This window comes from Protomyctophum parallelum, assembly GCF_964188405.1.
Source record: "Protomyctophum parallelum genome assembly, chromosome: 1".
NCBI lineage: Eukaryota > Metazoa > Chordata > Actinopteri > Myctophiformes > Myctophidae > Protomyctophum > Protomyctophum parallelum.
Window position 1 is genome coordinate 98973142 of NC_139697.1, and position 70911 is coordinate 99044052.

At 44.2% G+C, this 70911-nt stretch overlaps 4 protein-coding genes across 4 annotated transcripts; 1 reads left to right on the plus strand and 3 right to left on the minus strand.

Moving 5' to 3' along the window:
- Positions 1-10173: 10173 nt before the first annotated feature.
- Positions 10174-59572, plus strand: map7d2a (MAP7 domain containing 2a; the record flags this gene model as incomplete). The annotated part of the gene is made up of 15 exons (XM_083761048.1): positions 10174-10303; positions 12996-13073; positions 30531-30694; positions 32750-32840; positions 36200-36295; positions 42516-42622; positions 46240-46355; positions 46449-46846; positions 48028-48190; positions 50146-50323; positions 52027-52101; positions 53563-53613; positions 54057-54117; positions 57948-58494; positions 59284-59572. The coding sequence occupies 15 exons, from the start codon at positions 10174-10176 to the stop codon at positions 59570-59572; spliced, it is 2544 nt and encodes an 847-aa protein (XP_083617174.1).
- On the minus strand, positions 13098-15694 carry LOC310871012 (E3 ubiquitin-protein ligase TRIM35-like; the record flags this gene model as incomplete). The annotated part of the gene is made up of 2 exons (XM_083782443.1): positions 13098-13103; positions 14321-15694. 2 exons carry the CDS (start codon positions 15692-15694, stop codon positions 13098-13100), a joined length of 1380 nt encoding a protein of 459 aa, XP_083638569.1.
- On the minus strand, positions 18639-20039 carry LOC310871021 (E3 ubiquitin-protein ligase TRIM35-like; the record flags this gene model as incomplete). Its single annotated transcript, XM_083782454.1, has 1 exon — positions 18639-20039. The coding sequence occupies one exon, from the start codon at positions 20037-20039 to the stop codon at positions 18639-18641; it is 1401 nt and encodes a 466-aa protein (XP_083638580.1).
- On the minus strand, positions 21546-24534 carry LOC310871032 (E3 ubiquitin-protein ligase TRIM39-like; the record flags this gene model as incomplete). The annotated part of the gene is made up of 2 exons (XM_083782465.1): positions 21546-21551; positions 23161-24534. 2 exons carry the CDS (start codon positions 24532-24534, stop codon positions 21546-21548), a joined length of 1380 nt encoding a protein of 459 aa, XP_083638591.1.
- Positions 59573-70911: the final 11339 nt, after the last annotated feature.

Genomic DNA, 70911 nt, shown 5'->3' on the forward strand with positions numbered 1-70911 from the left:
GAAAAGATATGCCAGGGACCCCCATGTTGAGAATATTTGTTACGGCTCTAGAAGTGATTCTCAACCATTTTAATTTCAAGGACCCCCCAGTTTGACCTGCATTAGGGCTACGGACCTAATGGCATTTCTATCTCTGGGACCCTAATTTATACAGTGAAATCAATGTTAATTTAACTCTGAGAGTGTACTACAAATGTAACCAAATGGACCCACATTTGGTTCCATTCGTACACTCTCAGAGTTAGAGACCCAGATAAGGGTCCATTTGGTTAATAACTATAATTTAGCTGGGGCCCCTTGGAACTGCCCCAAGGACCCCTGGGGGTCCCCGGATCCCACTTTGAGAACCACTGGTTTACAGTATGTAATGAATGGCAGTGGCGTGCACAGACGTTTAGAGGGGCAGGTGCTCAAGTGAAAAAAAGGGCACCTTGTGCAGCGCATTTTGGGGCGGGAACCCATTTTGGTGCTTTAGCTATTGAAAAATAGCAGATCTACAAGCTCATAGCGCGCCACCGAGTGGCGCGCTACGAGCTTGTAGGTCTGCTATTTCTCTTTAATCGAAGAACCACTGACATAGAAACATAGCTTTAGATTGTGGGGGGCCTAAATAATATAGTAGAAGCGTTTTTTCTTTATCAAGATTTGATCAATGTCACCATGGTCCACACACTACAAATTGAGTTAGTAAATTATTATTTTAAAGCAAAATTGCCAAAAGGGCAGGGGGTGCTCTAGCACCCCCTAGTGTCTATCTGTGCACGCCACTGTCTGTCTGTGACCTACATATCCTGGAATGCTATGACATGCACGGTGCACATTCAGGTGTGCTCCCATGAGGACGTAACCCGTTTGTTTTGGTGACCTGAATACCTTTCCTTTGGCGGCACCACCAACAAGCCAAAAATATTCAAATGAGCAAAGTGGGGAGATGTTTAACGATTTGATTATTTTTGGGGGCTCCCCAGATTATTTTGGATTACTTTGTAAACAAAAGAAAAACGTATTTTGTTGTTCTTTTCTTTTTGTGCAACGAATGAATGGCTGGAAAATGGAAATTAAGAGTTTACATATTATTACACATAGTACAGACTGTATTTTCTCTATTATTAAGGTTATTGTAGCGGTCAATTTGGGGGGGGGTGCGGGTTACATATTTTCAGATGGGGGTCGGTGGCCAATTACAGTAAGGGTCGGCGGTGGCTCAGGGGTAGAGTGCCTGTGTGGTAACCGTAAGGTTGCCAGTTCGAACCCGGGCTCCCCCAGAGTTACTGTCGAAGTGTCCTTGAGCAAGACACTGAACCCCTAATTGCTCCCGATGTGCTAGCTGGTGCCTTGCATGGTTTCCGCTGCCATCGGTGTATGAATGGGTGAATGTAATGCACAATCTCTGTAAAGCGCCTTGGATAAAGGCGCTATATAAATGCACCATTTACCATTTACCATTTACAGTACATATATTTCTGGGGTCCTTGACGTGAAATAGTTTGAAAACCACTGACATAGAAACATACAGTATAGGTTTCAGAAAACCGTCAGGATTTAGAAGACATTTGTAGAATCGTCCTCACTGTAATCAAATTCCATAATATTACTATTACAGGTATGTTTTCCGTTTTTTTTCTCTCCTGATGGGTATTTCATTGTGGCTTAAATGCGTCATATATTGCTCTAGGTATTGTAATACTAGGAGCCTGTTTCTTCTGCGTATAGACCTGCATTCCCTGATCTCTCTCTCTCTCTCTCTCTCTCTTTCTGTCTGTCTTTCTTTGCTGTCTCCGCTGTAGCCGAAGGAATGACCTCATCAGCACCTCTGCTTGCTGATAAAAGATCTCCCAGTAATGGCCAGAACTCGCCGGCCCGAGCTCCGTCCACCGGGAAAACCAGTAAGGAGGGATTGTGCACGCACATGCAGGCCTGCGTCTTTCATCTTCCCCCCCTTGCCTCACACTTTATCCCACTTCTTAACGCATTCTGACCTGAGATCAGATTCATATGAGGTTTCCACTGGACACACACTGGTCTGATGAACCCATTCTGACCTGAGATCAGATTCTAAAAATGTCAGTCATTCTTCGATTTTTCAAAAATAGCAGACCTACAAGCTCGTATCGCGCCACTCGGTGGCGCGATATGAGCTTGTAGATCTGCTATTTTTCAATAGCTAAAGCACGACATGATGCCAACACCAAAATGGGTGCCCGGTCAGAATGGGTTAAAAGGACACTTCACCCTTTTTGCAAATAAAATATGTTAATGACGTTTAGAAGCTTTAGAACACTTTCCTGGGGGTCTTTATGTATGTAATATGTGGTTTTAGATATTTTAGATTGTAGCAGTGTCTCTGATGTCATGGACACTGGGCTCACTTCCTTCCTGGACTACATGTTGTCTCAGTAAGACAGCTCTCCCCCTATCCACAAGGAGGAGCGGTGCACCAAATAATTATGGGAATTGTAGTCCAGGAAGGAAGTGAGCCCAGTGTCCATGACATCAGAGACACTGGGCTCACTGCTACAATCTAAAATATCTAAAACCACATATTACACACATAAAGACCCCCAGGAAAGTGTTCTAAAGCTTCTAAACGTCATTAACATATTTATTTTTTGCAAAAAGGGTGAAGTGTCCCTTTAAGCGTTTTATTGTTTCACTTATTGTCTGTGGTAAATTCATTCTTTCACACTGACTTCAGCAGCTCTGCATCATGCACAGACAGCACTTCGTTTCACTTGCGGGAAAACGGCAGATCTACAAGCTCACAGCTTGTAGATCATCTACAAGATCACAGCTTGTAGATCTCGTGTTTTTTTCACGTCCATTTTGATCGGAGTTATTCCATAATCGTCTCTGTGGGCTGGAAACCTCATATGTCCCAAACTGTTACTTTCCAGGATTCAAATTGAAAATAAATAAATAGCTAAAACAGTTATAGCAGATCTACAAGCTCTAAACGCATCAGTATGCACTGCATTTTGAGCTTGCGGATCTTCTACTTTTGGTGGTTTTGTGTGATGCTCTAGTCTAGTATGATCAAGTAGGCCACCGTTCATTTACGAAAATGTTAGAATATGGAGATGGCAATAACATATTCATGTTGTGGCATATTCACATATCACACCTTAACCCATTTTGGGCGGGAACCCCTTTTGGTGTTAGCATTATGTTATGCTTTAGCCATTGAAAAATATCAGATCTACAAGCTCATAGCGCGCCACCGAGTGGCGCGCTACGAGCTTGTAGGTCTGCTATTTTTTTAAAAATCAAAGAACCACTGACACATAGAAACATAGCTTTTTCAGAAAAGTGTCAGGATGTAGAAGACATTTTTAGAATCTGATCTCAGGTCAGTGTAGCTGCAGCCGACACCATAACAAAGCGTGGAACACAGCACAGCACAGCGTGACAATAAAGAGGCCTTCAGCATGCACTGTGCTTTGACCAAGGACAGCATCCCATTCCCCAGCAGCTCCTCTGCATATCCCCCCCCCCATGCCTGCAGTGTGTGTTTGACCAAGGACACCATCCCATTCCCCAGCAGCTCCTCTGCATATCCCCCCCATGCCTGCAGTGTGTGTTTGACCAAGGACACCATCCCATTCCCCAGCAGCTCCTCTGCATATCCCCCCCCATGCCTGCAGTGTGTCCTTGCTTCGGCGTGGGCTTTTTTTTTTCTCCTTCTTTTTGCAACGCAGTGGTTTCAACCTCATTAGAGTGCAGCCTCATGTTGAGCCCAGAGTTCTCTACTGTACACACACTGTACACACACACTGTATGGCAGGCTGCTTTGCTGCTGATTCGATGGCTTTCTGTCAAGTAGTACTGTAGTGTATACTAGGCCTATATGTCTACCTGCGTCAGACAGACAGGGTAGCAGTAGCCTCGATACCCAGGCTTTCATTTCGTCTGCGCGAAAGATGAAAGCCTGGAAAAAGCCGTGGGCTGAACCAGTCTAAAAGTGGGAGTCAACCCTTCCGGGTGGGCGTCGCTCTAAATGATGTGACGTAGCGCTGCACTAGGGGGGAGAGGAGGGGCCGGGGGTGACGGACAGATCGATGAGATCCAATCAGGGTGCGCGCATTTCTGAGGCGCGACCCGCCCCTCTAGACCAGAAATGTCTCTGCTTAGGTCAGGCTAGGGTAGCAGTAATTCTGATATCTGTAGTGTACTGATGGTGATACTGTATAGTGTATAGGCCTATATATCTATCTGCGTCAGACAGACAGGGTAGCAGTAATTCTGATATCTGTAGTGTACTGATGGTGATACTGTATAGTGTATAGGCCTATATGTCTATCTGCGTCAGACAGACAGGGTAGCAGTAATTCTGATATCTGTAGTGTACTGATGGTGATACTGTATAGTGTATAGGCCTATATGTCTATCTGCGTCAGACAGACAGGGTAGCAGTAATTCTGATATCTGTAGTAAAGTTCTCAAACTCTGCCCGAACCCGACCCGACCCGACGTTTTAGGGCCGGGCCGGGCCCAAAGAATATGCTAATTAGCCTCGGGCTCTGAGATTTTCCGCAATTTTGTTCTTTTTTTTTTTTTTTTTTAAGTGTTATTATAATAAAAATAGCAATTCTGTTATTTGTGTAATGTGATTGTGTATACGTGTATGCATTTATTATGAAGAGGGCTGCGCTAGGCGATTCACTTGTGACAGGAGGAGGACTGGAGACGGGGGTCGCATCGCACTGGCATTTCAGACTCGGAGGCGTCGTACACACATGTCAAACCACGTGACTTCCATTAGAAAAGCATTGAGAATGAGGCGGCCATGAAACACAGACAGAACAGATCATGTCAGTCCAGCATGTGTGTACGAGGCCAGAGCAGCATTGCAGCCTGCCCCGCGCGCAGGCAGTAGACTAGAGAACAGTGAACGGTGAGAGACTTGCGTGCCTTGCTACCCATGGTTTCCCTCTGGTTTGCGCACCAAACGAGCTACTAACCACCAGTTAACTTGCCAAGTTGCCATTGATTTTATAAAATATTTAAGCATATTATGCTTAAATATTTTATAAAATCAATCGGATTATCACAGCTGAAGAAGCGTCAGGTTTTCGTCATGTTGCACTGAGAGTCTCGTTAACCCAGCTGGCTGCAATGAATAAAACCTAATTATTAATCAACGTCACCAAACGATCCAGTGATATATAACTTATAGCTACACGTAAAGCAACTTCACTTCAGAGGAAACTAAGGGAGGGAGCTGCAGCAGCTATTCATGTTTACTCACCAGTCACCACCACCACTGTATGGAATCCATTAGAATGATTGGAAATGGAAGTTATGGAACATTAATAGCCTATTCTAACGTGAGTTACATACATCCTTTATTTCGATAAATCCGTTGATCTCCGTTCTCACTTTCACACTGAAACACGGCGCCGCTGCGCTGCCATTTAGTGCTGCTTTTTTTTCTCTCTCTTTTTTTTCTGTCGGGCTTTTGTCGGGCTTCGGGCTTAACATTATGGCAATTTTTAGGGTAGGGCCGAGCCTCGGGCCCACCCAGTTAGGGTAGGGTCGGGCCGGGCCATCATTTTTGGGCCCGTTGAGAACTTTAATCTGTAGTGTACTGATGGTGATACTGTATAGTGTATAGGCCTATATGTCTACCTGCGTCAGACAGACAGGGTAGCAGTAATTCTGATATCTGTAGTGTACTGATGGTGATACTGTATAGTGTATAGGCCTATATATCTATCTGCGTCAGACAGACAGGGTAGCAGTAATTCTGATATCTGTAGTGTACTGATGGTGATACTGTATAGTGTATAGGCCTATATATCTATCTGAGTCAGACAGACAGGGTAGCAGTAATTCTGATATCTGTAGTGTACTGATGGTGATACTGTATAGTGTATAGGCCTATATATCTATCTGCGTCAGACAGACAGGGTAGCAGTAATTCTGATATCTGTAGTAAAGTTCTCAAACTCTGCCCGAACCCGACCAGGCCCGACCCGACCCGACGTTTTAGGGCCGGGCCGGGCCCAAAAAATATGCTAATTAGCCTCGGGCTCTGAGATTTTCCGCAATTTTGTTCTTTTTTTTTTTTTTTTTTAAGTGTTATTATAATAAAAATAGCAATTCTGTTATTTGTGTAATGTGATTGTGTATACGTGTATGCATTTATTATGAAGAGGGCTGCGCTAGGCGATTCACTTGTGACAGGAGGAGGACTGGAGACGGGGGTCGCATCGCACTGGCATTTCAGACTCGGAGGCGTCGTACACACATGTCAAACCACGTGACTTCCATTAGAAAAGCATTGAGAATGAGGCGGCCATGAAACACAGACAGAACAGATCATGTCAGTCCAGCATGTGTGTACGAGGCCAGAGCAGCATTGCAGCCTGCCCCGCGCGCAGGCAGTAGACTAGAGAACAGTGAACGGTGAGAGACTTGCGTGCCTTGCTACCCATGGTTTCCCTCTGGTTTGCGCACCAAACGAGCTACTAACCACCAGTTAACTTGCCAAGTTGCCATTGATTTTATAAAATATTTAAGCATATTATGCTTAAATATTTTATAAAATCAATCGGATTATCACAGCTGAAGAAGCGTCAGGTTTTCGTCATGTTGCACTGAGAGTCTCGTTAACCCAGCTGGCTGCAATGAATAAAACCTAATTATTAATCAACGTCACCAAACGATCCAGTGATATATAACTTATAGCTACACGTAAAGCAACTTCACTTCAGAGGAAACTAAGGGAGGGAGCTGCAGCAGCTATTCGTGTTTACTCACCAGTCACCACCACCACTGTATGGAATCCATTAGAATGATTGGAAATGGAAGTTATGGAACATTAATAGCCTATTCTAACGTGAGTTACATACATCCTTTATTTCGATAAATCTGTTTATCTCCGTTCTCACTTTCACACTGAAACACGGCGCCGCTGCGCTGCCATTTAGTGCTGCTTTTTTTTCTCTCTCTTTTTTTTCTGTCGGGCTTTTGTCGGGCTTCGGGCTTAACATTATGGCAATTTTTAGGGTAGGGCCGAGCCTCGGGCCGACCCAGTTAGGGTAGGGTCGGGCCGGGCCATCATTTTTGGGCCCGTTGAGAACTTTAATCTGTAGTGTACTGATGGTGATACTGTATAGTGTATAGGCCTATATATCTATCTGAGTCAGACAGACAGGGTAGCAGTAATTCTGATATCTGTAGTGTACTGATGGTGATACTGTATAGTGTATAGGCCTATATATCTATCTGCGTCAGACAGACAGGGTAGCAGTAATTCTGATATCTCGACTAGGGATCACTTTTTTTTTGTTGCTCCCGATCATTTGATTTTGAGACATACCGATCTTTCCCGGTCCGATCTTTATATGTCAGCTGAGTGACAGCTGACATGACAAGCCTCTGTTACGGGTCTCAGGCCTGCTGAGTACCTCATTAACAACTGAACCTGAATAAACGGGGATAAAGAAAAGATTTGACGTGTTGCTTTTCTTCCCAGAATGTAACTATTCGGAACCGGAAGCTGCGCTCAGCGCTCCTTATATTAGGACCCCAGAGAACCCATGGGGTAGAACAAATGTTCCGTCCTCACTGCATGTTAACACTTTGCTAGTGCAATTCATTCACAGTATAAAATGTAAACCTTCATAAAACAAAATTATTAAATAATTAAACAGACTCTTAGGTTAGGTTTAGGTGTGCTTCCCCGTGGGAGGTTAGGGTGAGGGTTTGAGATGGTTAACATCGGTAGACTGTAGACAACTTGTCTGCGTGTGCGTGCGTTTGTCTTGATTTGTGAGTTCTCTTGGCACAGTTCCATGGGTGTGTACGCATAACAAAACCATGATGCTTCTATGCAACGATTGGTATGAAAAACATCATTGAAGCTGAGAAGGGCCATGCCAGTGTCGGCTATGTGGATTAACACGCACTGTGGGAGGAGAAGATGAGTTCAGTTATGTACCAGTGCCACTGTCTGCTATTTTGTTTAAAGCTGCATTACAGCTCAAGCAGACTGAAATTATGAAACCTTTTGGGTGTTATTTGTTTCATAAAGTGCATGCTATTCTTGTGAGATCCTCAACACAGGATTTGATATATCCAGACAAAAATTATTAGTATTGCCGCCACCTCCAATAACCATGATAGTACAGCAGCTATCTGCACCCGGGGGCATCACTATGCCAGCTTGTGAATGTGATCGACATTTCCATTAATATTTTATTTTTGCCACGGACATGCAAAACAAGTGATCAATGATATTACCAGAACACAAATGTATAGCCTACAGTACTGATTGACTCTAGTCATAGTGTCTACTCTATTCACTGCGCTACACATTTTAAAATAAGTCATTTATCAAAACTTATTTTCGGGGAAAAGCCGATCTACAAGCTCACAACACATTACGGCATGTTGTGACCTTGTAGATCAGCAATTGTCCTTTCTTCTTAGCCTATAATGACATGCCCAAAACTGGGATGTCAGGGTTAAAGGAGTTAGATATATACAGTAGTTACCCAATTAACTTACCCAGCAAGACTGGGAAGTTATCCACTGTATACTGGCAGGTGGCCGTCCTGAGACAGGCATTATATGTGGCATAATGCATGTCTTATACAGTCTTATACAGTAAGTAGGCTACAGTTGCAGTCCGAGAAAGGGACACTTAGCTGCAAAGCTGAATAGGTGTGCAGTATATTCATATTAGGTTATTGCAGATATGGCCTTTACAATTTACAATTTAGGCATTTAGCAGACGCTCTTAATCCAGAGCGACTTACATTTAAGCAAGAACAAAAGCATGGGAATACATCACATAAAAGCATTTATCATGAAACATGCGTAAGCTAAGAAAGTAACAGTGGAATATCTATATAATGAAACTATACATACACTATACATATAAACTATACATATTTACTACTATGCTATACATATGTACTATGGCGTGCTATGACTATATACGCCATAGTTAACCTTTCAGAGGACAGTGTTACTTGGGGACATGAGGAGACAGGATGTTCTACAAGCTAAACTAGTTTTGTGTTTGTCAACGTAGCTTAAATAGTTGTGGTGTCAATTCATGTGTGGTACTGTACTTGAGAAAACTATACAGGTGACAATGGAAACATACCTGAGATTCAAAACAGGTAATTAAGTAGTACATGATGAGTGAAAGGCATGTCAGGATTTAAAGGAATGCAGTGTCACAATAGTAGTTTGATTAGGGTGCCCAACCTTGATCAGAGCTGAGGAGGAGGTCTGAGGATCAAGGGTTTCCATGAATTATGCTTGTTGAGTGTTGTTATGATTTAGTTGTAAGTGTAATTTGACACTTTGACACACTTTCTAACTATTTACTGGTCCAGTTCTGCCCTCTTTAACAATTATGTCATGCCATGTTCTTTTCCAATGTGGTCATGCAGTTGACTTGACTCACACATACCATGGCAAACACACCGGTACAATACCTCCAATCCAATCCAATACCACAAATCTCCTGCAACATATTAATGAGCATGTCACCCTGACACTATATATTTAAAATTGTGAATATTAAAAAAAATATATATATATATATACGGACATACGAACAACGTTCACTGTGTTGTTGTACAATTTACAATTTAGGCATTTAGCAGACGCTCTTAATCCAGAGCGACTTACAATAATCAAGAACAAAAGCATGGGAATACATCACAAAAGCATTTATCATAAAATATGCCTAAGCTAAGAAAGTAACAGTGGAATATCTATATTATGAGACTATACATATAAACTATATATATATACTACTATGCTATACAGTACATATGTACTATGGCGTGCTATGACTATATACAATGCAATTATAGTGCCGTCTACATAACATGCTATAAGTCTGTATCAGATGCTATCTAAGTCTACAGAAATGCTATCTAAGGGGGTAGGGTAAGTGCTATGGGCCATGATGGAGTCTGAAAAGGTGGGTTTTCAGACTACGGCGGGAAATTGGGAGTGATGCTGCAGTTCTGACTGCAATGGGAAGTGCATTCCACAGTTCCCATTGCAGTCAGAACTGTGGAGCATTTGCTATAATAAAGTAGATAAACTAGACGCCAGTAGTGTCATTGCTGTAACTTGCTGTAGGGTGATCTATGGGTCGCATTATAGTATATATATATATATATATATATATATATATACGACTATATGTTGTCCTGTCTGCTGTCCTCAGCTCCGTCCAGCACAGAGAAGAAGCCTCTGATAAATGGCCTCCCGTCTCCTCTACATGTGGCCAACGGCAGCTCCAACAACCACAACAATCACACAGGTAAACCATGTAAGTCTCATTTACTGTTAGCTTTCACACGCACCCACGCACGCACGCACGCACGCACGCACGCAAGCACGCAAGCAACACATGACACACGACACACAACATCACAAACAACCACACAGGTAAACCATGTACTGTTAGCACACACACACACACACACACCACATCGCCCTCAACTGAAAACGTATCAGTAACATTCTAAAAGATGGGGGTTTTTTTTACACACATTTTGAACCTATTAACCTTACACGAATACTAATTTCCACCCACCTTTTTGTCCTTTTCTGTAAACCTGTGATGTGACAATAAATCTGATTCTGATGCGAGGTCTATGAAGTCAGTTGTTTATGATCTATCTCAAAATTAAAGTCAAATGTTTCAACATGTATAAAACATATAGCTATAACTAATAGAGTTGTTCCGATATACCGATACTGGTATCGGGTATCGGGGCCCATACCACCTTCAGGTACTCGTACTCGGTACTCAGAACCGGCCCCCGATACTCTGACCCGAGTACCAGAACATCCAATTGACTCTTTAGGCTGAACGAATGCAACGGGAGCAGGTCTGACGCAACACTGCAGCGAATGGCCCAAAACAGCCGATCTACAAGCATGAATCACATACTGATTGATTGATTGATTGAAATATTTATTAACAGTTTGCAGAATTTACAGTACATTTCAAGCACAAACTCAATACAAAGACTGTCAACTGTGAGTGGACGACCCAATTAAGCATTACACTTGTTTACAACAGGGTCCACATTGTTCAATTCATCAAAACATTTAGAGACATACAAATAGACATTTCTATGTAGCTAAAGAACAGAACAGGAATTCATCATATGGGAAGCAAAAAGGGAAAAGATACATATACAGTGAGGGGAAAGGGGGGGGGGGGGGTGGGGTGGGGGTGATTCAGATCTTACAGAGGCCAGTTTCGAATTGCAGCCATCCGTAGGTGCCCTTTGAGAGCGGTTTTGAAGGAGTCAAGGGATTCACATGTCTTAATGACTGTTGGTAGGGCGTTCCACATTTTGGTGACATAGGAGCGAAAATAATTTAGTCCCTTGTTTGTGCCGAATCTGGGTTGTACATGGTTTGTTGCACTCCCTCTGGTGTTGTGGGTGTGGACTTCGTTTACATTAAGGAAGTATTTAGACAGGTACATGGGTATCTTGGTGGTGTAACGAATCTTGTGGACCAGACCCATTGCAAGATGCTGTACTCTGTCGTTGACCCTAAGCCATCCCAGCCTGTCAAAGTGGGCAGGGGTGAGGTGGGTTCGGGGGGTGAGGCCAAGTAGGAGCCTGACCAGTTTGTTTTGGGAGGTCTGGAGCCTTGTTTTAAGGGCCTTTGAGGTGCTGTGGTACCAAGAGGTGGATGCATAGTCAAAGAAACCTTGTACGAGGGCTCCTGTTAAGGTCTTCAAGGTGTTTTTGCTGACCAGTGAGGAGATCCTGTAAAGGAATCTTGTTCTTTGATTGACTTTTTTGATTACGTTGGTGGCCATTTTATCACCGGAAAGATTGGCCTCCAGGATGGAACCTAGGTAGGTAATTTGATCTTTTCGTGTGATAACATTGTCACCCACTCTAACCAAGAAGCCATCTGCCTTGCTGAGATTACTATTTGATCCGAAGAGAATGGATTCAGTTTTTCCCAGGTGTAAGGATAGTTTGTTATCAGCGAGCCAGGTGCAGATTCTACTGACAAGTGTAGATCTGCAGATGCATCTGGATCTATAGATCGGAGATCCATCTGTATCTGTGAGGAAAAAGGGGGTGTCAAATAAGTGGTTACTCGACAAAAATAGAAAGTACTCGTATCGGTACTCTGTATCGGCGAGTACTAAAAATGAGGTACTTAATTGCACTCGTACTCGGTATGTATATTGTGTATTGTATACTTTTTTTTTAATCGTATACGTTTTATGAATCTGTGCTCCATACCTATGTGATCATGGTCGTGAGTTAACCCATTCTGAACGGGAACCCCTTTTGGTGGCATCATGTCATGCTTTAGCTATTGAAAAATAGCAGATCTACAAGCTCGTAGCGCGCCACTCGGTGGCGCGCTACGAGCTTGTAGATCTGCTATTTTTGAAAAATCGAAGAACGGCTGACATAAAAACATAGCTTTTTCAGAAAACTCTCAGGATGTAGAAGACATTTTTAGAATCTGATCTCGGGTCAGAATGGGTTAAATAAAATGAATGAATTAATTAATTAATTCATGAAAAAAATGTTTTCAGGACAACTCTAATGAATAAGACTAAGTATAAGGAGTCTTCTAAACGTCTAGACTCCTGCAGAGCCATAAACCATATCTCTCTCTATGTTCTGCATTGTAAAGTACAGTTACTTTACAGTGACTGTATTGTCGGGTGTACACATTTGATGGCACAGCCATGATGGCAGCATACATTTCTGCATTTCACAGGAGACCTTTACAAAGAGAAAGGGGCATTTCTTTCCCCCACCACTATATACTGTATTATATATCATTCTTTTCACATCAGGCAAATGGTATTTAGGTTTAAAATCGGCAAAGACGTTAAGTTAAGCAAGTTGAGTTACAATTTTGGTTATACTGCCACAGTATTGGTTTAGGTATGAGGAAATAATATACAAAATAAATGTCTGTAAAGAATGATAGGTTTGTGTTTGTGGTTTTCATGTATCTTACAGACGTGGAAGGCTACATGAAGACGGATGACAGGATGCGTTTAGCCAAAGAACGGCGTGAGGAGAGAGAGAGGAGTCTGGGTAAGAGAGACCATCTTTAATGAATCAATCCTGAACACAAACAGCAGGAAAACAAAGTCAGAGAATATCCTTTACAAACTTGGGACTAGTTTCTTTAACAATTTAATTTCAGGCGTTTAGCCAACGTTCTGATTGATTGATTTTGAAAAGTGTATAAACAGTTTGTAGAACAGTTCAAGGAAGTACAGGTCAAAACAAAATCTACTAAGAGGATAAAACCAGAAAAAAGCACTAAGACTTGTTTACATACGGGTCCTCCATTTTCAATTCATCAGAACAAGACATACAAATAAACACTTCTATGCAAAATAAACAAAACAAACAAAAGAAAAACCCATCATATACACCAGTGTTTCAACTATATGCATTATTGTATGGCGGACCACCGCACAATCATGACAGCCACCACAGTAAGAGTTTAGTAGCCTAGTATAGGAGGTCGTGAAGATGACAAAAAAAGGTAAATAACGGCCCGGGCGGTTAGCTCAACCGTCTGGGCACCTAGGCTGCCACGCCAGCCTGACGGTTAGCTCAACCGTCTGGGCACCTAGGCTGCCACGCCAGCCGGACGGTTAGCTCAACCGTCTGGGCACCTAGGCTGCCAAGCCAGCCTGACGGTTAGCTCAACCGTCTGGGCACCTAGGCTGCCACGCCAGCCTGACGGTTAGCTCAACCGTCTGGGCACCTAGGCTGCCAAGCCAGCCGGACGGCGTGCCGCAGGTTCGACTCCGACGTGCCTTTGCCGCGTGTCTCTCTCTGTCTCTCTCCCCCTTTCCTGTCTGTCTACTGTTCCCCCCAAACTATCAGCCTCCTGGCTGTACACGGTTAGAAAATAAGGGAAAATGTGTACATTATAGGAAAGAAATTAGGGAGGAAGGACTTGAACGTTTTTTCAGGGGCCAGTTTCGTATTGCAGCCGCCCGTAAGTGCTTTTTGAGAGCGGTTTTGAAGGAGTCTAGGGATTCACATTCACATTTCTTATCCAAAACAACGTTTTACTATTGGTTTAAATCAAAAATAGCAGATCTACAAGCTCACAGCACGTGACTTCACTTCGTGCCACACTGCGAGCTTTGTACATGTTTATGAATACCGGTATTACAAAATAACTCTTTAAAGTGTGAGAACTACTGATTTAGTAGGCATTTGCCTCAGGCCGTTAATGGGTTAATAAACCACCAATATTATACCAACAACTACTGCCACTTTCATCATCAATATCAGGTTCTTAATGTTAACATTATTACCACTCTAGATAAGATCTTCAGAGGACCACCAGGACCAGTGAGAATGCATGGAAAGAGTGTGTCAGTGAACCTGTGTGTGAAGGTGTGTATGTGTGTGTTAGTATCAGGATCACAGAATGACAGCTTCCTTTCATTCCAGTCCAGTTGGACTCTGATCCTCTGAGGCTTCTGCTTCAATGAGAGAACAGTGTATGACCCTGAGGAGAGTGCTCCGTATTTACCTTTATGTAAGCATATTATCCACCGTTGACCCCGTGTGTCTCCCTTCCTCTGGTAGGACTCTGCTAACACACCTACATACCAGTGTGTATTGTCTCCAACCTCAACATCCCAGCTGTGACTCCCTGAGTTAAAGCCCTCAGAACCAAGGACAAGGCCTCTCTGGTCAAATCTCTCTGGATTATCAGGGAGCTTCTGTATCTCTCCCCATGTCACGCTGGTCAGATCATCAGACAGGGTGTATACTGGACAGGCAGTGTTGGGGTCCAGAATGATAGGAGTGTAGGAGATAATGTCCTTCATCTTTTCCCAGACTCTGAAGGCCAGGTCGCCCAGGTGTTTGGCCACGTCTATCAGTGCTCCTGAGACCGGCTGTGGGTCCTGCAGTGTGAGCTGGACTCTCTCCATCGTGGTCTTGTAGTTCTGCAGGAATGAGATGTGTTCAGCTCTCAGCTCCTCCTCGATGGCTCTGATCGTGTCTGAAATGGTTGATATGTCTCTGTTCAGACCCTCCATCTTCTCCTTCATCATCTGACTCTTCTGCTGCTCTTCCTCCCTCAGTGCAGTGATCCTGGCCTCCTCTTCATCAAGTAGAAACTGATGAAGCTTCTTAAACTGTTCCTTCATCTGCGTCTCTGTATGCCGAGTCTGGAACGTAATGTGTTCTGCCGTTTGATCGTAGTTTGTTTTAGTTTTGTTAAAGACCTCCAGTTTGTCCTGTAAAGGCTTCAGTGATTTCTGAACCTCCTCCTTGTGATCCAGAGCAGCTTCATCGACGGGCCTGATTCTGTGGCCGGTGTGTTTTTTAGAATCTCGACACACAAGACACACTGGCTGTTGACATTCCAGACAGAACAGTTTGAGTTTCTCAGCATGCAGACTGCAGAGATCCTCAGAGCCTGCTGACGTTCTCTGATGTCTCTCCTGTGTGAAGGCCTCACACAGGTTCCTCAGAGCCAGGTTACGAGGTGGACGATCCGTCAAAGATATTGCCTTACAAACTGGACACTCCTTTATTGTCTTCTCTCGCCACCAGTCCTGCAGACAGGCTTTACAGAAGCTGTGGCTACAGGACAGCACAACGGGATCTTTGAAGATGTCACAGCACACAGGACAGGAATAGTTCTCTTGAGAGAGAGACGACTTGGAAGCCATTTTAACGAACACTCGCTCACGCAGTCAACAAGGAACTCTGCCAGTCAGTCGTGGTAACACTCCCTCTTCCAGAATGTTCCCTGAAGTTTACTTTCACTTTGAGTCCCGTTTCTTGTTAAAGTCCATTCAGTTGACAGACAGAGTCAGCAGCAGGTTCCAGTGCTCTGGGTCAGTATTAACTCCTGTAGCTTTTGGAAAGACAGTCTGTCCTTCCTCACTGGACGTCGTTGTGTGTTTGATCTGAATGTGATTCTGATCGTCTGTCTCACTATGAGTCAGGCAAGAGGTGGAGCTGCCTTTGACAGACCTGTGGTAAAGTGCGCACGCCCACACATGTAGGTGTGTGCGCGCGCACACACACACACACACACACACACACACACACACACACGCACACACCGTATACTCTACACATTGAATTGTTTGAATGAGAAAGGACGGTCTTTTTATATTTATTATATTTAGTACAGACAATAAAGGTAGCAGAATGAAAAGGTTGTGTTCTTATGGTGTCAGAGTGAACTTTGACTGTTCAAAGTGCTTTACAACAAACCGTACGCCTCACATTAACCCTTTAACAGCACCACGACAGAGGCAGCCATGCACTGCCTGCTCTTTAGCAGCAGATAGGTGTTAAAGGACCACTTCACCACTTTTACACCCATCTTCATATAATAGGTCCTCACTAATAATTATGATAAAATGGCAATTTTTTTTCCTACTCAGTCTGTGTCTCATAGGAGGGCTGTGGGCAGTTCAGAAACCTGTCCACCAGTGACATCATTGATGAGGAATCCAAGCTATTAGAATTTGCAGGCTTTCGTGCTCTGAAAAGTTGCAATGCGAACATGAAAGCCATCGTTCTCACGATAATACAAATCTAAACATTTTTGTCAAAAGATCTTGTCTAAAGGAATTCTGCCGCCTAACGATGATGTCACTGGTGGACGGGTTTCTGAAGTGCCCACAGCCCTCCTATGAGACACAGACTGAGTAGGGAAAAAAATGCCATTTTATCATGATTATTATTATTATTAGTGAGGACCTGTTATATGAATATAGGTTGAAAAGTGGTGAAGTGGTCCTTTAAGTGTCTCTGCCATGCAGGCAGGAACTAGCCTGGTTATGAAAATGTATTAACAGTTTGTAGAATAGGTGCAGTTCAAGGAAGGTACAGGTCAATACAAAAGCACTAAGACTTGTTTACATAAGGGTCCTCCATTTTCAATTCATCAGAACAAGACATACAAACACTTCTATGCCAAAACAATAAACCATGATGTAGTGTTTCCCCTATGTGCATTACTGTGTGGCCACCACCACACAATCATGACCAGCCACCACAGTGTGATTTTTAGTAGGCGCCCACGAATAGGCAAAAAAAAGGATAACCACAAAAGACTGCAAAACAAAATCATAAAACTTTCACGCACGTGTGTGTGTGTGCACAGGTTCTTTAATGAATCAATCCTTCCTAAACACAAACAGCAGGAAAACTAAGGCAGAGAATATCCTTTACAAAAATGTTCTTGGGACTAGTTTCTTTAACCCATTTTGGGCGGGAACCCCTTTTGGTGTTAGCATCATGTTATGCTTTAGCTATTGAAAAATAGCAGATCTACAAGCTCAAGCTTGTAGGTCTGCTATTTTTGAAAAATCGAAGAACGACTGACATAGAAACATAGCTTTTTCAGAAAAGTGTCAGGATGTAGACGACATTTTTAGAATCTGATCTCAGGTCAAAATGGGTTAACAATTTAATTTTAGGCATTTAGCCAACGTTCTGATTGATTGATTTTGAAAAGTGTATAAACAGTTTGTAGAACAGTTCAAGGAAGTACAGGTCAATACAAAATCTACTAAGAGGATAAAACCAGAAAAAAGCACTAAGACTTCATTTTCCATTTTACATTCATCAGAACAAGACATACAAATAAACACTTCTATGCAAAATAAACAAAACAAACAAAAAAAAAACCCATCATATACACCAGTGTTTCAACTATATGCATTATTGTATGGCGGACCACCGCACAATCATGACAGCCACCACAGTAAGAGTTTAGTAGCCTAGTATAGGAGGTCGTGAAGAGGACAAAAAAAGGTAAATAACGGCCCGGGCGGTTAGCTCAACCGTCTGGGCACCTAGGCTGCCACGCCAGCCTGACGGTTAGCTCAACCGTCTGGGCACCTAGGCTGCCACGCCAGCCTGACGGTTAGCTCAACCGTCTGGGCACCTAGGCTGCCAAGCCAGCCTGACGGTTAGCTCAACCGTCTGGGCACCTAGGCTGCCAAGCCAGCCGGACAGCGTGACGCGGTTTCGACTCCCGAGCCCGACGTGCCTTTGCCGCGTGTCTCTCTCCGTCTCTCTCCCCCTTTCCTGTCTGTCTACTGTTCCCCCCAAACTATCAGCCTCCTGGCTGTACACGGTTAGAAAATAAGGGAAAATGTGTACATTATAGGAAAGAAATTAGGGAGGAGGGACTTGAACATTTTTACAGGGGCCAGTTTCGTATTGCAGCCGCCCGTAAGTGCTTTTTGAGAGTTGTTTTGAAGGAGTCTAGGGATTCACATTCACACACATTCACATTTCTTATCCAAAACAATGTATTACTATTGGTTTAAATCAAAAATAGCAGATCTACAAGCTCACAGCACGTGACTTCACTTCGTGCCACACTGCGAGCTTTGTACATAAAAAAATAACTCTTTAAAGTGTGAGAACTACTGATTTAGTAGGCATTTGCCTCAGGCCGTTAATGGGTTAATAAACCACCAATATTATACCAACAACTACTGCCACTTTCATCATCAATATCAGGTTCTTAATGTTAACATTATTACCACTACTGTTGTTTAATGTGTAGAAAATAAAAAGCGTTTTTGATCAAGACGTTCGTTCGTTCTATCTATCATTTATCATCATCGTCGTCGTCATCGTCGTCTATTCATTGTCCAGAGTTGTCCAGACAGATCTAGGCAAGATCTTCAGAGTACCACCAGGAACAGTGTGAATGACTGGAAAGAGTGTGTCAGTGAACCTGTGTGTGAAGGTGTGTATGTGTGTGTTAGTATCAGGATCACAGAATGACAGCTTTCCTTCATTCCAGTCCAGTTGGACTCTGATCCTCTGAGGCTTCTTCTTCAATGAGAGAACACTGGAGGACCCTGAGGAGAGTGCTCCGTATTTATCTTCACGTAAGTATATTGTCCAGTGTTGACCCTGTGTGTTCCCCTTCCTCTGGTAGGACTCTGCTAACACACCTACTACCCAGAATGTATTGTCTCCAACCTCAACATCCCAGCTGTGACTCCCTGAGTTAAAGCCCTCAGAACCAAGGACAGAGCCGACCTGGGCAAATCTCTCTGGATTGTCAGGGAGCTTCTGTATCTCTCCCCGTCTCACGCTGGTCAGATCATCAGACAGGGTGTATACTGGATGGGCAGTGTTGGGGTCCAGAATGACAGGAGTGTAGGAGACAATGTCCTTCATCTTGTCCCAGACTCTGAAGGCCAGGTTGCCCAGGTGTTTGGCCACGTCTATCAGTGCTCCTGAGACCGGCTGTGGGTCCTGCAGTGTGAGCTGGACTCTCTCCATCGTGGTCTTGTAGTTCTGCAGGAATGAGATGTGTTCAGCTCTCAGCTCCTCCTCTATGGCTCTGATCGTGTCTGAAATGGTTGATATGTCTCTGTTCAGACCCTCCATCTTCTCCTTCATCATCTGACTCTTCTGCTGCTCTTCCTCCCTCAGTTCGGTGATCCTGGCCTCCTCTTCATCATGTAGAAACTGATGAAGCTTCTTATACTGTTCCTTCATCTGCGTCTCTGTGTGCCGGGTCTGGAACGTAATGTGTTCTGCTGTTTGATCGTAGTTTGTTTTAGTTTTATTAAAGACCTTCAGTTTGTCCTGTAAAGGCTTCAGTGATTTCTGAACCTCCTCCTTGTGATCCAGAGCAGCTTCATCGACGGGCCTGATTCTGTGGCCGGTGTGTTTTTTAGAATCTCGACACACAAGACACACTGGCTGTTGGCATTCCAGACAGAACAGTTTGAGTTTCTCAGCATGCAGACTGCAGAGATCCTCAGAGCCTGCTGACGTTCTCTGATGTCTCTCCTGTATGAAGGCCTCACACAGGTTCTTCAGAGCCAGGTTACGAGGTGGACGATCCGTCGAAGATATGTCCTTACAAACTGGACACTCCTTTATTGTCTTCTCTCGCCACCAGTCCTGCAGACAGGCTTTACAGAAGCTGTGGCTACAGGACAGCACAACGGGATCTTTAAAGATGTCCCAGCACACAGGACAGGAATATTCCTCTTCCGAGAGAGACGACTTGGAAGCCATTTTAACAAACACTCGCAGTCAACAAGGAACTCTGCCAGTCAGTCGTGGTAACTCTCCCTCTTCCAGAATGTTCCCTGAAGTTTACTTTCACTTTGAGTCCCGTTTCTTGTTAAAGTCCATTCAGTTGACAGACAGAGTCAGCAGCAGGTTCCAGTGGTCTGGGTCAGTATTAACTCCTGTAGCTTTTGGAAAGACAGTCTGTCCTTCCTCACTGGACGTCGTTGTGTGTTTGATCTGAATGTGAATCTGATCGTCTGTCTCACTATGAGTCAGGCAAGAGGTGGAGCTGCCTTTGACAGACCTGTGGTAAAGTGTGCACGCCCACACATGTAGGTGCGCACACACACACACACACACACACACACACACACACACACACACACACACACACACACACAGTATACTCCACACATTGAATTGTTTGAATGAGAAAGGACGGTCTTTTTATATTTATTATATTTAGTACAGACAATAAAGGTAGCAGAATGAAAAGGTTGTGTTCTTATGGTGTCAGAGTGAACTTTGACTGTTCAAAGTGCTTTACAACAAAACGTACGCCTCACATTAACCCTTTAACAGCACCTCGACAGAGGCAGCCATGCACTGCCTGCTCTTTAGCAGCAGATAGTTGTTAAAGGACCACTTCACCACTTTTCAACCCATCTTCATATAATAGGTTCTCACTAATAATTATGATAAAATGGCAAAAAAAATCCTACTCAGTCTGTGTCTCATAGGAGGGCTGTGGGCAGTTCAGAAACCTGTCCACCAGTGAATCATCGATGAGGAATCCAAGCTATTAGAATTTGCAGGCTTTCGTGCTCTGAAAAGTTGCAATGCGAAAATGGAAGCCATCTTTCTCACGATATTACAAATCTAAACATTTTTGTCAAAAAATCTCGTCTAAAATAATTCTGCCGCCTAACGATGATGTCACTGGTGGACGGGTTTCTGAAGTGCCCACAGCCCTCCTATGAGACACAGACTGAGTAGGAAAATAAATGCCATTTTATCATGATTATTATTATTATTAGTGAGGACCTGTTATATGAAGATAGGTTGAAAAGTGCTGAAGTGGTCCTTTAAGTGTCTCTGCCATGCAGGCAGGAACTAGCCTGGTTATAAAAATGTTTTAACAGTTTGTAGAATAGGTGCAGTTCAAGGAAGGTACAGGTCAATACAAAATCTGCTAAGAGGATAAAACCAGAAAAAAGCACTAAGACTTGTTTACATAAGGGTCCTCCATTTTCAATTCATCAGAACAAGACATACAAATAAACACTTCTATGCCAAAACAATAAACCATGATGTACACTAGTGTTTCCCCTACTGTATGTGCATTACTGTGTGGCCACCACCACACAATCATGACCAGCCACCACAGTGTGATTTTTAGTAGGTGCCCACGAATAGGCAAAAAAAAGGATAACCACAAAAGACTGCAAAACAAAATCATAAAACTTTCACGCACGTGTGTGTGTGTGTGTGCACAGGTTCTTTAATGAATCAATCCTGAACACAAACAGCAGGAAAACAAAGTCAGAGAATATCCTTTACAAACATGTTCTTGGGACTAGTTTCTTTAACCCATTTTGGGCGGGAACCCCTTTTGGTGTTAGCATCATGTTATGCTTTAGCTATTGAAAAATAGCAGATCTACAAGCTCAAGCTTGTAGGTCTGCTATTTTTGAAAAATCGAAGAACGACTGACACAGAAACATAGCTTTTTCAGAAAACTGTCAGGATGTAGAAGAAACTTTTAGAATCTGATCTCACGTCAAAATGGGTTAACAATTACATTTTAGGCATTTAGCCAACGTTCTGATTGATTGATTTTGAAAAGTGTATAAACAGTTTGTAGAACAGTTCAAGGAAGTACAGGTCAATACAAAATCTACTAAGAGGATAAAACCAGAAAAAAGCACTAAGACTTCATTTTCCATTTTACATTCATCAGAACAAGACATACAAATAAACACTTCTATGCAAAAAAAAAAAAAAAAAAAAAAAAAACCATCATATACACCAGTGTTTCAACTATATGCATTATTGTATGGCGGACCACCGCACAATCATGACAGCCACCACAGTAAGAGTTTAGTAGCCTAGTATAGGAGGTTGTGAAGAGGACAAAAAAAGGTAAATAACGGCCCGGGCGGTTAGCTCAACCGTCTGGGCACCTAGGCTGCCAAGCCAGCCTGACGGTTAGCTCAACCGTCTGGGCACCTAGGCTGCCACGCCAGCCTGACGGTTAGCTCAACCGTCTGGGCACCTAGGCTGCCAAGCCAGCCTGACGGTTAGCTCAACCGTCTGGGCACCTAGGCTGCCAAGCCAGCCTGACGGTTAGCTCAACCGTCTGGGCACCTAGGCTGCCACGCCAGCCTGACGGTTAGCTCAACCGTCTGGGCACCTAGGCTGCCAAGCCCGCCTGACGGTTAGCTCAACCGCCTGGGCACCTAGGCTGCCAAGCCAGCCTGACGGTTAGCTCAACCGTCTGGGCACCTAGGCTGCCACGCCAGCCTGACGGTTAGCTCAACCGTCTGGGCACCTAGGCTGCCAAGCCAGCCGGACGGTGTGACGCGGTTTCGACTCCCGAGCCCGACGTGCCTTTGCCGCGTGTCTCTCTCCGTCTCTCTCCCCCTTTCCTGTCTGTCTACTGTTCCCCCCAAACTATCAGCCTCCTGGCTGTACACGGTTAGAAAATAAGGGAAAATGTGTACATTATAGGAAAGAAATTAGGGAGGAAGGACTTGAACGTTTTTTCAGGGGCCAGTTTCGTATTGCAGCTAAGTGCTTTTTGAGAGCGGTTTTGAAGGAGTCTAGGGATTCACATTCACACACATTCACATTTCTTATCCAAAACAACGTATTACTATTGGTTTAAATCAAAAATAGCAGATCTACAAGCTCACAGCACGTGACTTCACTTCGTGCCACACTGCGAGCTTTGTAAATTTTTATGAATACCGGTATTACAAAATAACTCTTTAAAGTGTGAGAACTACTGATTTAGTAGGCATTTGCCTCAGGCCGTTAATGGGTTAATAAACCACCAATATTATACCAACAACTACTGCCACTTTGATCATCAATATCAGGTTCTTAATGTTAACATTATTACCACTCTAGATAAGATCTTTAGAGGACCACCAGGACCAGTGAGAATGCATGGAAAGAGTGTGTCAGTGAACCTGTGTGTGAAGGTGTGTATGTGTGTGTTAGTATCAGGATCACAGAATGACAGCTTTCCTTCATTCCAGTCCAGTTGGACTCTGATCCTCTGAGGCTTCTGCTTCAATGAGAGAACAGTGTTTGACCCTGAGGAGTATGCTCTGTATTTACCTTCATGTAAGTATATTATCCACTGTTGACCCCCTGTGAGTCCCTTCCTCTGGTAGGACTCTGCTAACACACCTACATCCCAGAGTGTATTGTCTCCGACCTCAACATCCCAGCTGTGACTCCCTGAGTTAAAGCCCTCAGAACCAAGGACAAACGGCCAGTGGTCAAATCTCTCTGGATTGTCAGGGAGCTTCTGTATCTCTCCCTGTCTCACGCTGGTCAGATCATCAGACAGGGTGTATTCTGGATGGGCAGTGTTGGGGTCCAGAATGATAGGAGTGTAGGAGACAATGTCCTTCATCTTTTCCCAGACTCTGAAGGCCAGGTCGCCCAGGTGTTTGACCACGTATATCAGTGCTCCTGAGACCGGCTGTGGGTCCTGCAGTGTGAGCTGGACTCTCTCCATCGTGGTCTTGTAGTTCTGCAGGAATGAGATGGGTTCAGCTCTCAGCTCCTCCTCGATGGCTCTGATCGTGTGTGAAATGGTTGATATGTCTCTGTTCAGACCCTCCATCTTCTCCTTCATCATCTGACTCTTCTGCTGCTCTTCCTCCCTCAGTGCAGTGATCCTGGCCTCCTCTTCATCAAGTAGAAACTGATGAAGCTTCTTAAACTGTTCCTTCATCTGCGTCTCTGTATGCCGAGTCTGGAACGTAATGTGTTCTGCTGTTTGATCGTAGTTTGTTTTAGTTTTGTTAAAGACCTCCAGTTTGTCCTGTAAAGGCTTCAGTGATTTCTGGACCTCCTCCTTGTGATCCAGAGCAGCTTCATCGACGGGCCTGATTCTGTGGCCGGTGTGTTTTTTAGAATCTCGACACACAAGACACACTGGCTGTTGACATTGCAGACAGAACAGTTTGAGTTTCTCAGCATGCAGACTGCAGAGATCCTCAGAGCTTGCTGACGTTCTCTGATGTCTCTCCTGTATGAAGGTCTCACACAGGTTCTTCAGAGCCAGGTTACGAGGTGGACGATCCGTCAAAGATATTGCCTTACAAACTGGACACTCCTTTATTGTCTTCTCTCGCCACCAGTCCTGCAGACAGGCTTTACAGAAGCTGTGGCTACAGGACAGCACAACGGGATCTTTAAAGATGTCCCAGCACACAGGACAGGAATAGTTCTCTTGAGAGAGAGACGACTTGGAAGCCATTTTAACGAACACTCGCTCACGCAGTCAACAAGGAACTCTGCCAGTCAGTCGTGGTAACACTCCCTCTTCCAGAATGCTCCCTGAAGTTTACTTTCACTTTGAGTCCCGTTTCTTGTTAAAGTCCATTCAGTTGACAGACAGAGTCAGCAGCAGGTTCCAGTGGTCTGGGTCAGTATTAACTCCTGTAGTTTTTGGAAAGACAGTCTGTCCTTCCTCACTGGACGACGTTGTGTGTTTGATCTGAATGTGAATTTTATCGTCTGTCTCACTATGAGTCAGGCAAGAGGTGGAGCTGCCTTTGACAGACCTGTGGTAAAGTGCGCACACCCACACATGCAGGTGTACTGTGCACACACACACACACACACACACACACACACACACCATTAAATATAAAAAGACCGTCCTTTCTCATTCAAACAATTCTGTGTGTGTGTGTGTGTGTGTGTGTGTGTGTGTGTGTGTGTGTGTGTGTGTGTGTGTGTGTGTGTGTGTGTGTGTGTGTGTGTGTGTGTGTGTGTGTGTGTGTGTGTGTGTGTGTGTGTGTCTACATGTGTGGGCGTACATGAACAGAAGAGGCAAAGACACAAGAAACATGCTGGCCACAAATAGCAGAGGGAACGAATGAAGCTCGCTCACACGTATAATATTAGTCACAGTAACAGAGACGGCATTATAAATGAGTGTGAATCAATGACACAAAATAATCATTCCTGGTGTGTGCGCGGACCTTTATCGGCCAAAACATGATAAATCAGTGCCACCGTGATTTTAAATGTAGTAAAGTATTTGGAGTATTGGGAGTGTGCGGGAAAACTTTCACGCAGGTAGCTGCACACACAACGCAGACACACAGAACGCAGACACACAGAACGCAGACACACAGAACGCAGACACACAGAACGCAGACACACTGTCGCCCAAGTCACACCCGGTCGAACCTGCCTAGCGTGGTTTACCACTCCCCCTTGAAATCGCACTGCATTTTCTTTCGCTCCCAGAATGGAATGAGAAAGTGTGTGTGTGTGTGTGTGTGTGTGTGTGTGTGTGTGTGTGTGTGTGTGTGTGTGTGTGTGTGTGTGTGTGTGTGTGTGTGTGTGTGTGTGTGTGTGTGTGTGTGTGTGTGTGTGTGTGTGTGTGTGTGTGTGTGTGTGCGCAGTACACCAGCGTGTGTGTAATATTAATGTTAACATTATTAACCTGATATTGATGATGACAGTGGCAGTAGTTGTTGGTTTAATATTGGTTCATTAAAGGTGATATAGACAAGTTTCCAGTGTTTGTACACAGAAGTGAGTGTGTGTTTCCAAACAAAAAGACTCACTGGCTCTCAATTCAATTCTCTTTTATTTGTAATCGTGCATATAAAACATATTGCCCCTCAAATGCCCCATGCCACTACAGCATCGTTCATTCATGTGAACTACTCTGTCCACGGTTATTCATTGCAATGAAGAAAAATCGCTATGATGATCCGCGACGGCCTGTCACCGTTGGCGAGCACTGGTTGAATGCATGCTTCAAGCCGGCCGGCAGGCAGGCAGTCGCCGCGACGGTGCTGCGGTGCAGGGTGAAATACTATTACTCACTTCCACTTCCACCATTTCAACAAAAGCACATACAACCCACTCCACATGAACGAGAACGATATTGATGTAGGCCTAAACAGGAGATTTTATTGGGGTCTGAGTTGTTCTGTGGGGTGCTTATTGCTGCTGGTGTTGTTCAGTTTCACACCACCCAACCATGCACTATACATAGCGATTCTCATAATTTCAATAGGCTTACATATTAAATCATAAACATACTATTTCACATGAACAATGTTAGTGAAACTAAGATATGGGGATAATATTATACATTGCAATTGAAATCGCATCGCGATCGCGTTTTCATTATAATACTGCAGTGCTGGGTTGAACACACCGTCACAGCCTCGCGCTGCAATTGGCTAAAAGTTTAAATCCCCTCCGACGTCCCGAGTAGTAAACTGTAGTGGATATAAACAGTGCATTCAGCCACAGGGGGGGAAAGGGGGAGTGTGCTGTTGCAGGAGAACACCTCAGCATCATAATATAGGGAAAGATACAGGGGGAAAAGGCCAAAAGAATACATTTATATATATTTTAAATTATGGCTGAAAACTTGTCTATATCACCTTTAACCCATTAACGGCCTGAGGCAAATGCCTACTAAATCAGTAGTTCTCACACTTTAAAGAGTATTTTTTTTTAAATGTTCATAAACATGTACAAAGCTCACAGTGTGGCACGAAGTGAAGTCACGGGCTAGTAGATTTGCTGTTTTTGAATAGCCAACGCTAAAATCTAAAGTGACACAGATGCTTTCCAGGTTTTAATCGGTTAAAAACGTGCGTGAAAGTTTTATGATTTTGTTTTGCAGTCTTTTGTGGTTATTTGCCCTTTTTTTGCCTATTCGTGGGCGCCTACTAAAAATGACACTGTGGTGGCTGGTCATGATTGTGTGGTGGTGGCCACACAGTAATGCACATACAGTAGGGGAAACACTAGTGTACATCATGGTTTATTGTTTTGGCATAGAAGTGTTTATTTGCATGTCTTGTTCTGATGAATTGAAAATGGAGGACCCTTATGTAAACAAGTCTTAGTGCTTTTGTATTGACCTGTACCTTCCTTGAACTGCACCTATTCTACAAACTGTAAATACATTTTTATAACCAGGCTAGTTCCTGCCTGCATGGCAGAGACACTTAAAGGACCACTTCAGCACTTTTCAACCTATCTTCATATAACAGGTCCTCACTAATAATAATAATCATGATAAAATTGATTTCTTTTCCCTACTCAGTCTGTGTCTCATAGGAGGGCTGTGGGCACTTCAGAAACCCGTCCACCAGTGACATCATCGTTAGGCAGAATTTTTTTAGACGAGATCTTTTGACAAAAATGTTTAGATTTGTGTTATCGTGAAAAAGATGGCTTCCATTTTCGCATTGCAACTTTTCAGAACACGAGGGAAAATAAAGGGAAGCTCCGCACACTCAATCTGCGCACAATCTGTTTATTTATTTTATTTTATTTTTTGCAAGCTTTCGGTCTACTGACCTTCTTCAGGCATAATCAAAAAGTGACAAAGGACAGATATATATGTTCATCATTTGATTGGATGATTGATCACACCTATGTCAAACATTTCAATTTGAATGATAACTCATGGGAGTTGTAGTTCTCAGTGAAACTACAGAACACCCAAAGACACCAAGTGTCCATTTAGACAAGAGAAAAACATCACAAGGAAAAAACATCAAATATTTACAAACTAAGTAAACAAAAAAACAGAAAAAACAAAAGCCAATAAAGCAATCGAATGCAAACATCAGGCACATAGCCATCATAAAGCAAAGAGCAAATGTAATCTTTTGTCATCTGTTTATATAACAACACTCATATCGAAGTCTACATTGAGACCTAAGGGTTGTAAACTTTCTAAAGTGTGGATCCAATAGAGCTCTCTCTGGCATAACCTTCTGTCGACATCACCCCCTCTCTGAAGAGTAATCTGCTCTATTCCCTGGAACCTAAGGGAGGAGATAGGATGAGAGTGATTATTAAAGTGACAGGCTACGGGGTAGTTTTCATCTTTTCGTCTGATTGAACTTTTATGTTCACTGATCCTTTGTTTTAACACTACGAAGTCTGAAAAAAAATCACTACTACTCAGTCGGCTGAACGGTCAGGGGGACCGTGTTTTTGGTGCGATTTGATTGGCCACTCTCTCCCCCACACGTCCCTCTCCAGCTGGAGAAGACATTGTTCAAGCCTGCATCCCATTTCCAACGAATTAAATCATATGTTTCTTAACACATGTTTTCACTCCTAAAATGTATAAAACTAATAATACATGTGAAAAATATATATTTTGCCGTTGCCCGTTAGTACTATATTGCAACATAGCCATGGAAGAGTGTCACGTTGCTGCCTTTTGTTGTTATTTTTTTCTTTCCAAAAGAGCAAGATCACTTGTCTTTTCTTGTGTGTTATCGATGTAATTAATATATGTGACCCCACGCGATGTACAGACTGCTTGACTAGGCATGTAAACATGACATAATTGTATTAATGTTTAAGTGTAATGATGTTATTGACCGGATTGTCCGTAGTCCTCCAGCCGTTAGCTTACAGTTGCTAATATTATAAGCTAACAACATTACTAAAGCCAATGTATTGCATTAAATGCGGCCTGTCCGCGGTAAATTACTTATACAAGTGAGTCGCGTTATATTTACCTAAATTACCAGCCAAAGTACATTCCAAATAAACAATTATTAGCCACGTTATGTTGTTATATCAGTTTAATTAATAAAAAAAACATCGTTCATAATACGGCCGTTAGCACTGTGAATTCAACATCCGGTGAGGAGAGGATACGGTTCGTGTATGTGTTGTGTATGGAAGTCAGCGCATACAGTGGCTTACCGGATGTAAGCCTTGCACACTAAATAGAAAGCCTGCAGCCTGGTGATACAAAAAATAAACTCCACACGTGAAATGCACTGCATGTTGAGGAGAAACACCAGCTCAGCTGCTGTTTATAACATCGTGCAGTTATTGAATTCATGAACATTTGCATGCTTCCCTGAGAGGGGGAGAGAGAGAGAAAAAGTTTACAGATAAAGGACGGACAGGCTGAACTCTTTTGACTGACAAAGAGCTGGCGATATTGAGCCTATATGCCAGAACAAATTAATCCACAGCAGCATGCCTACATAAGTTCCACGTCGCTTGCAGAAAGAACTGTTCTTTTGACTGACAAAACATTTAGCGGTTCGGGAGGTCTATCTGGTTGGAATTATTCAAACACTTTTTATTTTGTATCGCGCATCGGCAAGCGTTCTCGCTTCATGGAAAGTAAATGTCGGGTCGAGTCTAACCGAGCATTCAATAATAATAATAATAATAACTGATAATAATCATTGTATTCATATTCCTATTATCTTATCAAAATAATAAACAAATTCCAAGTTAATTAACCAGCCAAACGTATATGATTTAATTCGTTGGACATGGAATGCAGGCTTGAACAACAACAATGCCGTCTCCAGCTGTCTGTTTGTGTGTTCTTTTTTTTTCTCCACCCTACCACCATAACCACCATAACTCGCTCATTTTTTGCTCATTTAAAAAAAAAAAAAATACCATGTAAACTATGGAATTGGGGCTTTCATTTGGTATATAAATCGGTTGTGTAGGCGCTCTCTACGAAACGATATCAAGTGAAAAGGAAATGTCGGGGAATCACCATTATCAAGCAGCGCAAACAAAAGACGAGAGGGGGAGAAAGGGTGACGGCGGTCGATTGGGCCGATTATAGTCAGACTGAGTAAGAGATATATGCCTAAAATCATATTTACAAAATGTTTCAAATGGAAAAAAAAACAGAGATGATTTCAACCCCCCCCCCCCCCCCCCCCCCTCTCTCTCTCTCTTTCTCTCATTAGCAGGCAGCAGGCACAGCACTACCCCTCTCTCTGTTTCTGGCGCCCCCTACTGGCATTAATAAGTCACATACTCGTGCTCATGACCACTGATACATACATAGGTGTACACGGACATCGCTGGTTAATTGTAGGAGTGGTTGCACCACTCAAAAAAGGGCACGAATGAAAACGGGACCATGTTTCTTTTGTGCGTTTTTGTTTAGACGTTGAGTGTTCTTCGAGTGTTCTTCGTACGAAACATGTGTAAAAAAAGGGCATGAATGAAAACGGGACCATGTTTCTTTTGTGCGTTTTTGTTTAGACGTTGAGTGTTCTTCGAGTGTTCTTCGTACGAAACATGTGTAGAAAAAGGTATCTTTCCTTCAAGTTGTATACTGCTTAATTTCCCAAAAGGTGTAAAATGCAGAAAAAAAAGGGCATGAATGAAAACGGGACCATGTTTCTTTTGTGCATTTTTGTTTAGACGTTGAGTGTTCTGTGTGTCCGTCGTCCCCCCCCCCCCCCCCCCATCCCACAGCGGCTCGGGAGCAGCTGCTCCGGGAGAAGGAGCGCCGGGCGCGGCTGCAGTACGAGCGCACGGTGGAGGAGCGCTGGCGGCGTCTGGAGGAGCAGCGGCAGAAGGAGGAGCAGCGCCGCGTGGCCGTGGAGGAGAAACGACGGCAGCAGCTGGAGGAGGACAAGGTCCGTGTGTAGCCCCACGGCCATTCAACCCATTCTGACCTGAGATCAGATTCATACGAGGTTTCCACTGGACACACAACTGGTCTGATTACCCCATTCTGACCTGAGATCAGATTCTAAGAAAATGTCAGTCGTTCTTCGATTTTTCAAAAATAGCAGACCTACAAGCTCATAGCGCGCCACTCGGTGGCGCGCTATGAGCTTGTAGGTCTGCTATTTTTCAATAGCTAAAGCATGACATGATGCTAACACCAATATGGGTTCCCGGTCAGAATGGGTTAAAACATTACGTTATAGAGCGTCGCAGTCCCTCCCCCTTTCAGAACGACGAGTGGCCCAGGAAATGAATCCCAATGCATTTCTCCATAGGCTTTTTCTAAAGTATTTATTTAAAGACGGTTACGCCGCGGACAAAGCCAACTCGAGTCGTGACAAATCTTGACAATGAACACAATATTTTGGGCCGATCAAATCACACAGCGTAAAGACAGTAAAGCTGAGATTCTCTTGTTAAACGTGAGATGTGACAGTAAAGTGTGATGTGACAGTAAAGCTGAGATTCTGAGCCACTGTGTGTATGTGGTTGTGTTCTGAGCCACTGTGTGTATGTGGTTGTGTTCTGAGCCACTGTGTGTATGTGGTTGTGTTCTGAGCCACTGTGTGTATGTGGTTGTGTTCTGAGCCACTGTGTGTATGTGGTTGTGTTCTGAGCCACTGTGTGTATGTGGTTGTGTTCTGAGCCACTGTGTGTATGTGGTTGTGTTCTGAGCCACTGTGTGTATGTGGTTGTGTTCTGAGCCACTGTGTGTATGTGGTTGTGTTCTGAGCCACTGTGTGTATGTGGTTGTGTTCTGAGCCACTGTGTGTATGTGGTTGTGTTCTGAGCCACTGTGTGTATGTGGTTGTGTTCTGAGCCACTGTGTGTATGTGGTTGTGTTCTGAGCCACTGTGTGTATGTGGTTGTGTTCTGAGCCACTGTGTGTATGTGGTTGTGTTCTGAGCCACTGTGTGTATGTGGTTGTGTTCTGAGCCACTGTGTGTATGTGGTTGTGTTCTGAGCCACTGTGTGTATGTGGTTGTGTTCTGAGCCACTGTGTGTATGTGGTTGTGTTCTGAGCCACTGTGTGTATGTGGTTGTGTTCTGAGCCACTGTGTGTATGTGGTTGTGTTCTGAGCCACTGTGTGTATGTGGTTGTGTTCTGAGCCACTGTGTGTATGTGGTTGTGTTCTGAGCCACTGTGTGTATGTGGTTGTGTTCTGAGCCACTGTGTGTATGTGGTTGTGTTCTGAGCCACTGTGTGTATGTGGTTGTGTTCTGAGCCACTGTGTGTATGTGGTTGTGTCTGAGCCACTGTGTGTATGTGGTTGTGTTCTGAGCCACTGTGTGTATGTGGTTGTGTTCTGAGCCACTGTGTGTATGTGGTTGTGTTCTGAGCCACTGTGTGTATGTGGTTGTGTTCTGAGCCACTGTGTGTATGTGGTTGTGTTCTGAGCCACTGTGTGTATGTGGTTGTGTTCTGAGCCACTGTGTGTATGTGGTTGTGTTCTGAGCCACTGTGTGTATGTGGTTGTGTTCTGAGCCACTGTGTGTATGTGGTTGTGTTCTGAGCCACTGTGTGTATGTGGTTGTGTTCTGAGCCACTGTGTGTATGTGGTTGTGTTCTGAGCCACTGTGTGTATGTGGTTGTGTTCTGAGCCACTGTGTGTATGTGGTTGTGTTCTGAGCCACTGTGTGTATGTGGTTGTGTTCTGAGCCACTGTGTGTATGTGGTTGTGTTCTGAGCCACTGTGTGTATGTGGTTGTGTTCTGAGCCACTGTGTGTATGTGGTTGTGTTCTGAGCCACTGTGTGTATGTGGTTGTGTTCTGAGCCACTGTGTGTATGTGGTTGTGTTCTGAGCCACTGTGTGTATGTGGTTGTGTTCTGAGCCACTGTGTGTATGTGGTTGTGTTCTGAGCCACTGTGTGTATGTGGTTGTGTTCTGAGCCACTGTGTGTATGTGGTTGTACAGTAAAGACAGTAAAGCTCTGTGTATGTTGTCTTGTCGTCCTTCAGGAGCGTCTGGAGGCTCTGATGAGACGCTCCATGGAGAGGAGTCTGCAGCTGGAGCAGAGGACACGCCGCTGGAACCGCTGTGCTGCCGGAGGTACCCATTCTGACCTGAGATCAGATTCTAACGCACAGAAGAATGGTGGTTCTTTAACGCATTCTGACCTGAGATCAGATTCTAACGCACAGGAGAATGGTGGTTCTTTAACGCATTCTGACCTGAGATCAGATTCAAAAAATGTCTTAAATCCTGACAGTTTAAAAAAATAGCAGACCTACAAGCTCACTATGAGCTTGTAGATCTGCTATTTTTCAATAGCTAAAGCATAACATAATGCTAACACCAAAAGGGGTTCCCTCCACAAAATGGGTTTACTCATTTTGGCCTGACGTCGAAATTTAAAAAAAATATTTTCTTTTTCTGAAAAACCTCATGTTTCTATATCGGTGGTTCTCAATATTTCATGACAAGGGCCCCGAGAATTATATGTAATATGCCGCCGACCCCCCGCCCCCCCCCCCCCCCATCTGAAAATAAATATATTCAAAGATTTGAGGCACATTTTCACGATTAAAAAAACAAACAGCAGACCTACAAGTTCATAGCGCGGCACTCGGTGGCGCGCTATGAACTTCTCTACCTGGCCTGCTCCTTGCATCCAGCCTGGCTGTTTGACTGAGAGGAGTGGATGGATGGATGGATGGATGGATGGATGGGTGGGTGGGTGGAGGGAGGGAGGGAGGGAGGGAGGGAGGGAGGGAGGGAGGGAGGGAGGGAGGGAGGGATGGATGGATGGATGCGTGGGTGGATGGGTGGAGGGATGGATGGATGGGTGGGTGGGTGGGTGGAGGGAGGGAGGGAGGGAGGGAGGGTGGAGGGAGGGAGGGAGGGAGGGAGGGAGGGAGGGAGGGTGGATGGAGGGAGGGAGGGAGGGTGGATGGAGGGAGGGAGGGAGGGAGGGATGGATGGTTCTCCTATTGTTCCTCACAGACAGAACGAGGTTGAATCCGAAGCTGATGTTGTTCCTTCCTGTGCATCACATCCATGGATAAATATACTGTTGCATGATGTTCTCTGCCATGCTAAGGGGGCTAAGATGATGCGCAATGAATTTAATAATTATTACATTTTACTTTCATTGCAGACATTATTCTAAATGAACATGTATCCCATTTGTGACCAGATTTGACTGAGAGCCTGCCAGCGCGCAAACCTCCAGCTTTTCGCTTTATTTTGTTTTAATCCAAAATGAGTTAATAGCACAGGCAGACTCTTCACATACTAGAGCATGTCTAAAATGCTTAAATGTGTAGCTATTGTAATGTTAGAGACCACAGAATTTAACCTTTCAAGCCTGTTTTCTGCAAGACTTTACTCTGTAAGCCATATCTCCAAAACTGGTGGGTCAAACTGAACAACCAATATGTCAATTTGAAGCTATGATTTTCATATGAAAATTCAAACTAATCCAATGGCAGTCCCTCAGTCAAATCTGGTCACATTTGTGTAGAACGTAGTTTGGAATGCAGCTCTTCATGGTCAACCTATGGTACTATCCAGTGGTCTTATAGGCAATGACAATGTGACAAGTGAGTCATTCCCCAAAACCGCTACGATTTGCAGTCCCTTTGACCTTTTAAGTTGTATTATATTGAGTGAGTCACCAAAATGTATTTTTAAAAGCGTTTTTTCATCAATTTATATGTTCCCTTTAATATTGTGTAAAAATTACATGGATTGTATCTTCATATCAGAAATTATCTTGATTTCTTTCAATAGACACCCCCTATTTTGTCAAAATTATTTTAGAAGATGGAAAACTATTATTTGTGAAAATTATGTTTGTTATTTCAACAATATATCTGATTTCTTAATCTCATGTTCAAAGTCTGGTTTGACTGTCTGCAACTGGACCAACCGGGATTTGCATAACGAATGAGCTATCAATGAACAATCTAGGATGTATAGTTAATAATCATGTACAGTCAATCTGCATATCATTAGGATTGTACAATATATCAACGGCAATACATTTGTAGCAGTTTAGTTGGAAATGACTTGGAATGGTTGAGACAAAGCCGGTGACCTTGCATGTGCTTCTCCCGCCCAGCTTTCCGACCTTCTGTCTCAAGTCAGAAGAAGCCCTTCAGTCATATTCACTGTTCAGTAGCAGTGGAATGAATGGACCTCAGAGTTCTACCCGACGACAGGCTTGTGATGAAAGACAGAATAATAATAACAAAACCAGCGAGACATGGCCAAAGCATTTCCGGGGGTCCCCCAGCCAAAGAAACGCTGAGAACCCCTGCCCTACTGTATAGTGTAGGGCAGGGGTGCACACTGTATAGGTTTGGGTTTACTGCATTGCATCTCTGCATTCCTGTTGGTGGCCCTCTTCGCACCCATTGGTTGCCGTTTGGTGGTTGGACAAAAATCCTCTCTCTCCATCCACTACCATTGAAATAAGGTGTTTTTCAGTTGCTTGGTATTGATATTCTGTGCACTCAATTAATTATTTCAAACTTGGTGTCAAGGAAAAAGGAACATCACAGGTGCAGCATGGTGACTGCAGGGCATATCATCGTTTGTTTTTAGCTTTTTTTCCAAAAATGATCTTTTATCAAATTCAAACATAAACAAGGCGGAACAAGGCAGAAAGAACCTGCTGGTTAGTCAGTCGGGGACCAATCAGAAGGCTGACAAAGACGCGTTGGGGGACGTTGGGAGAAGGAGTGTGTATTTGCCAAGGGGCCAGCTCTTAGGGTATATATGAATAGAGACGGCACCCGGAGGAAACCCTGAGGAGAAATGGACATAGTGGCCGAATTTGGTATTGCAGCTGGAGCCAGCGCTGGTCCATTGACTATCATTGTGCACGTTCATGTTATTGGGGCCATGACACGTGAACGAATGTTTCATACGTGAACGCGCACAAACGGCACAATGGTAGTCAACGACCAGCGCGTTCATGTTATTGGGGCAATCCATCCCAGAATGCACTTGTTCCTAGGAGTGAAATCGCCTCATGTGCTTTTGAGCAACTTAATGCAAGTGGATGGGAGGAGGAATCCGGTGCCGTCTCTATTCATATATACTCTAGGGGCCAGCTAGGCACTCCAACGTTGAAGCACTGGGCCCTAGTGGTAAGAGGAAGGACTGCAGGCGGACCCGTGGATTCATGACGAGGAAACCCCGTGCAGCTGCAGGGCTTTAACATTGAGCGCTCGGTTGCACTTCCGCATTTGACCTCCAAATTTTGGAGGTCAAATGCGGAAATGCCGGCCACTGAGCAACTTCCACTGACATGAATAGCGGAGGGGGCGGAGCTTCGCGCCAGATCAGTCTCTATCCTTTTAATACTCTATGGTATTTGCGCTTAATGCTCTGATGTCTCTGCTCTGCTCCCCCCCCCCCCCGGCCCCGCCCTGCTGCCCTCTGCTGGTCTGGCTGTGTAGGTGACAGTGAGAATGCCCCCCCTTTCTCCTCCTCCTTCGCTGCCTCCGCCTTTCCCCATGGCATTGCCCGCCCCCTTCCTGCTTCCAGCGAATCTGGTAAAGTTGTGCCCCTCCTCAACCCCCGCCCGCCCACCCCTCTAATCCACCCCGCCCCAATCACCCACCTACCCTCGTCTCATATCACTGCATCTCTCCATCCTCCCATGTCATCTGTCCCTCGTCCCATATCACTGCATCTCTCAATCCTCCCATGTCATCTGTCCCCTCGTCCCATATCACTGCATCTCTCCATCCTCCCATGTCATCTGTCCCTCGTCCCATATCACTGCATCTCTCCATCCTCCCATGTCATCTGTCCCCTCGTCCCATATCACTGCATCTCTCCATCCTCCCATGTCATCTGTCCCCTCGTCCCATATCACTGCATCTCTCCATCCTCCCATGTCATCTGTCCCCTCGTCCCATATCACTGCATCTCTCCATCCTCCCATGTCATCTGTCCCCTCGTCCCATATCACTGCATCTCTCCATCCTCCCATGTCATCTGTCCCCTCGTCCCATATCACTGCATCTCTCCGTCCTCCCATGTCATCTGTCCCTCGTCCCATATCACTGCATCTCTCCATCCTCCCATGTCATCTGTCCCCTCGTCCCATATCACTGCATCTCTCCGTCCTCCCATGTCATCTGTCCCTCGTCCCATATCACTGCATCTCTCCGTCCTCCCATGTCATCTGTCCCTCGTCCCATATCACTGCATCTCTCCATCCTCCCATGTCATCTGTACCCTCGTCCCATATCACTGCATCTCTCAATCCTCCCATGTCATCTGTCCCCTCGTCCCATATCACTGCATCTCTCAGTCCTCCCATGTCATCTGTCCCCTCGTCCCATATCACTGCATCTCTCAGTCCTCCCATGTCATCTGTCCCCTCGTCCCATATCACTGCATCTCTCAGTCCTCCCATGTCATCTGTCCCCTCGTCCCATATCACTGCATCTCTCCATCCTCCCATGTCATCTGTCCCTCGTCCCATATCACTGCATCTCTCCATCCTCCCATGTCATCTGTCCCCTCGTCCCATATCACTGCATCTCTCCATCCTCCCATGTCATCTGTCCCCTCCTCCCATATCACTGCATCTCTCCATCCTCCCATGTCATCTGTCCCCTCGTCCCATATCACTGCATCTCTCCATCCTCCCATGTCATCTGTCCCCTCCTCCCATATCACTGCATCTCTCCGTCCTCCCATGTCATCTGTCCCTCGTCCCATATCACTGCATCTCTCCATCCTCCCATGTCATCTGTCCCCTCGTCCCATATCACTGCATCTCTCAGTCCTCCCATGTCATCTGTCCCCTCGTCCCATATCACTGCATCTCTCAGTCCTCCCATGTCATCTGTCCCCTCGTCCCATATCACTGCATCTCTCCATCCTCCCATGTCATCTGTCCCCTCGTCCCATATCACTGCATCTCTCCATCCTCCCATGTCATCTGTCCCCTCGTCCCATATCACTGCATCTCTCCATCCTCCCATGTCATCTGTCCCCTCGTCCCATATCACTGCATCTCTCCATCCTCCCATGTCATCTGTCCCCTCGTCCCATATCACTGCATCTCTCCATCCTCCCATGTCATCTGTCCCTCGTCCCATATCACTGCATCTCTCAATCCTCCCATGTCATCTGTCCCCTCGTCCCATATCACTGCATCTCTCCATCCTCCCATGTCATCTGTCCCCTCGTCCCATATCACTGCATCTCTCAGTCCTCCCATGTCATCTGTCCCCTCGTCCCATATCACTGCATCTCTCCATCCTCCCATGTCATCTGTCCCCTCGTCCCATATCACTGCATCTCTCAGTCCTCCCATGTCATCTGTCCCCTCGTCCCATATCACTGCATCTCTCCATCCTCCCATGTCATCTGTCCCCTCGTCCCATATCACTGCATCTCTCAATCCTCCCATGTCATCTGTCCCCTCGTCCCATATCACTGCATCTCTCCATCCTCCCATGTCATCTGTACCCTCGTCCCATATCACTGCATCTCTCAATCCTCCCATGTCATCTGTCCCCTCGTCCCATATCACTGCATCTCTCCATCCTCCCATGTCATCTGTACCCTCGTCCCATATCACTGCATCTCTCAGTCCTCCCATGTCATCTGTCCCCTCGTCCCATATCACTGCATCTCTCCATCCTCCCATGTCATCTGTCCCCTCGTCCCATATCACTGCATCTCTCAATCCTCCCATGTCATCTGTCCCCTCGTCCCATATCACTGCATCTCTCCATCCTCCCATGTCATCTGTACCCTCGTCCCATATCACTGCATCTCTCAATCCTCCCATGTCATCTGTCCCCTCGTCCCATATCACTGCATCTCTCAATCCTCCCATGTCATCTGTACCTCGTCCCATATCACTGCATCTCTCAGTCCTCCCATGTCATCTGTCCCCTCGTCCCATATCACTGCATCTCTCCATCCTCCCATGTCATCTGTCCCCTCGTCCCATATCACTGCATCTCTCCATCCTCCCATGTCATCTGTCCCCTCGTCCCATATCACTGCATCTCTCCATCCTCCCATGTCATCTGTCCCCTCGTCCCATATCACTGCATCTCTCAGTCCTCCCATGTCATCTGTCCCGGGATTATGTCTGTGTTTGTTTTGTTTCTTTGTTTGCCTTTTAGTTTTAGTCTTGCGTCGTGTGGTGACATCTACGTTCAATGGTATGGGCTAGAAGAACAGCAGAGAAAACAAGCCTATATGGCCACTGTTTGGAAAATAAATCAAACGCGGTCATAATGTGTTTAGTTTTAGTTTATTTGCACGTTCTGTACATTTTTACATGATAAAAACCAAAATGGAAAATAAAAAAATAAAAAGTATACTTTTATACGGAAAGGAACACGAATCTAAATCAAAACATGATGTGACGGAAAGGCCGAAATACCCAGAAGGGCTTGTCGAGTGGCCTTATAGTGGAACTATAAGGTGTCAATGAAGATATGGGGAATATAACAACAAAAACAGTAATAATAATAATAATAATAAATATGAGGGACCACCCTAACGTCTTTGTTCTGCCATGCCGTTCTATTTCTTTTTTTTAATCCTTGAATATTTTTTTTGGCCCGTTTGTAGTTTAATTTAGATGTCACCACCAGACCATGTCGGTATATGGGCAGAGATCTCTGATCGGCTGGCTATATAACCAAGACTATGTGTTTCCTTTGGATGGGCTGAGTGGATGCTCAGCTGAAAGATAACTATATGTATATAACTATATGTTGCCTTTGGATGGGCTGAGTGGATGCTCAGCTGAAAGATAACTATATGTATATAACTATATGTTGCCTTTGGATGGGCTGAGTGGATGCTCAGCTGAAAGCCAGAGGCAAATGAATACGGTATGTTTTCCATGAACGGTGACAGCCATCGTAGAGGTCTCTTTAGTCGCATTTATTCTGTTGTCTGTCCTAAAGACGGATGCATTTATTCTGTTGTCTGTCCTAAAGACGGATGCATTTATTCTGTTGTCTGTCCTAAAGACGGATGCATTTATTCTGTTGTCTGTCCTAAAGACGGATGCATTTATTCTGTTGTCTGTCCTAAAGACGGATGCATTTATTCTGTTGTCTGTCCTAAAGACGGATGCATTTATTCTGTTGTCTGTCCTAAAGACGGATGCATTTATTCTGTTGTCTGTCCTAAAGACGGATGCATTGATTCTGTTGTCTGTCCTAAAGACGGATGCAGAGACGGATTGTTTGTGGAGGACGTACTGTCAGCAGAACAGACACACATAGACATCATTCTTTGCAACTTTGCAAATGCTGCAGATTGTTTCTTATTCCAGACATTTCCTCTTGGGTTCAAAGTGCAGAAATAATTCTCCGTGGTACAGTAAAAATAATAATAATAACAAAGTGGGACTCCTACCATGGCTGTATCTTCTGGAAATAAAAGAGAAAGTCAATTGTGTGTGGAACGAACAAGCTGTTTGGTGTTAGAAAATGTGACGTTCTCGTGTGCAAATGTGTTTGTGTGTGTGTGTGTGTGTGCAGTATATCTGTGTGTAGTACATGTGCACAGTTTGTGTGTGTGTTGTGTGTCTCTGAGTATTAAGCAGTATAGCAATTTAGTTTTAGCATTTAGCTACAGTAGATTTTTTTCACTATATGACATGACCAGAACACATATTCTTTATTCTTTAATACTTTATTTTTTTGTCGTGAGTGAATTACAAAGATCACACCTGTGTGAACTGAGTGGTGCAACTCCCCTCTCCCCCCCCCTCTCTCATTAGCAGGCAACAGTGCAGCACTATATCTCTCTCTGTTTCTAGCACAACAGCGCCACTTTTGCCCCTACTGGTAGTACTCAAAGTAACATAGTAACATAGTCACGTACATAGTCACATAGGTTAACACGGACATTGATGTTCCTTGGAGTGCTTGCACCACTCAAAAAGAAAAAACTGAAACGTTGATTTTTGGATGCCATGGTTTCTTTAAAATGTCGAGCTGCCATGTCACACTGCACAAAGGATGTATTTTTTATCCGTGGACATTTCCTCACAACATTGGAATGATATGGCGTTCACGTTCAACATCACCGTTAACGTGACATCACATCGAGAATGACGTAGGCACTTCTTCAATCGCACAGGTGTTATTTAATTGTGGTGATTAGTGGCGTATTCACTGTGTTCGATGTCGTTTTGGGTGGGTATGTATACATGTATGTACGTATTGGGCTTCTCTCTGTGTGTGTGTGTGTGTACCAACGTGAGCTCTGTATACGTTGTCCGTGTTCGTTTTGTGAAAGGAGAAAGCGGATGCCTTTATGTGGTGAATTAGGGATAGTTGATACCCGGCAGCTGTGCTCATTGCACTGACTGCACCCCCGGAGAATTGCAAAAAGAAATAGCCGATCTACAAGCTCACAATTACTATTTTCACTATAGTCGCCGGACAGCGATGTATAAAGTGTTTAAATGCTGACAGCCTCTGCTTGTCAGACAACAAATGCTATCGTGCCATTGGCCGTGATTTGCACTGTGTGTGTGTGTGTGTTATTGAAGAAATCAATACGCAACGCAGTCTTTTCCTTCTTATCCACGCCAGCATTTTCCCTTTTCTTTTTTTTTTTACGCTTGCTCATCGATTTGAAAGAACATCAGGAGAATTTGATCCGAGCTAAATTAATGTTTGTTTTATTTTATTTTTTTATTGCTAGACTAATGAGTCTGACGCTATGCGGTAGAATATGATTATATATTCCGTCCGGCCTATAAAACACAATATTGTTATTCGCCTCAAAATATTCAGCCAATATTCTCCTGGCTACAGTAACCAACAGCACATACAGGCATGCTCCTTGGCTAGTATCGTATTCTCTCTCTCTCTCTCTGTCTCTGTGTCTCTCGCTCTCTGTGTCTCTCTCGCTCTCTGTCAATGGCTTAATGATGTATGTCTGTCTCTCTCTCTGTCTCTCTCTCTCTCTCTCTCTCTCTCTCTCTCTCTCTCTCTCTCTCTCTCTCTCTGTCTCTGTGTCTCTCGCTCTCTGTGTCTCTCTCGCTCTCTGTCAATGGCTTAATGATGTATGTCTCTCTCTCTCTCTCTCTCTCTCTCTCTCTCTCTCTCTCTCTCTCTCTGTCTCTGTGTCTCTCGCTCTCTGTGTCTCTCTCGCTCTCTGTCAATGGCTTAATAATGTATGTCTCTCTCTCTCTCTCTCTCTCTCTATCTCTCTGTCTCTGTGTCTCTCGCTCTCTGTCAATGGCTTGATAATGTATGTCTCTCTCTCTGTCTTCTTCTGTCTCTCACTTTCTCTCTCTCTCTCTCTCTCTCTCTCTCTCTCTCTCTCTCTCTCTCTCTGTCTCTGTGTCTCTCGCTCTCTGTCAATGGCTTAATGATGTATGTCTGTCTCTCTCTCTGTCTTCTCCTGTCTCTCACTTTCTCTCTCTGTCTCTGTGTCTCTCGCTCTCTGTCAATGGCTTGATAATTTATGTCTCTGTCTCTCTGTCTTATTCTCTCTCTCTCACTCGTTCTGTCTTTCTTTTTGTATCTCTCTGTCTTTTCTATTCCTGTCTATTCTGTACTATACTCTCTTTCTCTGTCTCTCTCGGTGTGTCTTCTGTTAATTGTACACCAAAACGTGTTTTTGTTTTTGTGTGTGTGTGTGTGTGTGTGTGTGTCCGTCACTCGATTGGTTGACGTGCCGTGTGTGCGTGTGCGTGTGCGTGTGCGTGCGTGTGCGTGTGTGTGTGTGTGCGTGTGTGTGTGTGTGTGCGTGCCCTCACAGCGCCCTGCAGCCCTCACAGGTCACCGTTCCGTGGCAGCCTGCACCCCGCCGACCACAACAGAATGGGCCTTCTGATTGGCTCCCAGTCCACCCCCAACACCCCCAAGGTCAGCACCCCCCCACCCCCTACACACCCCCTACACACCCCCAACACACCCCCTACACACCCCATACACCCCCTACACCCCCACCCCCTACACACCCCTACACACCCCCTACACACCCCCAACACACCCCATACACACCCCATACACACCCCCTACACACCCCCTACACACCCCCTACACACCCCCTACACACCCCATACACACCCCTACACACACCCTACACACCCCCTACACACACCCTACACACCCCCTACACACACCCTACACACCCCCTACACACCCCATACACACCCCCTACACACCCCATACACACCCCTACACACCCCCTACACACCCCATACACACCCCTACACACCCCCTACACACCCCCTACACACCCCCTACACACCCCATACACACCCCCTACACACCCCCTACACACCCCCTACACACCCCCTACACACCCCCTACACACCCCCTACACACCCCCTACACACACCCTACACACCCCCTACACACACCCTACACACCCCCTACACACCACCTACACACACCTACACACCTCCTACACACCCCCTACACACCCCCTACACACCCCCTACACACCCCCTACACACCCCCTACACACACCCTACACACCACCTACACACACCTACACACCTCCTACACACCTCCTACACACCCCCTACACACCCCCTACACACCCCCTACACACCCCCTACACACACCCTACACACCCCCTACACACCCCCTACACACCCCCTACACACACCCTACACACCCCTACACACCCCCTACACACCCCATACACCCCCTACACACCCCCTACACACCCCTACACACCCCCTACACACCCCATACACCCCCTACACCCCCACCCCCTACACACCCAATACACACCCCCTACACCTTAGTCTTAGTTTTAGTCATCGTAGCTTAGTTTTCATTTAGTTTCCATTTAGTTTTTGTCAGTGAAAAAAGGTAGTCGACGAACATTTTTCGTCTTAGTTTTAGTCGACGAAATCAACACTGGACAGATTAAACGACAGTGACACAGACAGAGAAGGCTCCCTTGACTCAAATACACCAGAGTAAGGCTGAGTGTGGACAAGGACGGACGCATGCACACCGCACAGACTAACAGTCTGCTGAGACGTAGGAGGACACTATAGGCAGGAGGAGAACCATAGTCCTAGAGACCTCCGTGGACTTATCTATAGCTGGAAGCCTGGAGGAGAGGGGCAGTGTAACTGCTGACCCGCCAACTGGAGAGTGTAGTGGTTGAGGGTTGAAACCTTAGAGTATATATGAATAGAGACGGCACCCAGAGGAAACCCTGAGGCCAAATGGACATAGTGGCCGAATGAAGGTATTGCAGTTGGCCCCAAACACATGAACGTGCTGGTCCGTTGACTTGACTATCATTGTGCACGTTCACGACGGCACGTGAATGCTGTTTCATATACGTGAACGCACCTGTAACGCATGTGAACGCGTGCAATGATAGTCAACGGCAGCGCGTTCATGTGTTTGGGCCCAATCCATCCCAGAATGCAATCTGTTCCTACCCGGAAGGAGGAGTGCAAAATCGCCTCATGCGCTTTTGAGCAACTCAATGCAAGTGGATGGAAGGAGAACTCTGATGTCTTCTCTATTCATATATACTCTAAGGTTGAAACACTCTAAGAAGGTTGGAGACCAACTGACGACTTCTCTTCCAGGCCAAGGCTCCATCCATTAGAAATGGATTATATTTGCATCTTTGATGTATTTACAAACATTGTGAGCTTGTAGATAGCTCTTTTGGCTATTTGTGAATATTGTAACAGAAAAGAAACATGTATCTGACCCGGGGCACCCTATAGGCTGCAACGCTAGCCTGACAAGCGTGTCGCAGGTTCGAATCCCGATGACCTTTAGCTGCGTGTCACTCCCCATCTCTCTCTCTCCATTTCGGGTTGTGTCTACTGTATGAATAATGGCTTAAAAGCCCCGCCAAAGAGAGAAGAAAAAGAAAAAACGGCATTTATGCCAAATTTGCCCCAATTTGTACAATTGGGGCAAAGTGATGATGACATGCAATAATGTTTTATAACGTTTTTAAACTGTAATATACTGTAAGATAAATAATTATAAACATAGTTTACCCTTTCCAAAAGAAGTCTTACCAGAAGCAGGGATAAAACCTATCCCAACCTGCATTAACCCAATCTGCCCCACCTAAAAAAGTCATGACCATTGATTGATTGATTGAATAGATTTATTATACAATACATAAATGTATAAACAGCAACAGAGTACAGTCAAACTCTGATACTCGTGTCAGACTCAGAGCAGCAGAAATCAGAGTTAAGGTTATACGTATTTCCCCCTATAAGCAAATCCAATCGCTGCGTTTGCAGATGCAGAGGATCTGAGGCAGCGACACACCACGTAGTTCTGAGTGACGGAAGTGATTCTGTGTTTTGTTTGTTGCAGTGCAGCCTTTGTGCTATTTATGGCTCAGTGATCACGCAGACAGCTTGGCGGCGTGTGGGTATTATGGGATGCACTGCATGCACTGGGCTGGAGTTAGTAAGTGTTGCACTGGGATTAACACGAGGGCATCGGATTCGTCACACAGATGTCTCATTACGCAAAGGCCACGACTCTTCCACCAGGCTTTAGAATAGATGACATCTTTGTGAAGCTTAATGAAGCACGTGTGTGTCATCATGTTTGTACTGGATTTGTAATAGTATACTGTTTGTCTGTGTAATGTGTTGCATTTTGAAAGTAACTGTTGTTCCTAACGCTGAATGCAATCAGAACTGCAGATTTAGGGCCGATTCATACTCTTATTTTACCGCTGTTTCGGCGAAATGATTTCGGCTCGTCAGACATTTTCAGTAGCACCGAAGAGCCGACTTTAGGACGGTACCCCCCCCCCCCCCCCCCCCCCCCCCCCCCCGAACCTCAAATGACGTCACATTGTAGGCTCTACAGAGCCGAACCCACTTTTATTCGTCTCTTAAATAGTGTGAATCGGCCCTTACTCCCAGTCTTCCGCAGTCTTCTGAAAACCCACCTCTTCAGACTCCATCTTAGTAGCACTTGCCCTAGCCTCGGCGACCTCACAGGCGTATGCAAATTAAGGCTCAACTTATGTCATTTAGAATTGTAGACATAGCATCTATACTCATAGTTTCACTGTACAGATATGCTACTGTTAGACAGATGCTAGGTTCTTAGCTTGCTTATGATTCTTGATGACTATTTCTATTTCTATGTATCTTTTTATTTTTTATATATATATCTTTTTTATCCCACGATTTTGTAACCCATTTTTCACCCCTGTGTCAATCATCTAATGTGATCCTGGGCTCTACACACCCTCCACCAACCTAGTCCCCATATATGGGGGACAAGGGGAGAGCAACGGACTTGAACTCATGCTTCCTTCATGCCCGAGTGTCCAAGTTGCTCCTTTACACCTGACAGGGGGGAGTTTCCCTGGTTGGACGTAGCGCGTCCATTTCTATGTATCTTGATGTATTACCATGTGCTGTTCTTCCTTAACTGTAAATGGCCTCTGGATTAAGAGCGTCTGCTAAAGCTAAATGCCTAAACTGTAAATGTTCTCCTCTGGGGTCTTTCAGAAGGAGCGTCTGAGGAGAGAGAGGAGGACCGCATCGCCGGCGTTTGGCTCTCCCGTCAGACGAGCAGAGTCTCCCGCCATGGGCCCCAAGCACCTCACCTCCCCTTCCACCCCCAAGTGAGTCCCCCACTATGGGCCCCAAGCACCATGGCGTGAGAGCCCTCACGTCTTTATTTCATTAGATCTAAACCAAACATTTCCTTGTTGCAGGCGGACATCCAAGATGCGCGCTCACTCTCCCAGCGCTGTGCACCAACAGCACCACCTGCTGGCCTCTCCTGTAAGACACCATCCCGTGTCGCCGACCAACGAAAAGAAGACACTGGACGAGAGGCGGGCGGACAGACGCGGCGACGACTCGAGGAGCGGGACACCTGTGAGGAAGAGACGTAGCGTCAACAGCCCCGATGCGGCGCCGCAAGCCGAGAGAACCCCCGAGACCCCCAAAAGAAGAGCGCCCAAGACTGAAGGCTGTGATCAGAGCGTCACGGGCGAGCCGTCGAGGGAGAAGGACTCCGCTGACCAAAAGGACGTCGCCGGGACGGACACCCCCGAGAAGAAGGCCCCGAAATGTGATGAGAATGATCCGGATGCAGACAACAGAAAAGGTGAATAAAAGGTGTTGTCATTGTCTTACAAATAGAGCGTCGCAGTCCCGCCCCCTACCAGGGCCCAGGATATGATTCCCCGTTCATTTTCCTCATAGACATTTCAAAAGTATGTATTTAAAGACCGTTTAAGCCTCGTACAAAGCCAACTCTAGTTGTGAGACATCATGACAACAAACAAAAAATTTCGGGCTGAACAAATAATTCGAAAGAAGAAGAAAATGGCAGGTTACAACACTTTTTTTTCTTGTTTTTCTTCTTTGTAATTATTTGTTTGGTCCAAAATATTGTGTTTATTGTCATGGTTTTGCACCTGATGAAGGTCGTTCACGGACGAAACGTTGTCTTAATTCATGGTGTTTTTATTTATTTTATATATACTTTTTATCTTTTAACACAATAAAACCCTACTGGAGCAAAGCCTGTGTGCGGACCACTTCTTCACTGTATGTATCCACCTTTGTCCAGCACCAGCCAGGAACTGGATGTGCGCAAGCCACCTGCTTTTTAAACTATTGTCATGATGATTTGTCACAACTCGAGTTGGCTTTGTACGACGCTTAAAAGGTCTTTAAATAAATACTTTTTGAAATGTCTATGGGGAAAAATGCGACCCTCTATAAAACGGTTGTTTAGGGCTTCAAAAGATATTACAAATGACTCGATATCGTCACTGTTTACTTTTCAGGATTCAAATTGTAAAGTAGCAGATTGACATGCTCGAAATGTGTCGCTTCTCAGCACGTTGTGAGCTTGTGGATCTGCTACTTTTGATACTTTTGTGTGACGCTGTACTTATGATGTAGTATGATGTAGTTTTATGAAAAAACACAAAAGGTTAAAATAATATGGATATAAGTGGTTTCTGCCTCACAGCAACGATATGTAATCTTGGAAAATGACTTTCTGTCTGTCTTCCTTCCTTCCTTCCTTCCTTCCTTCCTTCCTTCCTTCCTTCCTTCCTTCCTTCCTTCCTTCCTTCCTTCCTTCCTTCCTTCCTTCCTTCCTTCCTTCCTTCCCTCCCTCCCTCCCTCCCTCCCTCCTTCCCTCGTTCCCTCCCTCCCTCGTTCCCTCCCTCCCTCCCTCCCTCCCTCCCTCCCTCCCTCCCTCCCTCCTTCCCTCCCTCCCTCCTTCCCTCCCTCCCTCCCTCCCTCCTTCCCTCCCTCCCTCCTTGGTGTCAGACCTGTCCCCTGCCCCAGCAGGGGGGAAGCAGGCCGCCGGTACGACCAGCGCTGAGGAGGCGTCGCGGATCCTGGCGGAGCGGCGGCGTCAGGCCCGCGTGCAGAAAGAACAGGAAGAGAAGAGACGCTGTGAGGAAGAGGCGAGGAGGAAGGAGGAGGAACGGTGAGGATGTTATCAGAGCTCCCAGCAGATAGAAACATGTTATCATCAGAGCTCAGATAGAAACATGTTGTCATCAGAGCTCAGATAGAAACATGTTGTCATCAGAGCACAGATATAAACATGTTGTCATTAGAGCTCAGATAGAAACATGTTGTCATCAGAGCTCAGATAGAAACATGTTGTCATCAGAGCACAGATAGAAACATGTTATCATCAGAGCTCAGATAGAAACATGTTGTCATCAGAGCTCAGATAGAAACATGTTATCATCAGAGCTCAGATAGAAACATGTTGTCATCAGAGCTCAGATAGAAACATGTTGTCATCAGAGCTCAGATAGAAACATGTTATCATCAGAGCTCAGATAGAAACATGTTGTCATCAGAGCTCAGATAGAAACATGTTGTCATCAGAGCTCAGATAGAAACATGTTATCATCAGAGCTCAGATAGAAACATGTTGTCATCAGAGCTCAGATAGAAACATGTTGTCATCAGAGCTCAGATAGAAACATGTTGTCATCAGAGCTCAGATAGAAACATGTTGTCATCAGAGCTCAGATAGAAACATGTTGTCATCAGAGCTCAGATAGAAACATGTTATCAGAGCTCAGATAGAAACATGTTGTCATCAGAGCTCAGATAGAAACATGTTATCATCAGAGCTCAGATAGAAACATGTTGTCATCAGAGCTCAGATAGAAACATGTTATCATCAGAGCTCAGATAGAAACATGTTGTCATCAGAGCTCAGATAGAAACATGTTATCATCAGAGCTCAGATAGAAACATGTTGTCATCAGAGCTCAGATAGAAACATGTTGTCATCAGAGCTCAGATAGAAACATGTTGTCATCAGAGCTCAGATAGAAACATGTTGTCATCAGAGCTCAGATAGAAACATGTTGTCATCAGAGCTCAGATAGAAACATGTTATCAGAGCTCAGATAGAAACATGTTCCCAGCAGATAGAACGTGCGCCTTGCACACAAGTAGGCCATGTATTGTATATGGCCTACTTGTGCGCAAGCAGAGCGCGCCATGAGGTGCACTCACCACTGCTGGTACGACTGCTGCTCTGAGTCCTAAAGCTCTCTGCTGCTGTCTGGGACAGAGCTCTCTGTCCGGGTATGACTGCCATTCCGTCAACATCCGGTTCCGGTTGCAGTAATCCTGGTCTCTAAACTGCCTCCCCCTGGCCAGCCGGGGCGCCTGATGGAGGGGAAAGGAACTGGTCGGAATAACGTGTTCCTTCTATGTGCTACGTCCGGCCAGGGAACCCCCCCCCCTGTCAGGTGTAAAGAAGCAGCTTGGACTCCTGATGCATAGAAGGAAGCATGAGGTCAGTTTGCTGCCCCCCCCAGAGGCAGAGGAAGTGTAGCGCCCAGGATTACATTAGATAATTGACACTGGGTGAAAAAATTGTGTGATAAAAATTATCCCACGATCCTGGCATATAGTAATCATTCTTTAATTAATCCTGGCGGTAAATGTGTTAAACAGCTGCCCGTGTACAACACGTGTCATCATCATAGCCCTCATTTCAACTCAGGAGTACAGTTCTGGGGCAGGCCCTCATTTTCAATGTAGCCGAGAAAATGCAACACAAAATCAACAGGGACATAATGCATTTATATACAGCAATATGAAATACAGTATATGAATCGGTGTCATTAGTGTGTGTGTGAGTGTAATTTAACGAGGAGCACGTCTCTCTGCTGCCCCCACCAGGCTGAGAGGAGAGTGGCTCCAGAAGCAGTGTGTGTGTGAGTGTAATTTAACACGTCTCTCTGCTGCCCCCACCAGGCTGAGAGGAGAGTGGCTCCAGAAGCAGTGTGTGTGTGAGTGTAATTTAACGCGTCTCTCTGCTGCCCCCACCAGGCTGAGAGGAGAGTGGCTCCAGAAGCAGTGTGTGTGTGAGTGTAATTTAACACGTCTCTCTGCTGCCCCCACCAGGCTGAGAGGAGAGTGGCTCCAGAAGCAGCTGGCGGCGGAGCAGCGGCGCCAGGACGAGGAGAAGGAGGCGCGCAGGAAGGCCGAGGAGGCCCGGAGGACGCGGGAGGAGCTTCTCAGACACAAGGAGGAGGAGGACAGACGAGACAAGGAGGTGCAGGAGAAGGAGCTACAGACCCACGTGGACAAGGAGGTCGGAGACCGTGCTTGATTGATTGATTGATTGAAAAATGTATTAACCCATTCTGACCTGAGATCAGATTCATACGAGGTTTCCACTGGACACACACTGGTCTGATGAACCCATTCTGACCTGAGATCAGATTCTAGAAATGTCAGTCGTTCTTCAATTTTTTCAAAAATAGCAGACCTACAAGCTCGTATCGCGCCACTCGGTGGCGCGATACGAGCTTGTAGATCTGCTATTTTTAAATAGCTAAAGCATAACATGATGCTGATACCAAAATGGGTGCCCGGTCAGAATGGGTTAAGCACAAACTCAATACAAAGACTGTTAACTGTGAGTGGACGACCCAATTAAGCATTACACTTGTTTACAAGAGGGTCCACCTTGTTCAATTCATCAAAACATTTAGAGACATACAAATAGACACTTCTATATAGTTAAAGAACAGAACAGGAATTCATCATAAAGGAAGCAAAAAGGGAAAAGATACATATACAGTGAGGGGAGAAGGGGGGGGTGGGGGTGGGGGGGGGGTATTCAGATTTTACAGGGGCCAGTTTCGAATTGCAGCCGTCCGTAGGTGCCCTTTGAGAGCTGTTTTGAAGGAGTCAAGGGATTTACATGTCTTAATGACTGTTGGTAGGGCGTTCCACATTTTAGTGGCATAGGAGCGAAAATAATTTAGTCCCTTGTTTGTGCCGAATCTGGGTTGATTGATTGATTGATTGAAAAATGTATTGACAGTTTGCAGAATGGGTACAGTTCAAGGAAGGTAGAGGTCAATACAAAATCTGCTATGAGGATAAAAAAACAGAAAGTTCACTAAGGCTGGTTTACATCAGGGTCATCCATTTTCAATTCATCAGAACATTTAAAGCATACAAATACACACATCTATACACACCTGCTGTGTGCCCTGATTAGTCATTTGTACAGTGGTGCAAAGTAACTAAGTACATTTACTCAAGTACTGTACGTAAGTACATTTTTGAGTTAATTCAATTTTTCAGTACTTTTACTTCACTATACATCTCGGAGGCAAATATTGTACTTTTCACTCCACTACAATTATTTGAAAACTTTAGTTAGTTAGTTAACTTTGTAGATTTTGATTATTATTACAATACCACTTCAACCCTATCCGGCCATTTGAAAATAGCCGATCTACAAGCTCACAATGTCTGTGTGTGTGTGTGTGTGTGTGTGTGTGTGTGTGTACTTCCAAAAGACTTGTCGCGCTACGAGCTTGTAGGTGTGCTATTTTTGAAGAATCATGAAAAGTGACATGAAAGTGTTTGAGAACGACTGACAGTCAGGATTTAGAAGACATTTGCAGAATCGTTCCCAGGTCAAAATGGGTTAAATACATAACATTTTTATGCCAATTATTTTGCACGTGTATGTATGTATGTGTAATTTTCTAATTCCGGACTTTTACTTGACTTTACTTGTACTTAAAACGTTTGTATTTCCTCCATCACTGCAGTTGTATTGACCCTACACATTAAATGTGAGAACCTTTGTAGTCTTTGACTTTTGAAACTTTAATTCGTGTGCATGTTTTGCTCTTCACTTGACAGACGGTTTAAGGCGAAGTGCACAGTTCTGCTGATTTCATGATTGATCTGTTTATATTACATTAACAAGCTTGTGTGTATCATTATTCTAATTGCCGTTGTCAAACCCCCCCCAAACAGAAAGAAGAACGTCAACGCCAGGAAAGAGAGATCCAGATGATTCAGGAGGAAGAGGAGAGACAACTAAGAAAGAAGGTGTGTTTCTAAACGGTCTGGGGAGACGGGGACCACCAGGGGTCTCTGAGGAGGTTCCAGGTGGTCCCCAGATAAATGATGGGGAGACGGGGACCACCAGGGGTCTTTGAGGAGGTTCCAGGTGGTCCCCAGATAAATGATGGGGAGTCGGGGACCACCAGGGGTCTTTGAGGAGGTTCCAGGTGGTCCCCAGATAAATGATGCGGAGTTGGGGACCACCAGGGGTCTTTGAGGAGGTTCCAGGTGGTCCCCAGATAAATGATGGGGAGTTGGGTACCACCAGGGGTCTTTGAGGAGGTTCCAGGTGGTCCCCAGATAAATGATGGGGAGTCGGGGACCACCAGGGGTCTTTGAGGAGGTTCCAGGTGGTCCCCAGATAAATGATGCGGAGTTGGGGACCACCAGGGGTCTTTGAGGAGGTTCCAGGTGGTCCCCAGATAAATGATGGGGAGTTGGGTACCACCAGGGGTCTTTGAGGAGGTTCCAGGTGGTCCCCAGATAAATGATGGGGAGTTGGGTACCACCAGGGGTCTTTGAGGAGGTTCCAGGTGGTCCCCGGATAAATGATGAAGAGTTGGTAACCAAATGGACCCTTATTAGATCTTTAACCCATTCTGACCTGAGATCAGATTCTAAAAAATGTCTTCTACATCCTGATAGTTTTCTGAAAAAGCTATGTTTCTATGTCAGTGGTTCTTCGATTTTTCAAAAATAGCAGACCTGCAAGCTCGTAGCGCGCCACTCGGTGGCGCGCTATGAGCTTGTAGATCTGCTATTTTTCAATAGCTAAAGCATAACATGATGCTATAACATCAAAAGGGGTTCCTGCCCAAAATGGGTTTTAACTCTGGAGAGTGTAAAATGAGGTTTCATGTTAACGCTCTCAAGAGTTGAATTATTGTTAAACATCTGCATTAGATGATTTTACAAGAATATAGGGAATGTAGAAGAATTGTTATTTTGATCAACGTTTGCCTGTTATCTCCTAATGTTACCAACATCAATACAGCATGGAATTGTGGACAGAATCTTATCCAACGACAACAAGATATTAAAAAGTTACTCGGCTAAAATGTCATCAAATGGTGAATAAATAATGGACCTTGAGATGAAAAAGGTTCTAAAACAGAGCGAATATTGGCAGACAGACGTTTATTGATCCGGTGAGGGGAATCAAGTTGTCATAAATAATATATAATTCGACTATAAATACATATGGATGACTTAACCCATTTTCAGGGGTCAGATTAAAAAAAACGTCTTCTACATCTTGACAGTTTTCAGATTTTTTTTTTGTTTCTATGTCAGTCGTTCTTTGATTTTTCAAAAATAGCTAAAGCATAACATGATGCTAACACCAAAAGGGGTTCCTGCCCTAAATGGGTTAAAAGGGGGAAAAAAAGAAGAAAACGCACATAACCTCAAAAATGTTGTTAATTGTGGCTGTTGTGTATTTTCCAGAGAATTGAGGAGATCATGAAGAGAACCAGGAAGAGTGATTCTGAGGCGAAGGTACTGTAATCGATTCCATACAGTAGCTGTACAGTAGCCGCTCAGCTCCTTAACGGGTGGTGGAGGTGGAGGTGGAGGAGGATGTGGTGGAGGAGGAGGAGGTGGTGGAGGTGGTGGAGGAGGTGGTGGTGGTGGAGGAGGAGGTGGTGGTGGTGGTGGTGTTGTTGGTGCCTGCTTGTACCGCACAATTTCCTGATCTCGAGCCTTTTCATTTTATGTTCCTGCTGCCGCTGTATTTTCAAATGGAATCTGTGGAACTTTCTCCACATGCAGTAGCTTTTTTTATTTTTTTTGTTTGTTTGTTTTTTTTGTAAAACACTTGTCTCTTTTGTAATTATTGACATAATTAAATGCCAGCGTTGGTTGGTGATACTTTTTTGGTTTTGTGTGCTTTCTTGCCGCGACTCTTAAACGGGGTCGTCGTGCGTACCTCGTTGACACAGAAGGAGGAGGAGGAGGAGGAGGAGGGGCAGGCGGGGAATAAGCCTGTTTCGCCACCACCAGGTACAGTATGCCGTACAGTATCACCCTGGTAGCGCTTAAGCGTTATTCATAGTCTGGACTTTTCGGTGGCGAGTTGACCACCGAACTACAACATGACGTCACTGAGCAAACCACCGCCACCGCTCCGGCCCTTCTCTCTGTTTTTACTCACCACCGCTCAACGTTATTTCAGGTGGTCACCTCACCACCGGAGCGGTGGTCACCTCACCACCGGAGCGGTGGTCACCTCAGCACCGGAGCGGTGGTCACCTCACCACCGGAGCGGTGGTCACCTCAGCACCGGAGCAGTGGTCACCTCACCACCGGAACGGTGGTCACCTCACCACCGGAGAGGTGGTCAAAATCCAGACTATGAATGAGCCTTTAACGTCCCTCTGCTTGCTTCACCCTTACGAGCTGAATGCTAGTTATTTTAACCCTTTAAGAGCTGAGGCCGATCCCACACATGCCTTCTAAACAACTGGTTCTCAAACCTTTTCACCCAAATTGACATTAATTAGACCCCCATTTGAAAACATATGCCAGGGACTCCCCCCATAAGAGAAGATTTTTACGGCTCTAGCAGCAACTTTCAACCAGTTTTATTTCAAGAAGCCCCAGTTTGATATCCAATAGGCTACGGACCCCCAATTGATGGCATTTCTATCTCTGGGACCCCCAATTTATGTATTGTAAAATCACTGTTAATGTAACTCTGAGAACGGGTCCATTTGGTTCCATTTGTACACTCTCAGAGCTACAGTCCCATAAGGGTCCATTTGGGTTACAAACTATCATTTATCTGGGGACCCCCTGGAACTGCCTCAAGGACCCCTGGGGGTCCCCGGACCCCACTTTGAGAACCCCTTTTCTAAACCAGCAGTTATTTTAAAGGACGGCGAAGGACATATCTTCATATAACTGGTCCTCACTAATACTCATTAGAATATGGTTCCTTTTATTGTTGTTAGTTTGTTTTTGTCTGTGTCTCGTATAGGAGGGCTGTGGCGTTTTGTGGACATTTCAGAAACCCGGCTACCAGTGACATCATTGATGGGGAATCCAAGCTAATAGAAATGGCACGCTTTCTATTCCTGGAAGGCCAGCATGCTATATTAGAAGCCATTGTTCTCACGGTTACCCATTCTGACCTGAGATCAGATTCTAAAAATGTCTTCTACATCCATTCCTGACAGTTTTCCATTCTGACCTGAGATCAGATTCTAAAAATGTCTTCTATGTCAGTCGCTCTTCGATTTTTCAAAAAAAAAAAGCAGACCTACAAGCTCGTAGCGCGCCACTCGGTGGCGCGCTATGAGCTTGTAGATCTGCTATTTTTCAATAGCTAAAGCATGACATAATGCTCAAACATAATGCTCAAACACCCAAAATGGGTTCCTGCCCAAAATGGGTTAATACAAATATAGCTTGAAAAGAAAAACTGTCAAACGTTGATGTCACTGGTGGTAGATCCCACACACAGCTCTCCTATGAGACTCAGACCAAGTAGAAAAAAAAACCATTGTTACCATTTTGTCATGAGCATTAATAATGAGGACCAATGATATGAAGATAAGCTGAAAATGGGGAAGTGGTCCTTTAAGATGTTTCAAAGAATATTCCAAATAGGCTTTTACACCTGCTATTTTTGAATGGCCCAATGCAAGGTAGATCTAAAAATGAACACAAGATGCTTTTCCCTAGATTGTCCTAGCGGAAACAGACAAAGTACATTTTGTCCCACAACAATTTCCGTTGGGGGCGAGGGCGACGCGGTCGTGCGATGAAGCGGAAAACAAGGCTTCGTGCTTTGCGTCTATATCTTTTAACTAAGAGTCGATGTCTGCAGCCCGTAATGAGCTGGATGCTCGTCACAGCATGTTGGGTATTTGAGTCTGGGGGAGCTGTTTGGGTACCAGATTTTGGACCAGAGAGAGAGAGAGAGAGAGAGCATGGCGCTGCATGGCTATGTGCTCGCTCTGGCTGTGTCTTCCCATTCATCTGAAGAGGACGGAGCTCGCTGGCTCCGCGTCACTGATTGCGTCTCAAACAGATCCATATCTGGGGTATAGGCTATAGGCTATAGGGGTGGGCAATATGGAAAACTACATGTGACCAGATTTGACTGAGAGACTGCCATCGCGCAAATTACAGCTTTTCACCAGAGGAGATTTTATTTTTATTTTTTCAAAAATGAATTAATAGCACAGGCAGACTCTTCACATACTAGAGCATGTCTGAAATGAGTGTCAGAGCTTAAATTGACATGTAAATATGAAATAAATGCCCAAACATGTAGCTGTAATATTCGAGACCGTTCAAACCTGTTTTCTCAACTCGCTGTTTTCTGCAAGACATTAATTAATTACTCTATAAGTCATATCTCCAAAACTGGTGGGTCAAACTGAACAACCAATATGTCAATTTGTTTGCTTTCATATGACTAAAAAACTAAAATTCAAAAAAATCCAATGGCAGTCTCTCAGTCAAATTTGGTCACATATCATGTTTTTTCAAGCAGTATCATATCATAATTATGATATTATCACGATATGATTTTCATGAAATTTTTATGGTTATTTTTCAAGTTACTAATGGTACGACCACTTACAAGGTAACACAATCTAAAACAAAAAGGAGAAAGAGACCATTTAGAGTAAAATACCTATTTTTGGCGAACGAAACTGTCATTCTACAGAAGCATATATCAAGATATAGAACAAATCATATAGACTGCATTCACTGTATCACGATATGTACAATATCTCTGAAAAGGCATACGGTATATATATCGTGGATACATTGTATCATCTCGACGATATTTATATCGCCACATCGCCCACCCCTAATCTGGGGTATGAAGATTGAAGGAGGATGGCGCTGGAGCAAGCTGGGGGCAATTAGAGGCGTTTGTCATGACAGGGTGCAGGAAGATAACGTGACCACCTTTCCATGTCAAAACAGCTTCATCTTCATCGTGACCTGATGAAGATGTTTGCTCCAGTTGCCTTTCCTTCTTGCTTAAGCTTTAAAACTCAAATATAACCAGATATGGATATGACCTCTTTACGAACACAATGGAAGCGGCGGGAGTCGTGTGCAAAATTAGCTGCTCCTTAAAATACACCTGGACGCGTCTTATTGACAGTGGTGGAAAGTAACTAAGTACATGTACTTAAGTACTGCACTCAAGTACAATTTTGAGGTGTTTGTGCCTTACTTGAGAAATTCCAATTGACAATACTTTAACTTCTACTGTAACTCCACTATGGGATCCAAATATTGTACTTTTACTAGTAGACTACAGTTATGTGATAACTTTAGTTACTTTGGAGATTTTGATTATTATTTAAAAAAAAACATGCATTAACCACTTCAGCCCTATAATACATTTCAGCCATTTGAAACTAGCCATTTTGTCTAAAATATGTTTGTTCTCATTTAACCACATGAGTACCTGTCACCTTAAGTTGAGTGATGTCATGTCATTTCGTTTGTTCTGATAGGCTTACCTTTAGGCCAGACAGCCTACAAAAAGGATGCTTTCTCATTTGTGTTCATAAAGATAGCCTGATGAAGGCCGCATAGGCCGAAACGTTGCTATTTCCCTGTAAATAAATGGTGGTCACTGCATTTGAAGACAGTGTGCGGTTGTTTTTCCTTGTTCATTTTTGGGGCACCGTACCCTCTCCTACACACCTGTCGCTTGTAGGTGTGCAAAAGCTTTGCTTTTCGTCTAAAATATTTGAAAACTTGAAAAGGGACATTCTGCATAGTGATGAATGTCCTCCATAAAGAACAGCTCTGTACAGCGTGGCCCTGCGCGGCTCTGTTCTTAATGTCCTCCACAGGGGACGACGCCGTTTCAAAAGTAGAATTTCAGGTCAACGGCCCGCTCGCCGCGCAGGACGACAAGCGAGCGCCGCCGAGCGCCGCCGCGGCGAAGAAGAAGAAAGATGCAATCATCGAGGAGGAGCAGTCGACGCACAGACGGAAGAGCGTCCAGCAAGCCGTCGTCGAGCAACCAAAGAGCTCTCCGCTGAAAGCACCGGCCGGCGATCGGCACGGTGAACCGCCGGCCAACAAAGATGGCGACAAGGACGCAAAGCAGGCGTCAAACGTCAAAGTCGCCACCGCCGACCAAAGCAGGAAGACGGCCGACGCCAAAGCCAACGGTGTCGTGACGACGAGCGCGACGAAGACTCACGAGTCCCAGCAGAGCCTCGTCAGAGAAGACGTGAAGGTGACCCGGAGCGAGGTGACCGTGGTGAACGTCTCCTCCAGGCCCGTCCTGGCGCCGCTGTCCATCGGACAGCCGTCCGCCGTCACGCCCGTCATCAAACTGGAGCCCGCCGACGGGAAGGACCCCCCTGACGAGGTGCAGTCCATGGAGGTCAGGTCAGTGACGGACAGTAGAGAGTGATTGGTTGGTTGGTTGATTGATTGATTGAAGACTGACTGATTGATTGATTGAATACTTTATAGTCAGATGTAGTTCATTATGTTTCATGTAGTTCATTCATTGTTGGTCAATGTAAGAAGCATGAGGTATACAGTCGGACTTTATACGGCTAAAAGGACATCACAGACAACAGTCCTGGGGACATGTTTCCCTCGTCATTCCTCAACGATGCACGACCTTGACGTTTATTATCCAATTGATCACACCTGATCCTCCCCCCCCAACAGGCACTGATCTAGTATCCTTTAAACCCTGTTTAACTTTAATGTTGTTTCAGTCGAGTCGACATTTAAAACAAATGTCTTCTAAAATCATCGATCTAAAATCGATTTTCTGAAAAACGTCATGTTTCTACATCAGTGGTAATCAATATTTCATGTCAAGGATGTAATTGGCCGCCGACCCCCATCTGAGAATATGTTGTTCCAGGGACCAAAGATTTGAGTAAAAAAAAACATTCGCTCTGAAAGAATATATATTTGCTCTGAAAGAATATAAAATTCAATAGCTAAAGTATACAGTAACATAGCCTATAATGCTGTGTCCTGTGTGGCCAGTTAGCTCATATCCATAAAACCCTGACTAACTTTAATACTGTTTCAGCCCAGCCTCTAAAGAGCAGCTCATATCCATAAAACCCTGACTAACTTTAATACTGTTTCAGCCCAGCCTCTAAAGAGCAGCTCATATCCATAAAACCCTGACTAACTTTAATACCGTTTCAGCCCAGCCGAGCTCATATCCATCCCAGAGTTCTCGCCCATCAATGAGGTCCAGAACAGCATCAGCAACGCGCGCGCCCTCGAGGACCTTCTGGACCTGACGGGCAGCGTCACCACGGGCCCCAAAGGCTCCTCCTCCTCCACCTCCTCCTCCGAAGGCTCCCCCACAGCGCAGGCGCAGGCGCAGGGCGACTGCAACAAGAACCTGATCGGAGGCGTCTGCAGTCCCATGACGGATTCAAAGCTCATCCAGATGCCGCCGCCCTCGTCCAATAAACTCAGCGTGCAGTAAACACACACCACGGGGCTGTATTTTGCGTGTCTTAAGGGCCAGATCTTATTCCCTAACTTGAGTATAAACTAAAGACCTGGAGGCGTGATCAATGCCATTTGGCTATTCTGAGTGCATGGCCAAAGAGCATTGATCATCACGCCTCCAGTTCTTTAGTTTACTCAAGTTAGGTAATAAGACCTGGTACTTAAGACACGCAAAACACAGCCCCATGTCTCTCTGTGTCTCTCTCTCTCTCTCTCCCTTCGAGATGATCCTTTCTGTCTGTCTCCCATCTGTCTCTGTCTCTTATTATTGTCCTCTCCGTTGCTCCTCTCACGCGTTATTTTAACGCATTCTGACCTGAGATCAGATTCTAAAAATGTCTTCTACATCCTTTTGACAGTTTTCATTCTGACCTGAGATCAGATTCTAAAAAATGTCTTCTATGTCAGTCGCTCTTCGATTTTTCAAAAATAGCAGACCTACAAGCTCGTAGCGCGCCACCGAGTGGCGCGCTACGAGCTTGTAGATCTGCTATTTTTCAATAGCTAAAGCATAACATGATGCTGACACCAAAATGGGTTCCTGCCCAGAATGGGTTAAGATATGTGCATAGTACTGTGTCTGAATCTAGGTCAGTGCTTCTCCTGTGTGTGTGTGTGTGTGTGTGTGTGTGTGTGTGTTTAAATTTGCTTTGTTAAATTACTACTGAAATGATCATAATGAGTGTACGGCCTCTTTTCGCTTTTCCTAATAATTCATAAGTAAATTTGACCTGAAATGTCAGTGACTGTACGAATGTAACCAAATGGACCCGTTGAGGTCAAATTGTTTACATATCTACACAATATACTCTGAGTCACAAATGGAACAATTAACCGAGTCCTCCTACTGTACTGTATGGATAGTACAGGCGATGGCTGAAGTTATTAACCCATTCTGACCTGAGATCAGATTCTAAAAATGTCTTCTACATCCTGACAGTTTTCTGGAAAAGCTATGTTTCTATGTCAGTCGTTCTTCGATTTTTGAAAAATAGCAGACCTACAAGCTCGTCGCGCGCCACTCGGTGGCGCGCGACAAGCTTGTAGGTCTGCTATTTTTCAATAGCTAAAGCATGACATAATGCTAACACCAAAAAGGGGTTCCCGCCCCCAAAATGGGTTAAAAGAGCACTTCACCCATTTCCAATCTTATCTTCAATGAATTGGTCTGACCACAGATTTTAATCATCAAAACTCAATCATAAACGCCGTAATACAGGGATAGGGATTTACGTTCATATATTAGATAGGCATTAACATTCTTGCACAAATATGTACACAATTATATCTTGGTTTTATGATACTTAAATTATGAATGTATTGTCAAGCAGAAAGTAGTCGTTTGTTTAAGTGTGTGTGCGTGTGGGTGTGTGTGTGCATGCGTGTGTGTGCGTGTGCAATAGGAGAGATTGAGCAGGGAGTTTGTAGCCCAATTAAGCCTTTAAATGAAATACCAAGTGCTGTGGATTCAAGGAGTATAACCATTTCTTATGTATCAGTCTTACTTTTCAATCCCTTTAAAATCTACCATTAATCTCCCGATAAGGACGTTACAATCTGTTGTTGCAGCATGTTGTGTGCGTGCATGCATTGACGAACCCCGATCCAGCCCCGAGTTCTTTCAATTTGTGGAGGAAAACTAATGGGATAATGGGATCTTAAAATACCTTAGAGCAGACACAACAACAGACTGATTCTAGCTGGAGGCATGCACTGTAGTAGGCTATAGGCTCCATGCACATACGCCATATATAGTGTACAGTGGTTCTTAAACGTTTTAAATGGACCAAATGGACCCACAACTAGGGTCCACTTGGTTCCATTTGTACTCTCAGAGTTACGGTGCCATTTGAAACCCACTCAAGGCACACTTTGAGACCCACACTGGTGTCGCAGAGTGTTTCCAGTGAGCCAACATAAAGTATGCACAATAGAGCACCGAAGTCCTGACGTAACTCGCTCATCCCTTCCATTCCCCTGGTTCTAAAGTCCTGACGTAACTCGCTCATCCCTTCCATTCCCCTGGTTCTAAAGTCCTGACGTAACTCGCTCATCCCTTCCATTCCCCTGGTTCTAAAGTCCTGACGTAACTCGCTCATCCCTTCGATTCCCCTGGTTCGCGGAAGTAATTTCTCTATGGAGAATAACATGGGGTGATCTTAATATCGTCTACTATAAGCGTTGTGGTCCAAAAATAAACAAGCTGTCTCTGCGTTATTGTCAGGGAGGTGTCTCTGTATCGTTTGCAACAATCAGGCACTCATATATATGATACAGTCTGCTTCTAGCGAAAATCTAACTAATTCAGCAGCAGTAACATTAGCGTTTTCTCTCAGTCAGTTGATTCTTCATATCCTTATGAGTGAAGCAGCCGGGGTGACATGTTTATTTTTCAAACAGTTCTTATATGAAGCTATCTAAAATCCCCCCTATGGGGATTACAATGCAACAAAAAAAATACATGAACCTGGGGACAGACGCCCTCTACTGAAAGTGACGTCAGACTTCGGTGCTCTATAGCAGCACCCTAGTCTCTCGAAACATCACGTCAACAGTATATATCACCCTGACTCTGTTTGACCAGAATGGAACAGAGCCTTCATTGATATCATCCTTAGTAACACCTGTGAAGGACATATGAAATGTGCATAGAGCCTTGCAGGGAAGAATTACAAAGACTTTTGCTCCCAATGTACAGAGAAACTGGTCATGCATTGTTCACTTTATAAAAGAAACATCTTCCCATCGAGCTCATTCCTTTTAGTCTTGGCTATATACCTTTAAGGACCTTTTGCTATATTTACCAATAGGCTTCATGAAGTGAAGATAATATTATAGGACCTTTACGATCGGTGTTAATATTTGTCATGTCATATTCTTTCCCTCCTCACTTCAACTTTGAGCATTTTGTGGTGAAGAGAAAGAGAAAACCAGACCTTATTTTCTTATCCCCGTATTGAGATTTGTTGATCAGGTTTGTTCGACTACTTGATGATTGACTCGTTATGAATGTACAGATGTAGCGAATACTGGACAACTCACCCCGGTGCTTGCCCGTTTTTCCTCCCGGAATTGTCCCCAGTGAGGGGGATAACTTTGTAATATGCTATTGGCTGTTTGTATTATTTTTGGAAAAATATAAAAAGATACTCCTGTGGAAAGGCTATATTATTTTACTTATATTGACCCTAAAAACAATTTAGTATTATTTAATATATGTAAGGTTTTGCCCACTCAAATGGTACCTCGTCAGATAATCCCCCACATATCCTACAACAACTTCTGTGAACAGACTTCAATGTAGTAGCTTTTCATAAATTATATTTGCTGTCTGCTGTCATGAAAGTTTATAGTTGGAGAAATTCAAAATCCAGCCGTCTGCTGTCCAGCCTCTCCCACCCCTCACTGGGGAAAAAACAGAAACGGGGTGAGTTGTCTTGTTACCGATGTAGCCATTGTAGAAATGCGGTTTGTTTTCCATCTGTGTGCAGCACACACAGACGCATCGCGGCACATCGTTAGCTTGTAGATCGGCTGTCTTCGAATGGACGGAATGTATACAGGGATGCAGTGGTTAATGTTTTGTAATAATAATAATAATAATAATTAATAATCAAAATCTACAAAGCAACTCGTAAACTAAAGTTTACAAACAAATGCAGTGGAGTAAAAGTACAATATGTGCCTCTGAAATGTAGGATACTGGAGTAGAACTAAAAGTATTGGAAAGATTATATGTACAAATACTGCAATATTTGAGATTTGGACTGAAGTATACAGTGGTTACTTACTTTTCCACCACTGCTCTGTGTAAGTCTGTCCTGCTTGGGACAGTATGGAACTGGAGCATGTGTGCCTCAAATGACTGAAGTCAGTTTCACAATGCACCGTCACCATCAACAGGGACGTGCACACAAAGGGGGCTTCATTCCTGTCCTTTTACCCGCCTGTTAAAAACACCTGCCCTCTCCAGACCACGAATGCAGCGTTTACTATGGTTAAAGAAATGCACATGCCCCTCCTCTCCTTTCCATGCCCTATACCGGAAGGCAACATTGAGTCTCCTGAACTTTGAACGCAGCATTTTGCGTTGAACAATTTTCTTTTTGAAATCCATGTCGTATACACTGCATCTCTCCACTATAGCTAAAAAGAGTGCTGGGTTGCGCCCCGGAAATAGCTGACCTACAAGCTCTCAACGTGTCGCACGCTGTGACGCGTTGTGAGCTTGTAGATCTGCTATTTTCGCTTCCAAAAGTGCCCTCTTACGGGATTTCAGCCCCTGCCACACTCTCTGCACGTCCCTGACTATCATTAACCCTTGCACCACCCTTTACATGGTAAATACATAGCCTATACTGTGACAACTTAAAACAATTAAGGCACATGCAACACCAAGTAAGCCAACTTTTGAAGTTTCTGCTGTATAAGAATATACCCTTAGCATAAAGATAGAGGCTTTTTGAGTTGTCTTAAAAAAATTAATAAGGAACTAGCCATATAGCGATCTACAGTAAACTATGGATTTGGATTATACTTTCTTTGCATTATGAGAAAATGCTGTTAGTGCTTAAAAACAGTTTTAGGATAAGTGTTTTAAGGCTATATGTAGACAATTAGGCTAAAAGACTAAAGTATTTATGTTAATACAAACTACACAATTCAAAAGATAAGCTATTGCAGTCAACTTAAATATGTAATATGATGTAACTATACTGCGGACCTTGTGCATGCATAGCATGGTCATATGGGATGAATATCTATCAATAAAATGTTAAACTGCTCATTTGTCTTGTGTTTATTATATTAAATTCAAGGAGTTTACTTGTATTTTGGGAACAAGAATAAAACAAAAAGGTTAGGTTACGTGTCCTTCCGTTCAAGTTGGGTCATATTAAGTCCCCTAAACTATTGTAGAAGCCAATTCACTGTGTTTTTTGATTATTATTTCTGTTATTATTTAGCCTAGAATATTCGGTAGATGATTGGCTAATTGATTTATTGTTTTGGGCACAGACGGGCACGCCTCCCAGGCCAAGGGTTTAATTATGGACAGGTGTGGGGGGAGAAGGCATGCACCTAGTGGATACAAGGTTTTTACCAGTAAACACGGAAGACATTTGTATTTTGTACTATGCTGTCTATACACTTTATGTGAATTAAACGCAAAGCAAAAGAAAGTAACCAGTGGACAATGAAGTTCTTCCTATACTGCGTACACCTAAACCCATAGAATGGGTGCATCAGTGGGTTTGTTATGGACAAGGTTGAAAGCTGACAAACTAGCACTTACAACAGTAAAAACCTATCCATTCGAAGAGGACTCTAACCAGGAACTGGGCATCGTGATGATTCACAAAGAAATTTAATTTGAAGAGGCCCTACGGATCGAGGATTGGAGTCTGGAAGGAGTGCAACGACAAAAGACAAACTCAAAATGTTAACAAGTGGACGCGCAGCACGCAGCACAAACTAAGCCTCATCATTATCAAGCCCATGGTATGTAACAAAACACCGAAAAGGCTGTACAGGAAAACAGCAAATAACTACTGGAGTTATTTTATTTTTCGTGTGTCACTCACTGCTACCTTTTATTGGTGACACGTTGCTGACAATTGCTGCACTGCTGTGCATTGTTTTATTATTGATGTTTTGTCACCGTCGGACTTTTATTGGTGACAAGTTTTCTGCATTGCCGTCCGTTATTATTATTGATGTTTTGTCACTGCCGGACTTTTATTAGTGACACAAACGCCTGTTTTGCACTGCCTTTATTTATTTGGGCATTTGCTTTGCGATCTTTGCACCTGGACCGGACCCTGTGAACTGTCAACAGCGCGGCTGCGCTTCCTTTGAAGTTTACATTTGCACCGCACTTTATTGTGTGACAAAAGGGGAATTTGCAATATGTCCGATGTCATGGAGCCTGTGAGCAGCAATGGTGCGCAACTACTGGCAAAAAGGACCCCAAAGTTAACAGAAAAAGGCATGGCTTTACAAAAGGAAAACTGTCTGAAAACATTAAAAACAAAAAGCAACCACACCGGCCAGTACATTGAAAGAGTCAAAGTGCTTATGCAATCCAATGAGAATGTCACAAAAATGCAATCTGAGCTGAACACATTGAAAATATGTTTTGATGAAATGAGTAATACATATGATGCATTTTTGACGTTGCCTCTGACCGAGGAGGAGGTTAATGAGCAAAAGGAATGGTTTGAACGAAAAAAGAGAAAGTACTGTGAATTTGAGGAGGATGTGAAAAGGTGGCTTCATGAGGCTGGTCAATCACAAACCATTGCTGCTAGTGCCTGTGAAATTGGGACAGAAATTGATGATGACATAAGACCAGACGACAGTGTTTCCAATGTCCCAAGCAGGGCTAAGTCCCGCTCCAAGTCCCAAACCTCACGCACTTCTTCAACAGCATCATCTGCACTTCTCAAAGCTCAAGCTGAAAAGGCAGCCCTTCTGGAGCATGCTGCTGCCTTAAAGAAACAACATAATCTGCAGGCAGAGGAGGACATGTTAAGGAGACAGGAGGAGGATCTGAGGAGAAAAAGTGACAACTTGAGGAGACAAAGGGAACAATTAACACTCGATACAGAGTTGGCAGCATTTAATGCAAAAATCTATGTTTTAGAGGAAAATGGATCAAGGAGTGGCTCAAGAGCATCCAATGGAATGCACTCTTATTATGACAATAATGTTCAAATCACAAAACAGCTCAATTCTAATGCAACAAATGGATCAAGGAGTGGCTCAAGAGCATCCAATGGAAGGCACTCTTATTATGACAATAATGTTCAAATCACGAAACAGCTCAATCCTAATGCAACAGTTTATAATCCTGCAAAGGTGAATTACAACATGACTCTAATAACTGACTCTGTAGCTACCCCACAGGTTGTCCGGCCCAAAGAAAGACCCAACATGCAAATTACAAATTCACAAACTGTTTATTCCCAGGCTCAAGAATCAATTCCAACCAATGACACTGAAAGGTTGCCCAGGGTTTCTACCCTGGTGCCAGGTTCTCAAGCCACAGTGCTGTATGACCACAGTCAGAATGACATGGTCAATATAATGCAAAAACAGAATGAAATAACCTCTTTATTAGTTCAACAGAATCTTGCATCTGCTCTTCCAGTTAGAACTATTCCTGTGTTTGATGGTGATCCTCTGCAATATTATGCCTTTATGCGAGCTTTTGAAAATGGTGTTGAAATGAAAACTAACAATTTTGGTGACTGCTTGCACTTCCTCGAACAATACACCAGGGGTCAGCCAAAGGAGATAGTGCATAGCTGTCAGCATCTCCCTCCTCAACAGGGATATCTAAGAGCAAAACATCTTTTGAAAGAGAACTTTGGAAATGAACAAAAAATCACTTCTGCATATATGGAAATGGCTTTCAGTTGGGCACCCATTAAAATTGACGATGTCAAGGCACTACAAGCTTTTTCTCTCTTTTTACGTGGATGTTGCAATGCAACAGAACAAATCATGCATATGAGAGAATTGGACATACCATGCAACATGAGGAGCATTGTTCTAAAGTTGCCATATAAGTTGCGGGAAAAATGGAGAAGCACTGCCTATGACCTGCAAGAGCGAAGGGGTCATAGGGCCATGTTTAATGATCTGGTCCAGTTCATTGAAAAGCAGGTCAGAATAGCCACAGATCCATTGTTTGGCAACATACAGGACACCCCACTCGCTTCCTCAAGTAGAAGTGCATTCCCCCCCGCCCCCAGTCAGGGTTTGAAGAGCCACAGAGAAAGCAGTTTTGCCACTAATGTTGCTGTGGTGGAGGAAAAGGTACACTCTCCCCCACCCCAAGGCTGTTTGTATTGCAAAATGAGCAATCACTCATTGGAAAAGTGCTACCAGTTCAAAAGAAAATTACACAAGGAAAAGATCGACTTCATTAAGGAGAAGGGGATATGTTTCGGCTGCCTAAAAAGGGAGGGCCACATTAGCAAAACATGTGTCAATAGACTGACTTGCAATGTGTGCAGCCAACAACACCCAGAAATTCTCCACATTGAAAAAGAGGACAAAAGAGAATTCCCTGAACAAGCTGAGCCATTTAAGGAGGCTGAACCAGCAGTTAGCGATGCAACTACTGCACCAACATTATGTGGTCATATTGGGGCCGGAAACGATGATTGCACATTTTCAATTGTGCCAGTCCAGATAAAATCCAAAAAAGGTGACACAATCATACAAACCTATGCCTTCTTGGATCCTGGCAGCTCAGGAACATTCTGCACAGAAAGCCTTGCACAAAAATTGAATGTCAGAAAACGAAGGACCAACATTATGCTGCAAACTATGGGGCAGTCAAAGACTATTTCTACATATGCAGTGTATGGATTGGAAGTGTCTGCACTGGACAAAGAGGATTTTGTTGATTTGCCTGAGGTTTACACCCACAGCAGCATGCCGGTGAGTGAGAGCAACATTCCCAGGCAGGAGGATGTTGATCAATGGCCACATTTGAGTGCCATCAAACTACACCAAATCGACTCTGACATAGATCTGCTCATTGGAACCAACGCTCCCAAGGTCATAGAACCATGGGAAGTCATTAACAGCCAGGAAGACGGTCCCTATGCAGTAAGGACCAAAGTGGGATGGGTTCTTAATGGTTTAACCCGCAGACCCTCTGTGTGTGGTCATTATTCCTCTGACTTGGCTTTCAGGAATGAAACTCCCATCTTGCCAAACAACTGCTGCATAGGAGAGCAGCATCTTGGTAGCCTGAAAAGAAAGTTTGGAAAAGAGAGGATGCAGGAAAGGAAGGATGCCACGGCAAAAGGGCTGTGTAGAGTGGTGAGAGAACCATTTAATGGAAAAATACATCCTTCCCCATCACAAAAGGCCAGTGGTGGAAAAATAAATGGAACCACACAAACATCTGACCATGTACCATTGTACCAAGGTGGCAGGAAAGAACGGACTCTAGAGAAACGAAGGTGGCAGAGCTCCAGAAAGAAAATTATCAAAAGGCAGAAGATACCTGAGGAGCTTAAACAGGACTCTGATTCATCAACATCTCCCTCCAGAAAGATGAACACTGTAAACCGAAAGCCCTACCTACCTTCTCTGTTTGCTACTGGAGGCAACAGACCGAAGAAGAAGACTGATAACTGACTTTTCTTTCTCTACTCTTTCCCTTATTTCTTTCTTTTGCAGTGTCATCAGAAGAATCAGTCAAGATTAATTACATGACACATACCACATACCATGTTTAGTTTTGTGAATGGCTTCTTTAGCAGTAATTGTTTATATAATGCACAATTAGGGGCCAGTGTGTAGAAGCCAATTCACTGTGTTTTTTGATTATTATTTCTGTTATTATTTAGCCTAGAATATTCGGTAGATGATTGGCTAATTGATTTATTGTTTTGGGCACAGACGGGCACGCCTCCCAGGCCAAGGGTTTAATTATGGACAGGTGTGGGGGGAGAAGGCATGCACCTAGTGGATACAAGGTTTTTACCAGTAAACACGGAAGACATTTGTATTTTGTACTATGCTGTCTATACACTTTATGTGAATTAAACGCAAAGCAAAAGAAAGTAACCAGTGGACAATGAAGTTCTTCCTATACTGCGTACACCTAAACCCATAGAATGGGTGCATCAGTGGGTTTGTTATGGACAAGGTTGAAAGCTGACAAACTAGCACTTACACTATAATATCAGTGGGATAAAGGATTTATTTAATCAGTCAAAGTTCTAATAGTTCACTTGAAATCCTTGTTCTGTGCATTTTAAAAAAGAAAAGAAAAAGAAGACAAAATCTACATGGTCTGTTGTTGCCACCTTGTGGCTGAATATTATGCATAAATGTGTGGTCCTGAATCCCAAGTATTTGACTGAAGCTGTCCACTATTATGAGTGGCCGAAGTCTATATGGTCTGGAGCCACAGTAAAGGTGTTAGCTGCTGCCATAAGAATCGTTTTTGTAACTATTTGTTCATTTGTCATCCGGACCGGTGACGTATTCTGGCAGTGTTTGCTGTGACACACTGATAATAAAGTATTTTACTTTTAGTAGCATTCTTTTGAATAGTTTTCATTTAGTTTTGGAATGTTTTTTAGTGTTAGTTTAGTATATTAGTCGACAAAAGATATACAGTTGATTTAGTCGGGGGAAAAAGATTTGGCGGGCCTTAATTGATGCCATCGTGATGGCTGATTTTACACTTGCTGAGCAGTTTTTACTAAAACTAAACTACAATTTAGAAAAAGAAAAATAGAAACGGGGACCATCTGACCCGTTTGTATGTATTAATGTCCTTTTATATATTTCTTTGCTTGTGTCTTAATGCTCTTAAAAGCACTTTGTATGCCATTTATGTTCTCTACTATGCATTTTCTTCACCTGTATGTGTGTGTACTGATTAAAAACACATACAGACAACTTCAACTTCATTATTATGCATCTATACTACTACTATATTATATACTGTGTACTATTTATACACATTCCATACAGCTGCATGTGAAATTCATTGATGCATAACTACAGTAGGGCCTATATTATAGTATAACTGTATAGGCATCAGCTAGTGCATCATAACAATGTCCTGACTCCAGACATTGAACCTTTTGATGGTTTGATGTATTGCTCACATATATAGACTATAGCCTCCAGGTTGCATCCAGGTGGTAGACCATGCCCATTGATCCCACAGTAAACTCACTAAACTGTTACCTGTCCTAAACTTTGCTTTGGTTACTGCTAATGCTGCCCACAGTCAAAAACATCCTACAGCCTCATCAGTGTCATCACAGGCACCTGCTAACGTTGCTGCTACAGCCTAAATTAAGACATTAACATTAAGACAAACAGATGGACAAACAGTTCTACACTGTTTGGCCCCTAATCGTTACAACAGGCAAGACCATTTAGAAGCAATATAAATGTGAAGCCATTATGGATGGGCAACAGATACTTTTATATGCTGGAAATTCAAACAATGTGGAACAAAACAAAACAAAACAAAAACAGTTACTTTACATGATGTGTGTTAATGGCAATGGGGGAAAAGGTCCAAAGGACAATGAAAAACCTGACAAATTTCCATTACATTTCCAATCTTCCATGAAAATAAACAGGCCACAAACGTCCTTTAAAATATCCAGCAGGTGGCGATATTGCACAAAGAAAGGTTTAATGGACAGTCGGCGTATGTCATCGAACACAGCTGTCCAGATCAAGAAGAAGAAGGGTCAGTGTTGCCATGTCTGCTTATTATAAGCGACTTTGGGCTTATTTTATTTATCTGTAAAGTAGCTT